Source organism: Peromyscus maniculatus, chromosome 8, assembly GCF_049852395.1.
Source record: "Peromyscus maniculatus bairdii isolate BWxNUB_F1_BW_parent chromosome 8, HU_Pman_BW_mat_3.1, whole genome shotgun sequence".
Lineage (NCBI taxonomy): Eukaryota > Metazoa > Chordata > Mammalia > Rodentia > Cricetidae > Peromyscus > Peromyscus maniculatus.
This window is the reverse complement of record NC_134859.1, coordinates 76,026,594-76,098,203: the sequence shown is the minus strand read 5'-3', so window position 1 is coordinate 76,098,203 and position 71,610 is coordinate 76,026,594. Positions and strand designations below refer to the sequence as shown.

Below are 71,610 nucleotides of genomic sequence, written 5' to 3'. Positions count from 1 at the left end.
CGCTGTGAAATGTACTTAGCAGTCTCCAGGCTTCCTCACACAGTCTAATGTGAGATCTGCTCTTCATCCGGTCTAGTCTCCTTCCAGCCTTCCTTGAGGTTCACCCCCCCCCCTTTTTTTTTCTTGTCCTCCTAAGCCTCCTGAATGAAAAAAGAAATAAAAACAGAAGGACTGCTCCTAGGGATGGTGGAGGAGAGGGCTTACTGTAGATAAAAGGGAGAGCATAGCAAGAGGCCAGAGTGAACATGTCCAGACTGAGATGGCCCATATGGGGAGAGGGAGGAGAGGGGAGGGGAGAAGAGCTGCCCACCGAGAGGGGCAGCCTGGGCCAAGAGACCAAGAGAGTGAAGGGTAGACAAAATGCCAAAAGGGCCAGGTAACCAAAATGTCTGGATTACATAAAGGGCAGCTGGGGGGAGGGCAGCCCAGCCCCTGGGCTGGAGAAGTTTAGGGGAGTGGGGGGGGGGGGGAGAGCCAGAAGATCCCAGTAACAGGTAAAGATTGAGGGCTGCCATGAGAACCTGGTGACCAGCGTCCGCTTTGATATGTTAATGGACACCTCAGTAGCCTTTTGTCCCGGGTTTGAAACCTAACATCTCCTCCACATCTTGTCAATGGTTTACTCTCTCTATTCCCAGCCTACCCCACATGGTGTTGTAGAATATTATTTTAAGGTGTGTTGCTTTTGTTTATGTTGCATTTGTTGAACTCCGAGAAGCTGTGTTGCTGTGCCTGTCTTAAACACCTGATGGTCTAATAAAGCACTAACCAGCCAGCCAATAGCAAGGCAGGAGAAAGGATAGGTGGGGCTGGCAGGCAGGGAGAGTAGATAGAAGGAGAAATCTGGAAGGAAGAAGGAGCAAAAAAAGGAGGAGGACATCAGGGGCCAGCCATCCAACTACTCAACCAGCAACAGAGTAAGAAAGAAAGAGATACAGAAATAGAGAGAGGCAAAAGACAGACAGGTTAAGTTAAGAAAAGCTGGCAAGAAATAAGCCAAGCTAAGGCTGGGCATTTATAATTAAGAATAAGTCTCCCTGTGTGATTTATTTGAGTGCTGGGTGGTGGACCCCCCAAAAGAGTAAAAACAGCCACCAACAACATGGCATATTCCTGAGTCTCGCTGGTCAAACTTTTCCCACTCCATTCCAGGTTATCTACTGTTCTAGCCTCAATGACCTTGAATGACCTCCATTTCCACTCCCTCTCCCATGATCATAATGGAACCCTGGGCCCTCTCCACCAACAGCTCTCCCACTTGCTAGGGCAGCCATCACCCCCACATCCTCTTGCTGACCCTTACCATCCCCACCCTTCATCCCTACAAGATCTCTCTCTTGGTTCCCTCCCTCTCTGGCTGTCACTGGAAACGCCCACCTCCCATTCCGGAGTTCCACTTAACCTTCCCAACCTCAGGGCCTTGGCATCAACCCAGCAAGGTACCAGAATTAAACAGAGAGCAACCCTCCAGCTACACAGACAGGTGCCAAGCCAGAAAGGGCCCCTGCCACAGCTGACCCTAGACAGACATCACCTGTCCCTAACAGGCCTTCTCTCCCCCAAGGTCCTCCCCAACCTCCCCCAGCCCAGCCCCTTCAATCTCCCAGGCTGGGAGGCTGCCCATCACACCCTCACAGGATGACCTTGCCTCCTCCATGGCAGAGAAAATAGAGGCGATCAGGAAAGGACGCCCTCGTCTTCCTGCCTTCCCACCTACATACCATCCTTTCTGCTCTGCCTCCCTCCACACTCCTCCCCCTGCCAGGGCCAATCCCGCCTCCTGGGCCAGATTCCTCCCCACCCCACCCCCTAAATCCTTGTCCTGCCAGAAGTGACAGCCCCCATCTGTCTTTGTCCTTTACCCTGGTCGTGGGTACCTTTCGCTTGGCATGTGTGGATGATCGCATCTCTCCTTTTGGAAAAAGGAGAACTAGATTTCAGTCCCTGCCCTTCGAAGTAACTTATATCCCACTTGCTTTCCTGGCTCAGACATTTGAAATGAGGCACTGGTCTAGGACTTTCTCATCTGCCACTTATAGATTTATTTCAAAAGTGAAAATATTGTGTGTGTGTGTGTGTGTGTGTGTGTGTGTGTGTGTGTGTGTGTGTGTGTACAATCATCATCTCTTGCCTTCCACCTTGCTGAGGCTTCATCTCCCATCAATGTTACTGTGCCAAGCACTCCAGGCTAGCTGTCTGTCCCCTGAGCTTCCGACAACCCCCCTGTCTCCATCCCCCACAGGAATGCTAGATGCTTGAACCCGAATCCAGCTTTTTTTTTTCAAGTGGGTTCCAGGGATCAAGTTCAGATTGTGAGGCTTGTACAGCCAGTACCTTTTTCTATCGAGTTGACTTCCTGATCCTAAAGTTTCTTACTGTTAAAAGGCAGGTGCTGGTTGTGAATTCACAAGAGGCAAGCAATGCAAGAACATTTGAAAAAACAAATTAGGCCAGCAGGATGACTCTGTGGGTAAAGCTGCCAATGTAAGGCTGAGAACTTCAGTTTGACCCAGAAAACGCACCCCAGAAATTTGCCCTCTGACCTCCACATGTATGCCGTGGCACATACACACATATAAATAAAATCCATACCAAGAAAATTTGAAGGCAGGTGTGGTAGCACATGCCTTTAATCCCAGCACTCGGGAGGCAGAGGCAGGTGGATTTCTGTGAGTTCGAGGCCACCCTGGTCAACAGAGTGAGTTCCAGAACATTCAAGGCTGTTACACAGAGAAACTACGTCTCAAAAAATAAATAAATAATAAATAAATGGGGAGGGGGAGGAAGGAAGGAAGGAAGGAAGGAAGGAAGGAAGGAAGGAAGGAAGGAAGGAAGGAAGGAAGGAAGGAAGGAAGGAAGGGAAGAAAATGCAAAATAAATAAAATCAAAATCAAAATATCTCCTGCCTCAGCAAATAGGTTTGGTGTGCTACCATACAGCTTGTTCCCAGGCATCTGCCACTCACAGACCCAGGTACCCTGGTCATGCTCTACAAAGATGGGCTCTCAGAGTTAACGGATGGCTCTGGAACCTGCTTTTCTCAGCACAGGTGGGTTGTGGTGTCTTTTCATGGCAGCCAGTGTGAATAGACACCATCAGTGATGGCTGCCTGCAGACCGGTGTGTGGACTCATCATCACTGATTGAACTACTCTACAGAAAAGGGATGCTCCGCTTGCCACTCAGAGCCCCCCTGCCAAGTTGGCCAAGTATTGAAGGATATCGCTCAATACAGAAAGTGCAGTCAAGTCTGAGAGCCCAGGGCCTGTCAGACACAGTACTGGCCCTACTGCTCTTCCCACTTGAGTGGCCTGCATCTCCACTCTTTCCTGGATGACTACTTTGTTCTCTACTGATCAGCCTCCCCAGGCCTCATCAGCACATTTGTGGCTTCGGTCCCTGAGTCCACCAGGCCTTCCAGCTTGGCTCCCCAAGGAGCAAGCGATTCATTCACTACCATCTGAGACAGGCTGGCCTCCTGTGCAAAGACTCCCCAGGGTCCAGAGCCAGTGGCCAGTTACATCACGTTCTCATGGCTTTCCCTTTTCACTAGTTCCCACACGGACTCTGTTGACCACTCTCCCCACATCCCCCTTCCATTTGCTTCCAGGCCAGAATTCCCTGTACCTGAGAGTATCTCTGCCACCACCCAGCCTGCCCTACCTCCAGTCCTTCCCAAGCATCCCTCTATCCACCTCAGGGACTGGTGTTCTCGGCTATCTGACAAAAGAGTCTAAGTAAGATCTGGTATTTCCCTTATTGTAGGGGGTGTGTGCCATAGTCTCTTCAGCGCCTCCTCAACCCAAGGAAGGCACAAATACCACACACACACACACACACACACACACACACACACACACAGAGGCACACACATGGCCACCAGTGCCACAGCATTCTGAGACAACACCCTGGAACAAGGTCCAGGACAAAATCAGCATCCATGCTGATCTGTGGAGAATCTGGCTACAGCAGCCACAATGTGGCCAGCAGTGACATAAAACTGGGCTGAAGGCATCAGCCTTGGCATCTTACCAATTAACAGGAAATTCCTTTACTCTGAACCTCTGTTCTCTCATCTGGAAAATGGGTATAAAGATACAAGGTCTGTAGAGAGGTGGTGGCCTAGAAGCAAGTGGAATGGGGGTGTAAGGGAGGGGGTTGACAGTGTCCTGTATGGGTATCAGTGAAAAAGGAAAGCCTTGGGAACAGTGTTTAACAATGGGGTGGCTGAGAGGTGCTGTTTCATACATTTGTGCGCATGTGTATAAGCGTGTATGCATATGTATATGTACACTGAGTCTTCTGCTCTTTCACCACTACCAAAGCTTTCCAGGGACAAGGCTCCTTTCTACTGCCGTCCTTGGAGTCAGTGCCACCGGTGACGACTGCAGCAGTACCCCAGCTGATTCACCCGCTGTCTTCCAAGCCACCTCCACATTTGTCAAAGCCTCAGTGACACATCTGGATAGTGGATTGAGGGAACAGTGCCCAATTGTCACCAAACTGGCTACAAAAGCAAGAGGAAGAAGCTGGGGGTGGGGAGACAGCAAGGAACAAGAGGGGAACTCTAGAAGTGGGAGACCACTTGGATTCCATAGGGCAAGGAACGCCCATGCTGGCTGTAGGCATCTGGGGTAGTGTGAAAGAAAATGGCCTCCAAAGGGAGCGGCACTATTAGGAGGTGTGGTCTTGTTGGAGGAAGTGAGTCACTGTGGAGGCGGGCTTTGAGGTCTCATATATGCTCAAGCCATGCTCGGTGAGACAGACCACTTCCTGTTGCCTGCCAGTCAAGATGTAGGAATCTCAGCTGCTTCTCCAGCACCATGTCTACCTGCACACCACTATGTCACACCGTGATAACCATGGACTAAACCTCTGAAAATGTAAGTCACTCCAATTAAATGTTTTCCTTTTATAAGAGTATCCATGGTCATGGTGTCTCTTCACAGCAATAGAAAGCCCAACAAGACAGAAGTTGGTAACAGGGACTGGGGTATTGCTGTGATAAGCCAGACCATGTTTTCGTTTGTAGTATTATGGACTTTGGTACTTTGGGTTAGGAAAGCAGTGGAATGCTTTAAGTGCTGCTTAAGGGGCCATCCTAGTAGGAGCATGGAAGACAGTGGTGCTGAGGATGATTTGAACTGTGGGGAGTGGGGAAGGAAGGGCTGACTCAAGAGGTTTCAGAGGAGTAGAATATTAATATGTGGCCTAGAAATCATTCTTGTGATATTTTAGTGAAGAATGTGGCTTCTTTTTCCCCTTGTCTGAAAAGTTTGCCTGAGACTAAAGTGAACCATTAGAATTAATTCCATTGGCAGAGGAATGATGTTGGAGAGCTTCTCTCCAGGTTCCACCAAGTCCCGCTGTCCCACAATCCACGTATAAAATAATCACTCAGACGCTTATATTACTTATAAACTGTATGGCCATGGCAGGCTTCTTGCTAACTGTTCTTATATCTTAAATTAACCCATTTCTATAAATCTATACCTTGCCATGTCGCTTGTGGCTTACCGGCGTCTTTACATGCTGCTTGTCCTGGCGGTGGCTGCAGTGTCTCCCCCTCCTTCTTCCTGTTTCCCCAATTCTCCTCTCTCCTTGTCCCGCCTATACTTCCTGTCTGGTCACTGGCCATCAGTGTTTTATTTATATAGAGCGATATCCACAGCAGAGGAAATCTCAAGACAGCCTAGTGTGTGGTTACTGGTGTTACCTCTAATGAAGATATATAATGAAAAGGAGCAAGCTGAGCAAGGGAAAATATTTGAGGAGAAAAGGAAGACCAGAAAGTGGAATGGAGCTAAATCCTGTAATCAAGGAGATAAACAGTTTAAGAAATGGAATAAGGGGAGAGGTGACCTCAGGGCAAGACTCCACCCAGCTAAGTTTCCAACTTGTGAAAAGGAATTAAAGAAAAGTTTAGAGCCAGGTGTGGTGGTCACATGTTTAGTCCCAGCACTCCAAAGGCAGAGGCTGGCAGATCTCTGAGTTTGAAGCCAGCCTGGTCTACAGATCCAGTTTCAGGACAGCCAAACTTAGGGAATGGAGGAAACCAATGAGAATAGAAAGTTGGTGAAGATATAATTGAACAAAGTGGCCATGCTCCTGCCCCAGTAAGCAACAGAACTTCGCAGCTTCAGCCACATGGTTCTGGCTTTAGAATCAAGGCTAGAAGAAAGGGGTTATGGAATTTCCCCCAAGACTAAGGTAAGCTGCTGAGGCCAAGCATGTGTCAGGGGTGTCCCTGAATGGAGGCCTAGAGAGGCCATTGCATGAAGCTATGAAGTTGAAGCCTGGATTGCCATGGAGACCCCCCCCCAAGGTGTTGGAGATGCTAGAATCATGGAATACCTGCCGAAGAAAGCTGATAACAGGGAGTGGAACCAGCCCAAGAGAAAGAAGTGTGCTGCAGTCAACAAAGCTGACTTTGAAGGTAGTTGGAGATCTAAAGATCATTATCACATCAGACATGGAGTTACAGAGTTTGGAGTTTGCCCAACTGATTTTCAACCTTGCTTTTGTCCAGTATTTCCTCACTATTCTCTCTTCCCTATGATTTGGAACTGTAATATATATCCTGTGCCATTATATGTTGGAAATATGTGATGTGCTTTTTGGTTTTGATTTTACAGGGCATTACAGTTAAGAGGCTGTATGAATCTCAGAAGAGACTTTGATCTTTAGACTTCTAAATAAGTTTGAGACTGTAATAGATTACGGGGACTTTTGAAGTTGGACTGAATGCATGTTTGCATTATGGTATGGCTACAAGCCTTTGAGGACCAGGGAGTGGAATGTGGTGGTTTAAAAGAAAATGGCCCCTGAAGGGAGTGGCACTATTAGGAGGTGTGACCCTGTTGGAGTAAGTGTGGTTTTGTTGGAGGAAGTGGGTCACTGTGGAGGCAGGCTTTGAGGTCTCACTTATGCTAAAGCCATGCTCAGTGAGACAGACCACTTCCTGTTGCCTGCCAGTCAAGATGTAGGAATCGCAGCTACTTCTCCAGAACCATGTCTACCTGCACACCACTATGTCACACCGTGATAATAACGGACTAAACCTCTGAAAATGTAAGTCACTCCAATTAAATGTTTTCCTTTATAAGAGTTGCCATGGTCACGGTGTCTCTTCACAGCAATAGAAACCCTAAGACAGTGTCCATGTCCAGTGTCTGCCCTCCCTCCCTGCCCCAGTGGTCCTAGAGTTCCACTCAGAAACTCAGCGGATGCTGTGCCCATCCATACCCAAGCAAGTCAGATGGAGTGACATTGTTATGGCCTGAGAGTAAAGGGTCCTCCAAAATGCTACTGGAGTTTCTAGGACCAGAGTCCAGGCCCTGGCAGCCTTAACAAGCTATGCTGGGCCCACGATCCTCAATAGATCAATTAACCACCCATCTTTAATGGATCAATTAAGCACCCACTTCTCAATAGATCAGTTAAACAGAGAAGTGCTGGTGACAGAGAGATTCGTTCAATGTGGCCACAACATGAAGAGGAACAATGAGTTCCAGTGACACTTCCATCCTAACAAGCTCATCTACAGTGTCCTGACATGAAGGTTTAAATAGGGGATAGCAGTACTATAACTAAGTAGTTCTGGCCAAGGTGTGGTCCTGCTAATCATTGATGCATCCTTGTTCTGGCTCCAATCCCTCCTGTGAGGTGATCTGACAAGTTGTCAGAACTGTGTGAAATCTCTTTCAGGGGACACAATTTTCCCTCTTTCTGGGCTTCATTTAGTCTTTTCCGTCTCCCAGCATGAGATCCCTGGAGAAATTTCAATTTCTTGGGGTCCATTGTCTGAGTCTCATAGGGAGGTTACAGGTGTATATTTATAACATCTTCATCCCTACCAAGATCATTACAGAAAGGCTTATAGAGAGCAGACTTGGTCCCCAGGGAGATCCAATCATTGAGAGGTGATTTGATAATGAGGCCTTGACCTAATCAATGGATGATTCCACCAATGGGTGTACCGTGTGAGGGCATTACTAGGAGATGAAGGGCAATGTGGAAGGTAGGGACCGGCAGGAAGAAGTGGACTGTAGCTGGAGAGTTTTTCTCCAGCTCCCACCAAGCCCCACCAGTCCCGGATCCCACTTATAAAATAAACACACAGACTCTTATATTATTTAAACTGTTTAGCCTAATGGCTCAGGCTTCTAGCTATCTAGTTCTTACATCTTAAATTAAGCCATGTCTATTAGTCTATAAGTTGTCACATGGCTCGTGGCCTTCAGGTACCTCACATCTTGCTTGTCATGGCGGCGGCTGGCAGCATCTCTCTGCCTTAGCCTTCCACTTCCCAGGATTTTCTTCTCTGCTTGTCGCCTATACTTCCTGCCTGGCTACTGGCCAATCAGCATTTTATTTATACAGAGTGATATCCACAGCAGTGGACTACTGAGGGCTTGGGGGCTGTATCTTTTCCCAGGGTCTCTCTCTCTCTCTCTCTCTCTCTCTCTCTCTCTCTCTCTCTCTCTCTCTCTCTCTCTGTCTCTCTCTCTCTCTCTCTCTCTCTCTCTCTCTCTCTCTCTCTCTCTCTCTCTCTCCTTCCTGGCCACCATGAAGTGACATCCCTGCTCTGCCACATACTCACCGCCATGGTGATTCTGCCTCTCCTAGGGCCCAAAGCAATGGAACCACTGACCGTCAGGAGCCATGAGGCAAATCAGTCTTCCCCTTTGAACTTGGTCCTGTCAAGTATTTGCCAGTGTGATGAAAAGTCTAACACAGACACACTCTGTTCCCAACGCAAGTCACAGGGGAGAGACAAGGTCAGCTGATCTAAATCTTCCCCAGCATGCTAGGCACCCTGACTCTCACCACCACCTGACTTCTGCCTCCCTGCAGCCCTAAAACAAAGCAGACAGGAGTTTGCTTGGGAAGCAGAAGGCAGACAGCCCTGCAGGTCCAGGTGAAATCCGTGCCCCTTGCCAGCCTCTATGGGCAGTGGAGGAGAAATCACTCTGTCCCCATGAGTGCCAGCCCTACACAGGTATGTTATCCCGAACTGAGCCTCCTCCTCTGTGACAAAGAAACACAAAAAGCAAAACAAAACAAAACAAAACAAAACAAAACAAAACAAAACAAAACAAAACAAAACAAAACAAAAAGACCCTTGACCAGATCTACCCTACAGTGCAGAAACAGAAAGCATAAGCTAATGGTTGGCCTCACAAGAACTCATTGAAGCAGACAATCTCTCCAAGTAGGGCTATAGTGAGGCCCCCAGAAACTACCAACCATGTCCTGCCCAGCGCTGAGAGGCTAGATAAGAGCCAGAGGCTGAGAGGGAGCCCAACAGTAGGACATGGCACAGATGGAGCAAGAAGTGTCCCAACCCAAGCCAGACATGGTGGTGCATACCGCTAATCATAGAAAAGTCGAGGCAAGAGGATTGGGCATTTAAGGTCAATTCTTAGCTCCTTAGTAAGTCTGGCTAGTCTGGCTGGGCTACATGAGACCTTGTCTGTCCCAACCTCTCATCTTACCCTATGATGTCCTCACAGTGTCTTCCCTTGGACAAACCCAACAAGAAGTAGGAAGGGGAGTAATGTGAGGGTGTGTGGTCTGCAGGGACTAGGCTCCACATGGAGAGAAGGGTCAAGCACTGCCCCCTGAGGGAAAGAGCATTGTGCTCTCTCATGTCGCTCCAGCATCCTGGTGGAAAGAAGCAGATGCCTGCCATAGTGAATGCTCGGCACACACAGGTTTTATCCTGGTCATTATCGGTTGCATCACTTGTCTGTCCTAAACCCAGCCTCTGCTCTTCTCTTTAGGGACCCTTGTCTTCTCTCCTATGGAATGATCTGGGTTATTTTTTATCTTGTTAGGGAGGGAACCACTGATGAAGATGACAGCATTCAGCTTCATTCTAGTGAGCACATTTTTCCGCGGATCTCACATTCCAGTATATCCAGTATATATGCTAAGGGGGATCTGGAGCAACCACACCTCCCTCATCAGCTTTGTCCAGCCTACTAAAAGTGGCCCATGAGGCTTCCACTATTTGCCCCTGTGGTGGTATTGTGATCCCCAAAATATTGTGCACCCTAATAAACTTATCTGGGGTCAGAGACAGAACAGCCACTAGATACAAAGGCTAGAAAATGGTGGCACTCACACCTTTAATCCTAGCATTCCAGAGGTAGAAATCCCTCTGGATCTCTGTGAGTTCAAGGCCACATTGGAAACAGCCAGGCAGGGTGACACACACCTTTAATCCCAAGAAGTGAGCCTTTAATCCCAGGGAGTGATGGCAAAACAGAAAGATATATAAAGCGTGAGGACCAGGAACTAGAAGCTTTTAGCTCGTTAAGGTTTCAGGCTTTGGAGCAGCAGTTCAGCTGAGATCCATTCTGGATGAGGACTCAGAAGCTTCCAGTCTGAGGAAACAGGATCAGCTGAGGAATTGGCGAGATGATGTAGCTGTGGCTTGTTCTGCTTCTCTGATCTTTCAGCACTCACCCCAATAATTGGCCTCAGGTTTGTTTTTATTAATAAGAACTTTTAAGATTCCTGCTACATGCCCCTTGGAGTCAAAGCATCTAGGAAATTGACATCGGCTGAGCTCTTACAGCACCCAGCACCATTCTACATCATATCCAGTGTGGCTTGACAGTTAAATGCATTTGCTTTGAGATTAAAGGTGGAGTTCAATGGTAGATCACTTGCATGGCATGCATGAAGCCCTGGGATCCATCCCACCACTAGAAAAGGGGGCGTGGTAACCTCAGCTTGGAAGCAGACCAATCTTGGATAAACTGTTGGGGGTTTTCTGATTCCCAGTTTCCCCCATCCATGGAATGCTGCCTATAAAGCTCTGTGGTGACAATGGGGAGGGCCTGGCCCAGAGATATTCCATCATTGCGCAGGGAATGTGTACCAGATGGAGAAATTGGGATCATAGGAGATAAGGGGTTTCCTAGGGGCTCCCCCAGGGATGACTTTTGAACCCAACGCAAAGTCAGTAACAGCCATCCTTCTGTACCTCTCCCATCAGAAGCCTCCACTGTGTTTTGAAGAAGCATAGACAACACATCCTGTAGTCTTATTTCCTGATGATGTTGCTTAGTTGTTGGGGACAGATGTGCATGGGTATGGGATCAGTGGCTTCCTTGGCAGCAGCTACAGGAATCGCTTGGAAAGAAGGAGGGTGGAGGAAGACATCAGCTGCGATAAATCTAATTGTGCGCATCCACGCAAGGGGACCGGCTGAATGCATCTTGTCCTTTTATTGAAACTATCAGCAGCAGGGACTTGAGAGGGGGCCCCTAGGAACTCCAGTGCTATCCCTAAGCTAGCTGCCAATCTAAGCAGCCCCCTCATATCCTGGCCTCCGAGCTAAAAGATGGCCCAGCGCTCCCCTGCAAGGTCTTGGGACACTACTCAGAAATCTGGCCTCTAGGAAGTTAATGTTGCGGTGCTTCAGAAATGAACTTGGATGTAATCTAGACTGGTGTTTGAGCCCTGAGGCAAACCTTTCTCTATGCAACAGTAGGAAGCCAATCTTCCAGGCCTCAGTTTCCTCATTGTGAAGTCTAACTCCTGGTGTCATTGGGAAGTTACCCTGAGGTCAGGTGTTTGTGGGGGAGGGGACACAGCACTGAGGGAGCCAAAGCTGTGGGCTCCTGCCAGCTTTGGGCACACCAGAGTTCTTCAGACAGAATGACAGCTGGCTCCTGTCTGTGGCCTCGGGGCTCCAGGCCCGTCTGGCCAGAGTTGCCTCTTGTCCCCTTTTCCTCCTGTAAAAGAAAGAAGCATCCTTCCTCTGGAGACAGTTGTCCTGAGCCCAGCCCTGGAATGCTGGAAACATTCACTTCATGCTGAGTATACTGAACCACTTTCTGGGTTTAAGAAAATATAGTATTGTTTACCTAACCATTCCTTGGTGAGAAATGGGTGTCTGTTGCTTTAAACAGAGGCAGGGTGTGCACACAGAAAGACTCCAGACTTGTTTGCAGCCCAGAGGAGGGAGAAAGAGGACATCCTGTTGTCAACCAAGAAGAACGGGCAGACAGACAGACAGACAGACAGATGGGGAACAGGTCAGCAGAGACCTGAACAGAGAAACGTAACTCATTTTCCTTCTCCACAGAGAATTATCTTTTTTTCAAAAGTAATTCCTTCCTTTTTTCTTCTGACATGTGTTTTGCCAGTTTCACCCCCAAATACTATTAATTTGCTTCAGAAAAAAAGCACAATTTCTCCACTTAGACTCTGCGGGACTGACTGGCATTTCTACCAGACTATATCAGTCCTGAAAGTTCAGGCTGCAGTTTTAAAAGCAGCTCCTGAACTCAGAACTTGGAGAGTGAGAATGTGAAAAGCCTGCCTAATTAGCTGAATGGCCCGATGGCCATGCCTCTCCCACCATGTCTGCCCGCACCTGCCTCTTCACAGGTACAGAAGCAGAAAAGGGGGGCTTAGGAGGGCTGAGGGTGGGCCAGGCAGGGAGACAAGACTTCACCACATAGCTTTAGGTCCCTCCTCCCAGCATCCCACACTCATAGACCCAGCAGCAGGTGTGAGGGTAGCAAACGGGGGAAGGGGTAATTGGATGAGTTTCTGGCCATGTGGCTTGCCAGCTTCTGCGTGCCTCGGGTTGTCTCTGGCAACGCTTCGGGTCTTTAAGGTGCTCCAGCATCAAGATACACGCCCAGGATTGTACTATCCCAAGGGTGCATCTAATTCAACAACTGTCATTCTCGGGAAAGTTACTGAGTGTTTAAGAAGCATCTATGAACTGCCAGTTCAATGCGGTTCTCCCAAACCTCGCTGCAGGAGCTGATCTCTCCCTACTCCTCCCATCCATCCATCTCCTCTTTAATCCTGCTGGGCATGTTTAGCCATGCCTTCAAGAGTCTCTCGGCTCCTCTACCTGGGCGCTAACCTATGTGTAAATCTGAGACTCCCAGCAGCTGCTCCAGCATCGCCAGGAAGCTGATAGGCACCTCCAGACGGCTGCCCCACTCCAGAACTGCTAAGTGAGAATCTGCCTTCTACTAAGATCTGGGGGTGCAGAGTAAAGTGTGAGAAGCACCGTGACTACACATTCACCCATTCCTACCTTGGGACCTTTGTACAGGTAGCAACCTTTATCCAGAGCATGCCTCTTTCATCTGAGCCAGCCTTCATCCTACTCATCCTTAACTTAATATGTCATTTCCACTGAGAGGGGTCACTTGATCCTCCAACAAAAACATCCAACTCTTTCTTTTTAGAATATAGTTTGCAGTATGTAATTACACACCAGCTCACATCTGTCTCCATGAAAACGCAGGCCATGTTTTACTGGCTTACCGGTAATGTAGTCAGAGCTTCACAGATGCATGTTGACTAAATGAACATATTGCCACCTGGAGAGAGAGGTGCACAGACAGACTTTGGGGGACACTTAGTCTCATCACACCATCTAAAAATATTTGCTGAGTATTCCTATACATCCCAAGCTGGGTCCTATGTATAAAAGGATTGCTTGTTACAAGATGGAGTTCAAAACTTGAATAGTCTACTGTCTTGTTCAATGGACATGATCAGGGGCTGAATGAAAGTACTCAGGTTATTCTTGCTGGTAGCAGCAAGGAACCCTCAGAATGAGGGAAAGGAAGTTAATATATCCTACCTTGTGCTTCTTTCTGGACTAGGTACCTACACAGCCAGCAAGTATCGAGGAGCGATTTCAAGCACATGAGAGTAGCATACAGATTATTTCTCTAAAAGCCATGGCTTATGCCTTGTTTTCAAGTAAAAGTAGCAAGGCACACCATTTGGGGCTGGAGAGATGGCTCAGCAGTTAAGAGCATGCCCTGCTCCTGCAGAGGACCTGAGTTCGGTTCCCAGCAGACATATCAAGCAGTTCACAACCAACTATAACTCCAGCTCCAGGGGATCCAACAGCGCTTCAGGTCTCCATGAGCACAGCATGCAGATGCACATACCCACACAAAGACACATGAACATACACGTAACTAAAGATAAAACTTAGAGCTAGACAAGGTGATGCACGCCTTTAATCCCAGCACTCAAGAGGAAGCAGAGGAAGGCAGATCTCTGTGAGTTTGAGGCCGGCCTGGTCTACATAGTGAGTTCCAGGACAGCTAGGGCTACACAGAGAAACCCTGTCATGAAAAACTAAAACTAAATATAAATAAATAAACAAACAACTAAATAAATAAATAAATAAACCTTAAATCAATGCACATAATTTAAAAATAAAATAGCACAGAAATTTCTCATCCCTCCCTATCTTCATTTCAATTCTTCAAAATTAACTACATTTTTAGTCATACCCATTTTTTTCCTAGAAAACTATTTTAGATCTCTAAATATACAACAGCTTCTTGACTTATTGATGTTCTACATTGCTTATTTAATTCTTTCCAAAAATTTTACTACATTTACTTGTATGTATGTGTGCATACATGTGTGTGAGCCTGTGTGACATGTTCATGTGTGTAGAGGTCAGAGGGCAACTATTCTTTTCTTTTCTCTTTAGTGGAGGAGGGGCCCATTACACAAACATGCATATGGTGGTTGAAAGACACCATTATGGAGTCATTGGTCTCCTCCCACTTCTACATGAGTTCCAGGAATCAAACACGGGTCATCAGGCTTGCGTCATTGGCCACAAGCCCCTTTACCCACTGAGCCACCTTGCCAACCCTAGTGCTTTCTGATGATGTCAAGAAGCAAATTTACTCACTTGTCAGGTCTAGCCTGATGAGTGTCCTCTTCATACTTCATCAAGGAAATTTCTCGTTGCCGTAGATGGAGACCACTCTGGAAAAACCACAAACAATCAACAGGAAGAGCTAAGAGACCAGGCCTGGTGGGTAACTCTACAAAACCCTTCCATACCTAAGGCCCAGGCTTGAGGAAGGGAGGAATGGAAGAACGTAAGAGCCAGAGGATCAAGGACTTTGCTGGGAGACTGTGTCTCCCAGGAGTGTCAGAAGCTACACCCAACATGACTCCTAAGCATGAGCCGGATAAGGATGATGCAGGTGAATATGCCAAACCGCGTAAGAAAAAGCCCTCAAGGCCTCAACCCTAAGAACTTCAGGCAGCTGAGGGAAGCTGAGAGCAGGCGAGGCGGCCTCCCCCAGGGAAGAGCACTCCAATTAGTTGTCCAGTGCCCAACAGTCAGCCCTGCAAACACACATACAAGGAACATTGCTTGGACTCAGCAGGTTATGTTTGGAAATATAAATATACATACAAATACATATATGCATGTAATAACAACTGATGAAAAAAGAGGCCATGGATTTGAAGGAGGGCGGGGAGGAGTGTATGGGAGGAATTGGAGGGAGGAAAGGAAAAGGAGAAAGAGTATATACCTAAACGTACAATCTCAAAAATAAACAACAAAAAAAAGAGAAGTGAATTTAGCAGTTCTGGACCCTTCCTATCTCCTGTAGCTATTTGACCTGAATAAATCCTATAACTGCTAATTATCTTTATAAATTCAAGCAATGCAGTCAAAATGCATTACTTATTCAGCTATCACTGGCCCTTTTATTTTGTTTTTCCCCCAAGACAGGGTTTCTCTGTGTAGCCCTGGCTGTCCTGAACTCCCTCCGTAGACCAGGCTGGTCTCAAACTCACAGAGATATGCCTGCCTTTCTGCCTCCCGAGTGCTGGGATTAAAGGTGCCACCACTGTCCAGTATCACCGGCCCTTCTTAAACTACTAACTTATAAAAGTTCTAAGGTCTCTCTATCTTTTAGCTCACCTCCCCACAGTTACCTAGCAACTTCAGACATCTCTGTAGTGCCAATGGTAATAACATTCACATTCTGTTTTTTAGCCAAAATAATTGTCTTCAATTCCCCATCTATCTAAAATCTGAAAATACATAGCATTTATATTATCAATCTAATAATACTCAAAAATAATGCATAACAATTCCTCCCTTGTCATAAACATTATTATTATTTTCTTTGAGTTTCCAATCACTTTTGTTTTCCTTGTAGCATTTACCTTTCTTATAACTCCTTTCCTGTCTACTGTAAACTTTCCATTATACAAAGGGTTCCACCAGGACTCCGTTTTTCTCTGGATCTCCCTGCTCCTTAACTAACTAACGTCCACAGCATCTTCTAGCATGGTTGCTTTCAAGTGCCCCCCAAAACTCTCATAATGTGTTCTCTTCAGTTAGAGCCACGGTATTTTAAAACAGTGTCTTAGTTAGGGTTTCTATTTGCTGTGATAAATACCATAACCAAAAGCAACTTGGGAAGCAAAGAGTTTATTTCATCTTGCAACTTCTAGTCCACCACACAGGGAAGTCAGGGCAGGAACTCAAGGCAGGAACCTGGAAGCAGGAGCTGATGCAGAAGCCATGGAGGAGTGCTGCTCACTGGCTTGCTCCCCATGGCTTGCTTAGCTAGGATCACCTGCCCAGGAGTGGCACTATTCACAATGAACCTGGCCTTCTCATATCTATCTTCAATTAAGAAAACCCACCACACAACTTACTAACAGATCAGTCTGGTGGGGGTGCTTTCTCAACTGAGGCTCTCTCTCCCAAAAAGGCTCTAGCTTGTGTCGAGTTGACATAAAACTGGCCAGCACAGACTGTTACTTTTTTTCTCTTGGCTTCCTCCCTCGTTGTTTTGTGTGTATGTGTACGGGAGTACAGGTATGGAAGCATGTGTGTATGCACATGTATATGGTGTCCATAAGTCACCCTCGGGCATCAGTTCTTAGCCATTCACTTTGTTCTGTGTTTTGGGGGGGCAGGTGTTTGTTTGAGCCAGGGTCTCTCTGGGACCTGGAGCTTACTGGTAAGGCTAGGCTAGCTGGCCAGTAAGCCCCAGGGAGCTACCTGCCCCACCTCCCCAGTGCTGAGATTACAAAGACCACCACACCCAGTTTTTCCCGTGGGTGCTGGGGATTAAACTCAGGTCCACACGCCTGCCTGGCAAGCGCTTTACCGACTGACCTGTCTTCCCGGTTCCTTTTCCAGCATTTTACTGGAATATATTCTTAACTTCTTAACTTCCAGATAAATAAATGAAGAGTCTGTGGTACACAGCTTTTATAAACCCTTGAGTTTTTTAATATACCTCTCAGTTTTAATTGGTCATTTTTCTAAATGGAGAAGTTGATTGAGAATCATTTTTCCTCAGAACTCCGGAGTCGCCTGCTTTGTTTCCTGTCTTAGCATCCGGTGACACCAATATGGATTCTGTCTTACAGTCCATCATCGATGATGATGTTTTCTTTCTCTCTCTTCCTATCTTTCTGTCTTCCTTTCGTCCTAGGCTTTCTTTCTTTGGGAATTTTTTTTTTCACTTAGAAAAAGTTCACAGTGATTCATCTTTCCGGTCACAAACTTAGGTCCTTCAGCTCTGGGACTCTTGAAACATTATTTTGTTTATAAATCCTTGCTTTCTGTTTTCTTTATCACCTCGCTGAAGCTCTGCCTCCTGGGTGACTCCTTTGTGTTTCTTGTTTCCTTTCCTCGTCACTTCTGTCTCTTGGCCTATGTTCTAGGATACTTCCTTGTCCTTACGGTCCAAATAGAAAAAAAAAAATTATTTTTTCATATTATTTTTATTTTTTAAATTAAATCCTTTCTTTTTAAAAGAATGATTTGTCTTTATTTTATATGTTTGTGTGTTTGAAGAGTAAGTTCAAAGCCAGCCTGGACAACTTAATGAGACCTTGTCTCAAAGTCTAAGAAGGCTGTGAGTAGAGCTTGGTGGCAAGAACACTTGCCTAGCATGTGAAAGATCTTGGGTTCAACCACCAGAGCCACAGGAAAGAAAGAAAGAAAGAAAGAAAGAAAGAAAGAAAGAAAGAAAGAAAGAAAGAAAGAAAGAAAGAAAGAAAGAAAGAAAGAAAGAAAGAAAGAAGGAAAGAAGGAAGGGAGGGAGGGAGAGAGGGAGGGAGGGAGAGAGAGAGGGAGGGAGGGAGGGAGGGAGGGAGAAAGGAAAGAAAGAAAGAAAGAAAGAAAGAAAGGAAGGAAGGAAGGAAGGAAGGAAGGAAGGAAGGAAGGAAGGAAGGAAGAAAGAAAGAAAGAAAGAAAGAAAGAAAGAAAGAAAGAAAGAAAGAAAGAAAGAAAGAAAGAAAGAAAGAAAGAAAGAAAGAGAAAAAGAATGGTCTTTTCAGTCTCTAGAACAGGAGATAGAATCTTCCTGGGCCCACACGGGATGATCTTGAACTACATCAAGGCAGGCCGAAGCAGGTGAACAGAGGCTGAAATCAGGCTGCCTCCGCTTTCCAGCACATGTGTCCTGGCCCAGGGCTTGTGAAACCCAGCTTGGGCTCTATTTCAGCTTCCGGTTGCCCTCTCACCTGGGCTGCAATGTATGACCTGTGCACACATTCACATAAGCCTGTTTCTCTGGAATAAGACCTGACTACACTAGACCCCACTGTCATAGAGCAAGATGGGAAGAAACCGAACCCTACACCCTCCTTAGATTGAGCACATACTCCAAGTCGCCACACTCTCTGCCCAGCCTGCTTTATTTATTTATATTACCCATGTGACCCCCCTCCAAGGAATTTGAGTTTATGCCCGTTATCTTAAACAATAATTTTTTTATGTTGGTTTATCCAAGTACATTAGTTTCACGGTCTATTTCTGAATGGCATTTTTCCTTCCCACCCAACCCCCTTTCCCAGCACTCTTGGTTAATCTATTTGTGTTCACTCTACCCTCTTCTAAAAATACATACAATGCAGCAAGATTTTTTTTAAGGTAATCTCTGGAATGTGCGAGAAGTATTCTGACCACCAAGTTATATTGAGGTGTTTAATTATCAGAAAATTGCTGTATAATAAACCTATCAAACAGTAAGTGTGTACCCTGCATGTATGCACTGGGAATTCCTGAGCAACCTCAGTCTGCAAACCTATTCACCTCACCCAGGCACTCAACTGACTCTTTATGCCTTGGCTTTAACCAGCCTGGGAGACTTGGAGGTTCAGTCGCTTCTGAGCAGCTCCAGGATCCACCAGTTCCGGGGAGTTCTCCAAGGAGTTAGAACTTCCCCTAGCTCCCCTAGAGCCTACATTCATCCTCCCTGCCTATTACTACCAGCCCACTCCCAAGGAATTTATTTGTTCATTTTCTACGTTTTAGGAAGTCACGGGGGGCCCCAGGTCACTATCATGGGTTGTCTCCGTCAGCTAATACTACGTAACAAGCAAACACATGCATCACAGTAGCCTGGGACAAGGAACATTTCTGAGCGTCTCATGGGTTGGGTGCCTTGATTTCAGGATACATGGCTCTGGGTCACCCTGGGCAGCGTAGCCCTGCACCACTCCCATCCCACAGAGCCCATACCCTGGTTATCTCACAGCATTGATGCGTGTGTAAGGAGGAAGTTCAACAGCATGGGCCGCTTCACTTCTGTTCATAAACCTATCCAACAGTAAGTGTGTGCCCTGCGTATACGTTGCATCCATTGTCACCGAGTGAACTAGAGGAGCTGGGAGTCAAGGGCAGGAGAATGTGCTTGTCTCTGGAGCTGGCTGGGAAGGGAGAAGAGGAGTAGCTACAGACTTTCCTCACTTGTCTGCCCTTTTGTCACAAATATCGGCTCCTTTCCCACATGCAAAACACACTCACTAGATCCCTGAGACACACCACCAAACCCGGCATGAATCCAAAATTCCAGAGTCTTATAATCTACACCCGCGCTAGCTGAGGCTCTTCTTCATTTGATGAGTGAATGAAAATAAGAAATAAAATAAAAAAGGAAAGGCATGTCTGCTCCTAGGTATGGTGGAGAGAAGATTTATTGTAAATAAAAAGGAGAGCATAGTCAGAGTCAGGGGCAGCTGGGAGAACCCAGAGAGAACGTGACCCTGAGCTGGGATATGTGAGGAGAGGGAGAAGAGAAGAGGGAAGAGAAGCAGCCTGGACCAAGAGGCTGGCAAAGTCAAAGTGGCTGAGTTATATAGGGGCCAGAAGAGTTGGGGGGAGGGAAGCCCAACCCACCCAGTACCTGGGCTGGAGAGTTCTGGGTAGGGAGCAGGTTATGCCAGCCAGGAGGACCCTGTAACAGGTAGAGACTGAAGGATGCTGGGAGAACATGATGGCTAGCGTCCATTTTGATATGTTAATGGGCACCTTGGTTAAACATTTGTCCCATGTTTGAGACCTAAAAGATCTGAGAATCAACAAGACATGTTGTTTTTCCTCAAACACCTAACATACAGTGGAGCCATTGCAGAAGCATTCCCATTCAGGATGGGAAAGAATGGAAGGTCTGCAGCCCTCATTCATCCCCACAGTCTCTACAGCAAGCTGGGAATGCTCACAGCGTCTTCCAAGGATGGATTAGAGAACGTTCTTTGAACTAGTCCCTGCTCTTCACTCTCTGTCCACCTGGTCCTTTCTTTCACTGGAGGTCTCAGCTCTTCCTTCTGTGGTGTCTTCCCTGCCTATGAGGCTCTGCCACTTTGGAAGAACATGTCTGAGGGCAGGGAGATCACAACCCGCTGTCTGCTTTCCAGCCAGACATATGTTTATATCTCCAACCACACCATTTCTCTTTTGAATCATCTGGTAGAAGTTCTTTCTGATATTTTGTTAGCATTCTGTGAGGTTCATTCCAGTCGACTCCAGGCACAAAAGTCATGTCCACAATTCTTTTTGAAAACAAACTGTTTTCTTTCCCTGCAGAATCACACCCTTCATTTTGTCCAGGAGGCTTTGTGTCCAGCTGAAAGGGTAACCGTAGTCTGGTTGGCCTCCGGGAGCCGCCACTTAGTGAGGATCTGAGCCAAAAGACTTAACTAAGGAAAATCAATACGAAAGGTTGCTGTGAGTTTCCTGGTGGCTGATGCAGTGAGCAATAAAAAGATTCGTGCTAGTTTGTTAGACAAAATAATTCCTTTTTCCTAGAGATCTTTAAATACAGTAAGCAGGGTAAAATTCAGATGGGGAATGCGGGGAGCTTCTTGCAGTGAAGACAACTTCTCACAGACCTGGAAACTTAATAATGACCTTGGGGTTGAACAGGAGGTCTGTCAGCTCATGTGAACCTCAAACAAGAAGATATGCTATTCTAAAGGCAGTTTCCTGTTACCTGGGAGAGACAGGAAATTGGGGTGAAGAAAAAGAAAAGGTGTAAAGCCACATCCAAGGATAAGAAACTCAAGGGTTAGCCAGCTGTGTTTTATTTTGTTTTCCAAGTTGCAAAATGCTGAGGAGAGCATAAATAAGCCTTGGGGCTCACTTCAGACGTGAAAAGGAAGGAGCTCCGTTCAGCCCACCACTTGCTGAATTCGCTCTCTACGCTCTGGAGATGCTGATCCTTTTGATCACTGAGGGCCAGTGTAGTTCTTCTTGTCTGAATGCGGTGGGAAGCTCCCACAGAGGCTTCGGAAGAAGGGTGGTTCGCTTCTGAGCAGGAGGCTGACTTGGTCCCTTTGTTCTGAAAGGGTACTGCGTGTGTGTGTGAGGTTAATAATAGATAGTGGGGGCCAGAGAGATGGTTCATCAGAAAAGACTCTTGCTGCCAAGCTTGATGACCTGAGTTTGATCCCCAGAAGCCATATGATGGAAAGAGAAAACTGATTCCTGTAAGATGTCCTCTGGCAATCACACATATGCTGTCCCATGTGCACATATATATACACACACAACATATGATCAATAAATAAAAGACGTGTGTCTGTGTCTGTGTGTGTCTGAATGTCTGTGCGTCTGTGTGTGTCCCTCTTCAGGAATTCTAAGAAAGTGGGTGGTCCTCTCCAGTCAGAGATAGGTGACCAAAGCCCTCCTGACTTCCGCCCAGCTCTGCCGGGTTGACATGGAAGTGAGAGTTCAGAGGAAGGAAGACGGAAGGCTGGAGTTGGAAAAGCCCCTTAGAGCTGATGAAACTGATACAAGAGGCACTTGAGTCTCCTCACTAGCATCCTTTCTGGTTCATGGCTGTGGTGGCCCAGTGCTGAAGCCAAAATTTGGCCAAACTCTTTCCAGATTCCCAGCTGGGTCTCTCTGTCCCCAAGTTGTAAGGGTATACAGCGGTGCTGTGACTGGCCGCGCTACCACGTGGAAAGGTCACAGTCACAACAGGACCCAGTGATACCTTTTAGAGCTTTATTAAGAGAAGGAGCCGGGCGGTGGTGGCGCACGCCTTTAATCCCAGCACTTGGGAGGCAGAGGTAGGCGGATCTCTGTGAGTTCGAGGCCAGCCTGGACTACCAAGTGAGTGTCAGGAAAGGCGCAAAGCTACACAGAGAAACCCTGTCTCGAAAAACCAAAAAAAAAAAAAAAAGAGAAGGAGGGAGACAGAGACAGAGACAGAGAGACGGCGCAGAGGAAGAGTGCAGAGAAAGAACGCATGGGAATGCACGTCCGCTTTTAGGCTGGGACGCAGTCGCCTGCTGATGACGTACAGAATGCTTACACAAGTGACTAGCATTTTCCCCACTTACTAGATGTGCATTGTGATCTCAGTTAGTGGGAGACAGAAAACCCACTGCTAAACCCAAAATGTCAGCATGCCTGGGCCAGTCCTGGGTGATGCTCTTGCTCTCCAGTTCATTCATGAATCTCCCCATTGCTTGTCTCCTGAAGCAAAGGGGCTCTCAGGAGGTAATGATCCGCTCATAGTGGTGGGCACAGAGGTCAGAAGAAGGAAAAATGCCTTCTGTCTGCCATGACACCATTCCTTAGAAGAAGGCAGGGTCTCTAATTTGAGAACCCTTTCTAGCAGAGGCATGTCGAAGGGTGGCGTGAAGAATGATGCACAGCCAGCCCACCAGTAAAGCAATTTCAGAACAAAATTAGGCTGGTGCTCGGCAGCAGCTTGAGGAGGGTTACGGTTTCGGATAGAGCACAACAAGGCTCCCCTCAAAACGTGCCCTAACCTAAGAGCCCTTCCCTAGGACTCTGTGGCCCCTCAGGCGGCCTCCCTGCTGGGGACAGAGCATCCTTAGCAAGCAAGGAAATCATCAAAGGCTCTGCAGCAGGGATGCTCAGTCATTAGACAAGGAAGACAGATCCCCTCTAAAACCAGCCTTTAAAGGCAGCTCATTTACCTTCAAGGGCCTCAGGAAAGCCCCAGATAGGTGCCATCCAGGAAGCAGGGATACTTTGAGATCAGCAGGGTATAATGCAGCATGAGAGAGGCAGGTCAGACCCAGAAACAACTTCCTGACTCGGAGGGCTTATTGGACCATGAAAGAGGACTCCTAGGGAGACTGCGAAATCACCATCTTTCTGGGCCTTTAGATGCTTGTTTATGTGAGGCAGTGGCTTCCCAGCCAGCCCAGGGGCAGGTTGGGGGATATGAGGACTTCTCAAGTCCCCTCCTGTCACCCCAGGAAGCTATTTCAGCCTAAGAGCCCAGGTTTCCCCTTTCTGAACGGAAAATTGAGTCCAGAAAATGGCATTATCTTTACTGTTTTAACACAGCACAGAACTATCCACTTACCCACTCCTTCATTCATTCATTTTTTCATTCATTCAACATACACAGTAAACATTCATTGCATGAATTGTTCAATTCTGCCTACTTGAGAGTAATGGGAGTGCTTTGATGTTTTGTGATTTTATTTTATTCAAAGAGGGATGGGGTGAGTAGAGGGTGGCAGATCTGCTTCAGAAATATTCTCAGCCTGGAAACCATTTTAACGTCTTAACTCTGTGGGGCTTCTCCAACTCTGTGGGGCAGCTGTGGGATATAAAATCGAATCCATAGTTCTAAAGTATCAAGTGATGACTCTGGGTGGTGGAGACAAGGTCTGGAAGCTATGGAGGGGAGCAGGCAGATGAGGGTGGAGTGAATAGTGGTTTTCTTTATGTTGACTCCCATATCCACACTACACACACACACACACACACACACACACACACACACACACACACGATATCAGGAATGGAGAGATGGCTCAGCAGTTAAGAGTATGTACAGCTCCATAAAGGATTGGAATTCAGTTTCTAGCACCCACATGGAATGGCTCACAACTGCCTGTAACTCCAGCTACAGGGTATCAGACACCCTCTCCTGGCCTCCTTGGTCACTGCATTCACATGTACAAACCCACGCTCAAACACACACATATGCACATAATTGAAAATTTTGAATAATTTTTAAAAATAAGTACCAAATTTGAACTCTCAGCATCCCCAGGAAATGTAGATTTTATAGCAGCAGAATGCCTGTAAGATTTGGTTTAGACATTCTCCTAAAATTTGAATGCAAGTTCCTTGGGTGACCTGGTCCTGTACAGACAGGCTATGACTCCCAGCAGCTGGACATGAACATTCCCTGAGGGGAGGGTGAGTGTGGGGATAGGAGCAAGCCTTTCATCTCAGCTCTTTGGAGTGTGTGGTCTTTCTCTAGAATCATTCTTGGGCTCACAAGTACAGAGAGTGCCACTCCAGGCCTCTTCCACTGTCTGCTGAGTTAGGAGCTGGTGTATTTGAGGGACATTTATTGGGCATTTACGTTGCTCCTGGAAGTGAGCTGCAAGGTTGGACTGGGCTCTGACAATGGCCTCTGACTTCTCCTGAGCCTCCCTGTCTTAATGCCACAGAGAACACAAATTTATTAACTCACTCCTTCTGTTCATCCATCCGTTCACTCAATTGTTCATTGAGTTACTTGTTTCGCACATTCAGTAAATGCTCTTTTTTACTTTTATTACATTTTTTATTTAGGGGAAGGGCACATGGGTACTGTACCATGTGTGAAGGTCAGCACGGGTCCTCAGGATCAAACTCAGGTCATCTGACTTGGCAGCAAGACCCTTTATCCGCTGGGCCATCTCACCAGCCCAGAAAATAGTCTTGAAGCCTTGTCAAGAGCTGAAATTGCAGCAATAAACAAAACAGCCTCCATTCCAGTTGTGCTTAGGCCTAATTTCTAGTGAGGAGGAGGCCCATAAACAAGAACAATGAGGTGTAATGGAGACGATAGATAGATGATTGATGGATGGATTGGTCGATAGATAAATATAGAATTTCCGTGTTAATTCTATGTATTATTATACACATGTGTACAATTTCAAAACCAGGGCCAAGTAATAGAGATAGACTAGGTGGGGTACAGCATTGTCTCAGATGAGTGGGAAAGCTCCTTGGTACTGCATCAGCAGGAGCCAGCCCAGTCCCTACCACCATGGGATGGTCCTCCAGACAAGGACCTGGCAAGTGCTAAAACTCTGAGACAGGAAGCATCTTGGTGCAGGAAGGGCAACAGAGCCAGGACACAGGAACACAGATCTGTAAAGGGCCGTGCAGCTCAAGCTATGACTGAGCCCAGCACTAATGCCGGGTGGAAATGTACAGATCCTGGATGTGGTGGTTTGAAAGAAAATGGCCCCCAAAGGCAGTGGCACTATTAGGAAGTGTGGCCTTGCTGGAGTAGGTGTGGTCTTGTTGGAGGAAGTATGTCTCTGTGGGCGTGGGCTTTGAAGTCTTTTTTTCTCAAGCTTCCCTCAGTGTGACAGTCAGTCGACTTCCTGTTGCCTACAAGATGTAGCACTCTCAGCTCCAGCATCACGTCTGCCCACACGCCGCCATGCGCCCTGACGTGATGATAATGGACTGACCCTCTGGAACTTTAAGTGAACCACCTCAATTAAGTGTTTTCTTTATAAGAGTTGCCGTGGTCATGGTGTCTCTTCACAGCAATAAAAAGCCCTAATTAAGACATTAGGGTTCAATTCCCAGCTTGAATCAGAGGCCAACAAAGAATTCCCAGCTTGTTCATGGTGAAAAGAGCAGGAACAGCCCTGGAGCCTGCTAAGCTTCTTGCTCAGTATTTGAGCCACTGTGGCACAGCCTTACGGCAGGTGCTTGCACTCTGGAGCCTCCAGAGGCTGCTGTGATTTTGAGAGGAGGCATCCAGGTTGGTGAAAGCAAGAGCAATAGGAAGAGAGGAAAGAACACCACGAAAAGCCCGGACTTTGAACTGACCAGAACTGAACTCAAGTTCAGATGACCTATTCTCAGATCTATGACCTTGGGAGGGCATATAATCTCTCTGAACTTTCTGTCTTGCCCCATGCAATATACGACAACACAGACCCACCCCAGAGATGAACTGTGGGCACATTCACAGGGCTTAGCACAGGTCTGGCACATGTGAGGAGCCCTTCAAATAAGTTTATCATGACAGGATTATTGACTAGTCCTGAGTCTAAAAAGGCTTTTTCCACCACGCTGGAGAGAACGGCCACACACAAACACTCCCAACACCTTATGCTTGCTCATACACTCACCAGATATTATCAGGCACCCGTCCTGTGACAAGCCCCTTCTAGTCACTAGGAATATGATATAAAGTAGACACAAATGTGGTCATGCTAAGACAGGAAGGAGGCGACAAGCAGCCACGTAAAGATTGGCGAAGAGCTTCAAGAAGTGATAGGCCAGGGCCCTGGAATGGTGGCACACAACTTTAATCCCAGTATTTCGGAGGCGAAAGCAGGTGGAGCTCTGTGGGTTCAAGGCTAGCTTGGTCTATATAATAAGTTCCAGGAAAGCCAGAGCTACATAGTAAGACCCTGTCTCAAGAAAAGGGGTGGGGGGTGCTAGGCCAGAGATGAGGGTGAGCAACTTTTGGGCTCTCCAGTGAGACAGCTCCATAGACAATCTAATAAATCCCGGGGAAAGTGCACTCAAGGTTTTTGCTGATCTGAAGACACTGGGGAATGAATAGAAATCCTACCAGGTGCCCATGTTTGTGATTTTGGAGGTCTTGGCTCGCAGTCTGGCAAATGACCGAGAGGAGTTGTGGAGGGACATTACATTCACCAGATGGCGGGGACTTGCCACATTAGGGAGTGAGGATGAGATCACACTCCAGAGGGCTGTGCCATGGGGAGGGTCCCATATTAGTAGCGTGGACACTGGAAAGAGTCGGGGAAATGGGGAAAAAAACAGCAAAATGGTGGGAGGCTGTGGCGCGCAGGAGGCCACCTGCACCTCTGTGCTCGCCCTGCAGCGAGCTCTCCAACTTCAGCTCCCACCCTGCGATGCATCACCTAAAAGCATCACAGATTTCGGAAGGAAACCTGGTCCGGGCTCCTTCCCCCTTGACCCCTCAAGCAGGCTATTTGTAAGAGAACGAGACACCCTCCCCACCCCCAACCCAAACCCCCAACCCCCCCCCCCCCAAACACACACACAGGCAACACCTTGTTTCGAATCAGGAAATTGTATTTTGCCTGAACTTTGTGTTCGGATTCAATATTAATGTCAGGAGCCACAAAATGGGAGTGGTTTCTAAAGTGGGGGAGGGGAGGCATGTTCCCCAGTCTCGCCCCTAAAGCATTCCTTCAGCCACTGACTTTGGAGGCCACTGCTCTGTATCATGTGACTTTCCTTCATGTGCTGGGAATGACACACTGAGCCACACAAACACCAGGGGTGCTGACTCAGCAAATCAGTGCTCCGGACCCCTTCTCCTCAGCCCCAGGGACTCCCAGCAGTGGGGACCCAGGAGACAGGCAGTTCCTTTCTCCAGAAAACTGGAGACCAGAGTCTTGTTTCCAAGCAACACATCTGCCCTGGCTTAAACTTTGACTCTGTACCAGTATCCCTTCTGAGCTATTTGCTCTGTGAACGTAGCACCTAAAAAGATTTATTTAAAAAAAAAAAAAATTAAAAAGAGGTGACTGTCATTTTTAGAAAGGCGAGACACCCAACACATCCTCCTCTGAGTAGATTTCTTTGACAGAGTCTGATGTTGCCTGGATGGTAAATATACCCTCAGACTCCAAGTAAACAGTCCATGGCATGGAGCTGGGGTATAAAAGAGGACATTTTACACACCATGGCCACACACACACCTTATTATTTCCCAGAAATTAGAGGGTCTCCCAGTAACCCCGTGAATTCATCACTCGAGTATTATTCCACAGCTTCAACAGCAGACTCATTTTGATAGAGATTTCTTGTCCCCATGGATAAAATGCAAGACCTGGGGTGGGGGAGGAGGGGATTTCACCGAAAAACAGAAAGCAAATTCTTGGCCTCTGGGCTTCTGAAAGAAAAACTCCGTCAGCAATGAGTATCTGTTGGCTGGGGATGGGATCAACATGACGACTAGAGGAGGGTTAATTCCTCTATTGGGGTGGCCTTTTTACTAAAGCAGTAAGAGTTTATAGGACCCGCTGAAAGAGAGGCTCGCACACACTGTCACAGGCCAGTGACAGGAGGTCCTGGATAGCATCCTTCTACCTACAGAATGGATCAGAGAGGTTTGAAACTCAAGGAAGATTTCACAGCCACACTTAACAACTCCTCCCCCGCCCCCCACACCCCACACCCCCCAGGACAGCCCCAAGGTTGAACCCAAGCCCTCGGGAGTGCTAGAGAAGTGCTCTCCCGCTGAGCTGCACACACTCCCCGCCCCTGTTCCAGGCTTTCACTCCGCAGCCCTGGAGAAATACAAATCACCATGTTCTCAGTAGTTGCCAGTGGTTCCCTTTAAACCAGGTCTCTCTAGCCCTGATGGTGGCTGGCAGAGTCCCAAGAGCCCAGCCCTGGGCACTTGATGCCTTAGAGAAAATACATCACTCAGTCTTCACCATCTGGAATGCCAACGGTGGCAAGTGAGGCCCACACGAAGAGCCCAGAGCCTCACCCCGAGTCTGCTGCGGGGAAGGGCCGAGTGGGGAGCAGCAGCGGCAGGCAAGCAGGGGCTGGTGTGAGTCACTTGAGCGCTGGTCCGGTAAACCGGCAGCCTTGTGGGTTGGTTGGTTTGAGGGCTTGTCGCTTTGTTTTGTTTGGGCCTGGGTCTGCCCGTTTTACAGCAGCGTTTCCAACTCCCGTCGTTTATTTACCCATCCACCAAGTGTTACTGAACCTTTGCTGTTTATATCTCTGCTGTGGATGTCTTACATAAGACAAGTCTCTTGTAGCCCAAGATGGCCTTGAACTTCCGACCTTCTTTACGGGCACGATCCACCTTTTATGCCATGCTGGAGGTTGAACCCAGGGCCTCATGGGGGGGGGAGGTGCAGCACTATACCAACTGGGCAACATCCCAACCCCATCTAGACATTTTCTATAATATATTTCTCTCTCTCTCTCTCTCTCTCTCTCTCTCTCTCTCTCTCTCTCTTTCTCTCTCTCTCTCTCTCTTTCTCTCTCTCTCTTTCTCTCTCTCTCTCTCTCTCTCTCTCTCTCTCTCTCTCTCTCTCTCTCTCTCTCTCTCTCTCTCTCTCTCTCTCTCTGTGTGTGTATACCATGTGCATACAGTGCCCAGAAAAGGGCATAGGATCCTCCCCTGGACCTGGAGTTACTGACAGCTGTAGGCTACTGTGTGAGTACTAGGAATCAAACCCAGATCCTCTGGAAGAGCAGCCAGTGCTCTTAACCACTGAGCCACCTCTCCATCCCCCCTCCCCTGCATCTGGACTTCTAATTAAGACCTTTTCAATGGCCAGCTGTTGTCTTTCCATGGTGGACCTCACACTTCATTTTCGTGTCTTGAGCCAGCCTCTCCTCCCACCCTGGGTGCTTACAGAAGCTGGTGGGTCTGTCTGGAAGTTGCTGGTCCACAGAGTTCTTGGATACAAACGTATGTGTGGTTGCTATGACAACCCAGCAGGGAAAAGAAAAGCAGCCTCACAAATGCAATATCCCCGTTTTTCACACCTGTCGGAGGTGAGGCCCATGCATTTTGAATGGAGGCTGGAGCTGGAATTCAACCCCAGATCCTGAGATGCCTCTCTCTGGACCCTCTCCAGTACTGCACACGGACCCAGGTGGACAGCACCCCCTGGAGAAGGTGCCTCACAGGTAGTGTGGCTAGATGCACTCGGCACAGAGAGAGAAGGGCCAGAAGGCTCCTGAGCCAGACAGCTTGGGTTACAAGTCTGACCTGTGGCAGTAGACGGATGGCCTTGGGCAAGGGACTTAACTCCTTGACCCCTCAGTTCCGCAAGGATCAGAATCAAATAATGATAGCACCCACTATTATAAAGACCAGAGATTAATACACACAAAGCCCCAGGACCGTGTCCTGACTTAATAAATGTCGCTCAGCTGTCAGTTGTCCAGGCACTCTAGCATCATTCTGGATACCCTGAAAGCAATGGAGGCTGCGGAAGCAGAACAGAAGAGTACACAGATCCCTAGCTGGGGGTCCAGGGGGAAGATGATCTCTACCACTTTCTCCGCACACCCTTGAATAGATCCTCCTCAGCCTTCCCCGATCGTTGGCTTCTCCGTCAGTCGGGTAAAGGAGTTCAGTCCTATTAGTCACCACTACTTGGCAGAGACCGCTGCCTCCCTCGTACGTCCCAGTGGCCCCTAGAGACTCAGAAGCATACCCAGCTGGACTGCTTGGTCTAAGAACAGCTGGTGAAGACGACCGGTCAGTTTCACTGAGGTCCAGACTGACCAATTCATCCCAGATGCCGGGGCTTTCCCAGTTCTCACTGGAAGCTCTACATTCCAGGAATACAAATGGAGGGAAATCAAGATGGCAGGCCACCCTGGTGGTCAGCTCCCTTTTGAAGATTCTATAATCGTTTTCCAGACTTGGGCATTCATTACCACCTCTGTAGATTTTTGCCATAGTTAGTACAGAACTCTTGACTCAAATACCTCAGTTTCCAAAGACTTTTCACATCTTCATGTCAGCAGTCAGCATAAGCCAAGTCAGCTGAGGAAATAAATATCCCCATAAAACAGAGCTAGAGAGGTTGGGGAGACGACTCAGTCAATAAACTGCTCGCTTACTGTGCAAGCATAAAGGCCTGAGTTCCAGCCCCCCCACCCCCACCCCCGAGTCTATGGTAAGAAGTTGAACACAGAGGAGTTTATTGTAATCCCAGCATCAGGAAAGTGGGGACAAGATGATTCCTGGAGGCTGCTGGCCAGCTAGTCTATCCCAGCTGACCAGCTTGAAGTTCTGCTGGAGATCCAGTCTCAAAAGCATAAGGTGGAGGTTAGAGAGAGAAGCCCCCCCCCCATGTGAAGCTGGGCCAAGCCCACCAGGGAGACTTCTAGGAGCAAGACCGCATGCCTGACTGAAGAGATTTATGGGCAAGAAGTTACTGTAGCGAAATGGTGGCAGAGTGAGGAACGCTGCCAGGCTTGGAGCCTTTTACGGACCTCGTGACTGACAAGGGTGTGGGAACGGTTACCAGTGGACAGCCCGGTGACACCGGAATGGTACCAAACAAGGAAGCAACTCGTCGTGTTAGAAGCCTGGGGACAAGCTTAAACAACGGCTGTTCGGCAAAGCAGCCCATCACATAAAATTGGATCAAACGCACTTTCATATGACACTTTTTGCTAAATAAACTTTTATAATACTCAAGAGGACAGAGGGAGGGAGAGAGAGAGAGAGAGAGAGAGAGAGAGAGAGAGAGAGAGAGAGAGAGAGAGAGAGAGAGAGCTCCCCCACTATGGCGGCTTCACATGTAATCCCAGCACTCAAGAAGCAGAAGCAAGCAGGTCTCTTGAGTTACAGGCCAGCCTGGTCTACATGGAGAGTTCCAGGTAAGCTAGAGCTGCAACGTGAGACCCTGTCCCCGCCCCCCCCCCAAAAAAAATGGTGGAGAACAGTCGAGACACTTGATACTAATCTCTGGCCTCCATTCACACACGTATGCATACACACCCACACATGTGTTTACACATCCATGCACAAAAAGAAGGAGGGAATCTGTGCTGGACCAAGTAAGGCAAGCCTGGAACAAGCTGCTTCCTCTCTGCCTAGCTAGCTCCTGTCCATCCCTCACCATCCTCCGGGATGCTAAGATAGAGAGCCCTTCGGCCCCATGTGAACCCCACTGCACCCTGAGGCCCTGGTGTTCCCCGTCCCAGCCTTCAGTATAACGAGGCCTCTCTTCATTAGGTGGGCTCAATCAGGCTGCAACCTCCACGGAGACAAACGCCCACCAACATCCACACACCCACTGGCTGCCTAAGGGTCTACAGGCAGCTCGTGACTATCGGGAGACCAAGCAATAACCATGAAAGCTGCTCTCAAGCAGTCACCAACCCTGAGACCAGTGTCACCCCCCTCACCCCAAGCATCTCCTTCCCATTCCCAAGCTCAAGGCCTCCTCCCCATCCGCTTTCTCAAGGAAGGCAATGGCATGCACGCTGGCCGCCGAGACGGTGGTATCTGGTGACACTCCCGGGAACGCTGACAAAAATGTGGCTGTAGTGGGTTCACCCTGCTCTCAGGAAGGACTAGGTATCAGTCAAACTGCCTCTCACACACACAGGAAGAGCACGAGCTGGTGCCGCCGGCGGCGCAGGACGGCCTGAGCCTTTGGTCTTGGCTTTCCCCTCCCGGAGTATTTATATCCATCCGGAGAGGCTGGCCTGCCTCGTCAATGTGAATGTGTGTGTCCACCCAAAGTAGCTACGGCCCCGAATGTGTCCAGTACCAGGCCTTCGATGGGCCTTCTCAGCCGTTGTGAAGGTTTTAATAAGACATATGCGGTGAAGGGCTTAGGGGGTGTGTCCCATGCCATCTCTGTCCCCTCAGAGGAGTGAGAGGCTTGGCGTGTATTGTTTGGGTTTGGTTTCGTTTGCAGTCTTGAGGTTTGAGTTTAGAGCCTCATACACGCTAGGCAAGCACTGTACCAGTGATCCCCAGCCCTTTTCTTAATTTTTTTTATTTTTGAGTCAAGGTCTTGTTAAGTTGCCCAGCCTGGCCTTGAACTTGGGATCCTCTCGTGCCTCAGTCTCCTGAGTAGCTAGAATTACAGGCCTGTACCAACAGGCCTGGTCTACTTTTACAGAAACAACTCCTTTGCAAATGAAAAAGAGGGAGGTGTAAGGCCCTCGATCGATTGTCTAACAAATGTAAAAGGTCAAGCCATTCAAGAATAGAAGCAAAGACTGCAGATTCCACGTCCAATGTCTCTGAAGACTCAGCCCCTGTGGCCATTTTTTCAGGTCAGACCTAGAGCCTGTTTCCTGGAGACCTGGTTCCCTCCTCTGATTTATCCTTTCTCTCCAGGGAGCTACAGAAAAGCTGCAGCCGCCACCCTGGCCCTCGGAGTTGAATCTTCACAGGGGAGCAAGGAAGGGCATCTGTGACTTCCAGGCGCAGAAGTCAGCTCGTGGTCTATGCAGGGCAAGGGACGCAGGTGCAAGCCGAGCTGGCTGTCCCAAAAGGGAGAGACCTGCCGAATGACGAGAGGCCGGGTCCGAAGCCCTGTCCTCCGCTTGCCAGATCCTAGAACTGGGGGTGCTTCAGTTACTCCCCCCCGGCTCCACTTCCCCATCTATAAAGTGAGCATGATGGTGATGATGGAATCCTTGGCCGGATCTCCTGGTGTCGGTGTGAAATAAGAGAAAGTAGGGAGAGTCCTTCAGACAAGGAGGAATTCATTCAGCATCCATGGGCCGCTATTTCCAGTACAGGAGTTAAGGCTATTGTCCTTTATTTACTATATAATTATTATTTATTTATACATAAATTTATATGTTTGCTATATAATATATTATATTATGTTATATTATATTATATTATATTATATTATATTATATTATATTATATTATATTATATTATAATTATATATGGTACTTACTAACAGTGTATCAGGCACACAGTACCTGAGGTACAAGAAGAATATGGAAGCTGGATCAGGCTTCAGGGTGCTCAATGTATTGACTCAAGTTCAGAGAAAGGCAGGCAGGTGGAAGTTGGATCCTTATGGTAGGAACTAGAAAAGGCCTGGTGGAGGAGGACACAGAGGATGCTGGATAAGGTGAGGCAAGGAGACCACTTATTCCTGTCCCACCTGCCCAGTGGTTGGACTTGGGGATGAAAATCAGCACAGATCAGATTTGGTCTAGGTTTCGAGCAGGTAGCTCCGTCCCTGAAGTCTTATTTCCAGAGTTCACTCTCGACAAAGGAATAACTAACCGCTGAAGTGACATCAGATCAAAGTGGATTGTTTTCTTTTTATGGCCAGTCATTCGGCCAGTTAGCCAGACCTGGGGTAAAACGGAGTCTGTCACGGCACAGAGGCACCAGAAAGCGAAAGGAGAGAGAGCGATTATGCAGCACTTCTGATCCGCCCCGCCACCCCTTCCAAGAGTCTCCGGGTGGAATCCTGCAGTCCGTCTCCTGGGAGCGGCTCGCTCTCCAGAAAATATGACACTATTTCCTGCCCTTGTTTGTTAGCACACCCCGCCACCATCCGCCTCGGTTTCATGTAACTGCCAACCGGCATTAACACCCTCCTCCTCGCCGAGGCAGAAAATAGAAAAGGAAGAATTCAGCAGACCACCCCACCCCGGTGCCATCCTCGGTGGCACCAAGATAACCAGGGCAGAAACCACAATTGGATCTTTGCTCCCTTAGCCAAGGAATGGAAAGACAGGACAGTTTGACTACTTTCTGCATTTTCCTGCAAAGAGAAGGCGTGTTATTTAGGCTTCCTAGGCCCTCTACTTCACTACAAAGAAAGATCACACACACACACACACACACACACACACACACACACACACACACACACACACACACACACACACACTCCAGTACAAGGCAAGAGGTGTTGAATACAGCCGGGCGGGCGGGAACTGTCAGCTGGTGTCTGCAGCGATGAGGTGAGCCGCCCGACCGGCGCCTGCAGCGGAGACACACTGACCCCTAGTGGCCGGCCGAGCCCTTGAAGCCCTGTGCCCACCCTAGCTCACTAAACTATCCCTTGTCACAGTGCAATCACGGGTGGGTGTGCCTGAGTGGGTGTGGCCCCTGCGGCGCCTCCACCGCCTGCCCCAGCACACTCACGCACGCGGGTACACACATACCTCTTTTCCCTTCCAAACCACAGAAACAATTTTTCCTCCTTCAGTCCGTTCCAGAGAACAATTTCCTAGGAACCTTAAGAAGGGTTGGGTTCCTGGGCTCAGCTAAGGCAGGTTTCTAAATTTGGGGGGAGTTGGTGGGAAAAAGAGATAGTGGCCCCCATATAACATGGGGCTAGGGAGATGGTTCAGTGAGTAACCGCACTTGCTGCTCAGGCATAAGGATTAGCGTTCCAATCTCTTAGCATCCACCTAAAGAGCAGCAGGCTGGGACGGTGCTGGAGAAATGACCCCATGTTTAAAGCATTGGCTGTGCAATCATGAGGGCTTGAGTTTTGATACCTAGAACCGACATAAATGCCAAGTGGGTGCCTGCCTGTGATCTCCAGAGCAGGCTGGCTAGGCAGGCTAGCCTGTGAGTGAGCTCTGAGTTCAAGTGAGAAACCCTGCCTCAAGGAATATGGTGGAGAGCAACCAAGGAAGTTCCCCCAACACCGACCTCAGGCCTCCACACATGCACCCAACACCCATGTACACACACACATATGCATTTAAAAAGATTTAAAAAAAAAAAAGATCCGGGCTGGGCGGTAGTGGCGCACGCCTTTAATCCCAGCACTCGGGAGGCAGAGCCAGGCGGATCTCTGTGAGTTCGAGGCCAGCCTGGGCTACCAAGTGAGCTCCAGGAAAGGCGCAAAGCTATGCAGAGAAACCCTGTCTCGAAAAACAACAACAACAAAAAGATCCAGGTACACCTCTAAACCCAGCATTGGGGAGTGGCATGGGGACAGATGGATACACACACACACACACACACACACACACACACACACACACACACTTTTTTAATTCAATTTATTATATGTGCATTAGTGTTTTGCCTGCATGCATGTATGTCTATCATGTGCATGCCTGAAGAGGGCATCAGATCCTCAAGGGTTGGAGTTAAAGACAGTTGTGAACTGCCATGTGGGTGCTAAGAATTGAACCTGGGTCCTCTGGAAGAGTAGCCAGTGATCTTAACCACTGAGCCACCTCTCCAGCCCCACACACACTTTTTTAATTATCCATGTACGATCAATATGCAGTTAGAACGTCTACTTCACAGACGAACAAACTGAGACCTAGAAAGGCTTAATAGTTAGGGAGGACTAATCCAACAGGAAACCCATGCAGCCTGTCTCTCAGCCACAGCACTGGGCTCTATGCTTTGTAGGCACCAGCAAAGAGGGGACCAGGATGATGTCGGAGTGTAGCAGGCTCTAGACCCCAAGCTCTTCTCTGTGTGACATCCTTATTCCCAAGGCTTAAGGGACATAGCAATGCAAGACGAAGCCAAAGGAGGAAGTGGTGTGCAGGGGGCAGCGCTGTGAGCTCCTTGCTTTCACAGAACATCACTCATTTTTGCAGCCCCGAGCGTGGGCACGCAGGGTGTTCAATCAAGTCCCGGCTGGGCAGTTTGAGGGACGGTTCTAGGACAATGGGAGAGCAGGGGAGGGGGGGCAAGAACTCTGTGAACCATGATGCTGAGGTGGAAACGTACCTCACGCTCTCCAGGACCACCCTAAGAAGAGGGGTTTTCAGGGACGGCCTCATTGCTCCTTCATTCTGGAGCCAGTACGAGGGGGTGAGGCAGACCCCGACTGAGCCCTGTGATTCACATCTTCTGAAAATGGAAGACCCTCCCCTTAGTTCATTTCCCGTGTGTTTCATAGAAGTCTTACTACATAGGAAATATAACCACAATGTTTTTCAATGTTTTCATCACTTACTGTGTGTCCCTGTGGGCCACAGCCCACATCTGGAGGTCAGAAGACAGTTTACCGGAGTCTGTTCTCCCCGTCTACCATGTGGGCTCCAGGGATTGAATTGGGTCATACTCCTTACCAAAAAGTACCCTGACCCACTGAGTCAACTCACAAGCCCACCAGCCTGTTTTTGACATGAGAAAATGGAGGTCTCTGCTAAACGGGCTCAATCACTATCTCAAGCTTCCTAGGTCCTCGAGCAGAGACCCCGCACACCCTGTCCTCCTGAGTCAAAGCAGCTGTCTCCCCACCCTGTGGCTGTCACCAGGCCCCTCGCGGGCTGAAACCCCACCTGTGCCCTATCTCCCCTCTAGCAGCTCGGTAAGGCTCGTCCCTGTCTGCAGACCTTTACCCCAGCCGTTCCCTCAGCCGGGAGTGCCCTTCCTGTACATGGCTCTTCGTGAGGTTGGCTCCTTCCTGTCATTCCGGTATCAGCTCAAGTGTCGCCTCCTCCGAAAAGCCTTCCCTGAGCTCCCAACCGAAAATAGCCTTCCAGTTACTCTCGGTTGCATCACCGTGGTATCTGCTTCCCAGCAGTTATTAATCTCTGCAGTGTGGTGTCCAGTCACCCTTGGGAGTTTCAGCTCGTGTGTAATAAGGGCATCTGTTACACAGCAAAAGCCAGCCATGGGCCATGCAAGGGTCCTAAGGCTTCACCCGCTGGAAGACCATGACGGTAGGTTCTCTCATCATCCCCAATGAAGAGAAAAGGAGATCAAGGCAGAGAACGTTCTGCAGCTTGTCCAAAATCCTACCCTTAATAAGCCTTGCTCTTAGCCTGAACATCAGGCTGCCAACAGCAAAAGGTAACTGAAATTTTAAACAAGCACCCACTTGGAGATTCCTCCCCTCAAAAGATACGGAATTGGCCAATAAGTAAATGAAAAGATGCTCGAATTATTATGAGGCATTGGAGAAGTGCAAATCAAAACCCCAATGGACTCCCTTCCACACCCATTAGGAGCGTTTAGCTGTTTTAAGTAGAAAGTAATTCATTATTGGCACAGACGTCGAGAAGTCTTGATGCGCGTGTGTTTTTTGGTGGGAGGGAGAAACAAAGCAGCTGCTGCAGAGAATAGAAGCTCTCCAAGAAGCTCAGTACAGGGCTGGGGAGATGGCTCAGTCAGTAAGGTGTTTGCCCTGCAAGCCTGGGGACCTGAGTTCAATGCCTAAAACCTGTAAAAATGTTTTGTTCTGTCTTAAGTTGGTTGCAATGCGGCGCCACACTCCTTGTAATCACAGAGGCAGGCAGGTGGAAACAGGTGGGTCCTTGGGGCTCCCTGGCCAGCCAGTCTAGCCTAAATGAGAGACCCTGACTCAAAATAAGGTGGGTGGCGTTCCTAAAGAACTACACCCCAAAGGTGGTCCTATGACCTCCACCCATTGTGAACACACACTCACACAAAGGTGCATACTCACAATAACAAGAAAATACAATGGAAATCACATACGGCCCAGCAATTCCCACTCTAGGTAGAGACCAAAAGGAATTGAAAAACAGTTACCAAAAAAAAAAAAAAAAAAAAAAAAAGCATGTACCTGAATGTTTACACCACTCAGGGGGCTGAAAAGTGGAAGGGACTCAACTGTCCACCAACTAATAAAAAGGTGATGGAATATATATATATATATCCACTCAGTGAAATATTAGTTGGCCCTAAAAAAGGACTGTTGATGCATTCTACAGTGGTGATAGCATTGAAATCATATGCTACGTGTAAGAAAACAGAGACAAAAACATTATAGGAGTCAATGTATGTGAAATATCCAGAATAGGCCAGTTCACACATAACAAGCAGATAGGCACGGCTGAAGACCAGAACGAAGGAAAAACAGAGTGTCAGCTTAAGGGACATAGGGTCTCGTTCAGGGTGATGAAATGGGGGGGCACTAGACAGTGGTGCTGGCCGTACAGCTTGTGGCTGTATGAAACACCACTGAACTCTGGGTCTAAAGCGGTTCCAAGAGACCGAGACAGACGCCTCAGCAGAGAAAAGCTCTGGACAACCTGAGTTCAATCCGTGGAACCCACGTGGTGGAAGGAGAGAACCAGCACCTGCAAGCCGACCTCTGACCTCCAGGCTCACAGTGTGGCACGTATGTTAAATAAATAAATAGATCATAAATAAATAGATCGGCCTTAGGGTGCAGGGAAGACGACTCAATGGTCAATCCCTTGTTACAGAAACGTGAGGACTGAGTTCAGATCCCCAGCAGCCATGCAAAAATAAGCCAGACCTGGCAGCTTGCACCTGCAATCCTAACTCTAGAAGGAAGAGATTTACAGGCTCAAAGGCCAGCCAGACTAGCCCACCAATGAGCTGCAGGTTCAGCGAGAGACCCTACCTCAAAAAAGAGAGTGGAAAACAACTGAATTCTGATCCCCATGTGCACACACGTGTGTACACACATGTGCACTCGCACGCGCCCGTGAGCGCGCACACACACACACAAGCATAAAATCTGCTTTGCATATTTTGTTTCTCACACCCCTGGACCTAAGGCCACAGTGTCAGGCATATGATAAGATCATAAATAATTCCCTGAAGTTGTGAGAGACAGGACAAGCATGCATGTCTCCCAGTGCATTCAGGCTCTTTCACAGCATCATAAAGCTCCAGGAAAGTTCTGGATCCATGCGTCCCAAACTCCGAAGGCTCCCAAGAATCCCACCGGTTCAGAGGGCTGGTGAGGCCTGGGAGTTGGCATGTGTAACTCAATGCCTGTCTTCCAAGGGCCACACTTCAAGAACATGGCTGCATGACTGCATGCCTTCCATTCATCCACAAAAGAAGAGGTTCTCAGAGAAAGGGCAGGGTCCACATCCTGAGAAACACACCCTCAGCAGGGAGGGGAGATAGGGGGGAAGGTTGGGGGGGCGGACACTGAACCATACTGAGTCAATTTCATAGTGAGAGATCTCAAGCAGGGTCTCAAATTCTGTGTGTGGAAAGGGGAGTTATGGGCTCAGGGAGGGGCAAGATAACAAGATGCAGGCTCCAAGGACCCATTCCCACCCCACCCCACCCCGTGACCTGCTTCCTCCAGATAGGCACTGCCTCCTAAAATACCCAGAAACTGAAACTGTGCCAACTAGTTGGGAATCAAGCCTAACGTGGTAGTGGTGGTGTTCTGGGAGAGGGTCTCGTGTAACTCAATTAAGCCTCAAGCTTGCTGGGTAGCTAAGGATGTGACCTTGAATGTCTGGTCTTCCCATCTCTACCTCCTGAATCCTAAGATTATAGGCATGGGCCACCACACCGTATTATGGAATGCTAGTAGTCAAACCCAAGGCTTTGTACTTACTATCTAGGCAAGCACTAGTCAACTCTACTAGTCTCTCTTAGTCACTTCTCCAACCCAATACAGAAAAGTCTTTTGGGAACATCTCATATCCAATAATAGCAAGCTTCTGTGTTACCAGGGTAAAGGTTTGCAATTCAAGGCTGAACTGGAATAGGACAGGACAGGGAGGAAATTCACAAATTGAACCAACAGATATTTACTATGTGCCTCTACCTACTGTGCCAGAGATTTGGGGTCCTTTCCAGAAATGCCTGCCAACTCCTAACCTATAGTGCCGCCCTCTGCATACGTATGTGTCTCTCCCACTGTGTCTTAAGTCCATCTTAACGGGGACCAGATTTATCTGTGAGCATCTAAAAGCTGGATAAATGAAATATGAAATGCAATTTCTCACAGAAATCCCAATGCCCATCCATTTTCATTTTTTCTTATATCTCAGTGTAAGCATGCATGCATTGTGTGCATGCGCATGTTTATGTGCCCACTCTGAGCATACCACAGTGCATGTGTGGAGGCCAGGGGACAACTTATGGGAGTCAGTTCTCCCCTTCCACCATGGGGGTCCCAGGGGTGGAGCTCAAGTTTTCAGGTCTGACGTCAAGTTCCTTTACCCTCTGAGACATCTTACTGGCCCATGGGCATCCTTTCTGGCCACAAACCCAAGCAATCTGAGCCAAGAGTCTCTGCCTGTTTCAGGAAGTACATACCATGTTGATCAGCAAGTCAGGGACCAAAACCATTCTCATTCAAGGCGCTCAGAGGCTACATGCTCCCTTCCATGGTATACACCCTCAGTGCTGCCGTTCCTCTCTACCCCACCTACTCCTACAGACCCTTCCTAGGAGGCATGCCTCTGACATAAGAAATATGTCAAAGGTCAATGTTACTCATGTAGATGGGGCAAGGGTCTTGACATATAGTCCAGGCTGGCCTCAAACTCTCTATGTAGATGGGGCTATCCTTGAACTTGCTCTGCTCCTGCCCCAACCTCCTGCATACCAGGATTACAAGCATATGTCACCTCATTTGACCTACTTCTGGTTGTAAGAGTCCCATCGAGCATACAGAATTAGTGCCCTTCCTGGTAAAAGATGCCAGATTTTACCTGGAACCACTCAGGACATCTCCCTTACCCTCCCAGTATGTGCTTTTGTTGGCCTCTTATTTCATCTCTGAAAGTTGGTATGATGGCCATCAACCTGCATACCAAACAGAGATGTCCTAAAATATAGCAATACTTACATGGAACCAACTTCATAATGGGAATACAGATACCATCGTAAGCCTTAGGAATACTCAAAGAGGAAGAAGCAAACAGAACTTTCAAGACAAAAAGGAGATCACATTTAGACGTATTGAAACAATGGCCCTCGGTCACAATGATCAGTAGCAAGAGGAGCGTCGGCCCCAAGCTAAGCAGAGTGAGGCTGATATCCTTACAGTACTTCCTGTGTAAGCCTTCAGGGGCCTTTGTCTGAGGTCTACAGTGACAGCTGTTATCCGGCAATCGTGTATAAGAACCTGCCTCACAAGCTACAGCTTTATTTACTGTGTTGTAGAGTTGACATAAGGGACTCCATATTTCTCCTGCCAGCTTGCTTTCCCATTGCTATGCAGAGGTTCAGTAACTTTCTCCCTAAACAAGCCCAGCCCAACCTCCCTACAGGCAGGTCCACCCCTGACACCACTCACGGTGACTCCCCTGCCCTGCTTGACCTTTGACTGTCTAAACTCTAATTCTGGGACTGAGGTACAGGTAAGGGCTAAGGGGTACAGGGAAGCACCCTGTTTTCCACAAGAAATCTCTCCTTAAAAAAAAAGAAAGAAAACCAGCACTCGGGAGGCAGAGGCAGGCGGATCTTTGTGAGTTCGAGGCCAGCCTGGGCTACCAAGTGAGCTCCAGGAAAGGCACAAAGCTACACAGAGAAACCCTGTCTCGAAAAAACCAAAAAAAAAAAAAAAAAGAAAGAAAGAAAAGAAAAGAAAAAGAAAGAAATTTCTCCTTTGCTAGAAGACTAGGTATGTATTCAGTGTTGAGGTGTTGAGTTATGGTCTTGTTGAGCTGATCTTGAGAAAGTATCTTCTTTGGAAAAAAAAAATCAGCCCTTGTGAAAAAAACTGTTGTGTTCATGTTTCATTCATTTCTCAGTCTGTATTACATTTTTATTTATTTCATGTACATATCCATTCTATCTATTCATCTGAGTGGGTGTGTGCACGCCACAGCATGCTTGTGGAAGTTAGGGGGTAACTTAGAGGAATCAGTTCTCTTTTTCCCTCCTTTAGGTCCTGGAGACCAAACTCAAGTCGCCATTCTGGGCAGCAGGCACACTTACCCACCCATCCATCTCTCCAGGCCCCATTCATGTATCTAACAAACGGTATGGGGTAGGAGAGATGGCTCAGTAATTAAGAGCACTCCCTGCTCTTGCAAAGGACCCAGGTTCAGTTCTCAAGCCCCCCCCTAACACACACACAGCGGCTCACAACTCTCTATTAACTCCAGGTCCAGGAGATCAATGTCTTCTTTCTGCTCTCCCCTAGCACGTGGTGTACATACATACATGCAGCCAAACATTCCTACATATAAACTAAAATTAAATAAGTCTTTAAAAAATAAAGAGCAGCACATTATCTGGAACTGGTTTACAAAGGTGAATAAGGGAAGGAGACCCCCAGTACTCTCCCCGTAGGAAAAAGAGACACACAGAAAGATTAAACGTCAGCCTTTATAAGTGCAGCAGAGAAATAAAAAAGCAGATGACTCAAAACTCAGCATCTCCAAGTGATGCACTTCCCCCTTCTGAGAAAGATATCCCCAAGGTCCCCAGTGCAGACACCCCACCCCATGCCTGTTCTGCAGCCCCCAACTCCATCCCTTGAGGGGGGACTTGGGCTCTGCCTAGACTCACAAACTGGTAGGAAGGCCTTCAGGAGCCCTGTGATTCAAGCTGTTAGTTTTCATGATGTGGGCAGGTTAGTAAAACAGAGCAGAATATATATTTGCCGTTTCCCTTGAAGGCAACTTCTGGCCTGCCCACAAGGGACCGCAAGTTCCTGAGATCAGGAAGATCTCACTTCTGCAGCTTCAGAGCAAATAGAAGATGAGCTTCTCTCTGTTCCAGCGGCCTCTGGATCCCTGCCTGTCAACCTGCTAGAAAAGAAAAAAAAAATTTAGAATCGTGGTAGTGGTGGTGCTGGTGCTGGTGGAAGTGTGGGGGGGGTGATGATGATGATAGTGGTGATAAGAGGAAAAGGAAGGACCTGCCGGCTGTTACTTCCTGAAAATTCCCTCTACGTGCATCATTTTGAAAGATTTATTTTATTTATTTACATATCTGTGTATCTGTGTGTGCATATATGTGTATGGATACAGGTATGCCAGGAAGCCAGAAGAGGGTGTCAGATTTCCCTGGAGCTGGAGTTATATAGGTGGTGGAGAGCTGCCAGACGTGAGGGCTGGGGATTGAATTCAAGCACTCTTCTTTAGTTTTTTGAGACAGGGTTTCACTGGGTAGCCCTGGCTGTCCTGGAATGTACTCTGTAGACCAGGCTGGCCTCGAACTCACAGAGATCCGCCTGCCCCTGCCTCTTGAGTGCTGGGGTTAAAGGCATGTGCCACCACCCCACACAGCAAGCGCTCTTGATTGCTGAGCCATCTCTGACTTTTTGGGGCCTCGGGACAATAAAAGAAGAGGCCAGTCAGGCCAGCTTTTTCCATTCAGCCAGTGACTAGCAGACTCGGGGTCTGCAAGATGTCTGGACTCCAAATTCCAGGCTGAGCCACCGCTTCCCTGTCTCCATGTGTGTGGGAGCTGTCTGGAATGAGACCTTGGTGGAATCCCGTGATTCTGCTTAGAAAGTCATTCACTGAGTACCAGGCCCAGAGACGACATCACCCCAATATACAGATGCAGAAACATGAACTGAGAAGGGAGAAGTAGCTTGCCACAGAGCTGAGACACAGAGCCCACTCTGGCCATAGTCTGAGCCCCTAACCACTCCACAATTCTGTTTCCTTTCAATTTTAGTGTGTGTGTGTGTGTGTGTGTGTGTGTGTGTGTGTGTGTGTGTGTGTGTGTCACAGTGTGGGTGTAGAAATCAGAGCACAAGAATACAACTTGTGGGAATTGGTTCTCTCCTTCCATCATGTGGGTCCCAAGACTCAGACTCCAATCATCAAGCTCAGTGGCAAGTGTCTTTGGTGGCTGAGCCATCTCACCTGCCCCCACAGCTCTGTTTTCTAGAAGAGACCAAAGGAGAGCTTTCTGTGATGGAAGACAAGGCCCTTGGTGCAGGAGGAGAGGGCAGCCTGGAAGTCAGGAGCATGTCCGAATGTAACCATCCTGACAGAAATAAAGATATTCTCAGGAGACACTCGTGGGGCTGAAGAGGCAACTCAGATGTCAGAGCAGTGATGAGCATGCAGGAAGGCCTGTATGGCCCCCAGCACTGCATAAAACCAACTGTGGCCGCACGCTCCCATAATCCAATACTTGGGAGCTGTGGGAGGAAGGATCAGAAGTTCATGCTGGGAGAAGGAAAAGACTGAAGTCTAACGCCTGCAAGAGAAGGAACTGTCTGTTGGAAAGAGATTTCACAAGGTTCTGTCAATGTACCCCCCTTGTGGCAGAGACTGGAGCCTAGACAATGATGATTGACACGACACACTTTGACCAGGGCCACCTAGTGATGCATGCCTCTGGTCCTCTGCTTAACCCTAAATAAACCTCACGTCAGGACCCTGAAAGTGGGCCCAGGGTTCACTGGGCCTCTGTTCCTCTTCCCCGTGTGGCCCCGTGGAATAAATTTGCTCTCTGATTGTCTCCAGTAATCGTGTCTTTGATTGGCCTGTTGAAAACAAGCAGCTGAAACCAGCCTGTGGGAGCGGCCAAACTCTGAACATAACTCTAGTAACATCAAGCACACCGAAAGAGCTGACCCAGAACCCGGCTCGGGGGTCAGAAAAAGCAGAAGAGAAAATCAACCCAAGCCTTACTCTTCCACTCTGGGAGCATCCTCTTGCCCTCTGTGAAGCTGCCTCCCAGGGACGGCTTGGACAGGACCAAGCAAGACGGTGTAATCCTTGCAGGATTGGGAGTTAGCAGAAGATGGCCAGGCCAGCCCTTCTGTGTCTGAGTGAGGAGCTCCATTAATGCCCAGTCAGCTCCTCCATAAAACGGGGTCGAAGTGCATGCCATCAGTGACACCAGGGTAATAAGGCCGTCAGTGACAGAACTTCTGGGAGAGCACGCTACAAACTACCGCGTGACATTCTGAAGGGAGCGTCCCTGTGCCATTCCGGCAGCACAAAATACACAAGAGCAAAGATGGGAAGATTGCTCGTGACCACACATAATAAACCATCCAGTTATGCTCTGTCCTGCTTGCTCTGTAAAAACCTCAGAGAGGGCCAGGCATGGTGGCGCGTGCCTTTAGTTTAAGCACTCGGGAGACAAAGGCTAGAGGACCGACCTCTTTGAGTTCAGGGTTAGCCTAATTAAGACAAGTTTCAAGCTCTCCAAGCTATTAAAAAAAAAAAAAAAAAAAACCTGCAGAGTGATAACTCAGTAACTCGGTGTTAAGAACTGCTCTTCTAGAGAACTCAGGTTCAATTCCTAGCACCTTCATGGTGGGTCACAACTGGCGGTAACTCCAGTCCCAGAGGATCTGATGCCCTCTTCTGGCCTCTGTAGGAAATGCAAGCGTGTGGTACACAGGTCTTTCCTGGATGGCAAGGTACCATCCCCTCCCCACGTGGGATCTCTCCGTAACCAGTAGGCTCCCCTGCTTTCCTTCTTGCCTGGCTGGCTCCCTTGCCACCCCTTAAACAACAAGCATGTGGCACTCTGGCCCCTGAGCACACTGCCCCAGAACGTCTCCCCACCATGAACATAGTTACCCTCTCCAAGAGAAGGAGGTCTGGGACCTACCGAGCGGGCCCGGGGGCCCTTTACACGGGGTGGACCAGGTTCCTGTCGCAGTGAGGCTTGCAGTGGGGATTGAGCCAGTGTTCCAGAAACTGCTCCTCAGCACGGTGCTCCAGGGCCAGCAGGTGATGCACATATTCCTGTAAAGACAAACCCACAGCAATGGAAGGTGCCCAGAACTCCCAGGCTGGCCTTGCGCTCACAGAGAGCAGCCTGCCTCTGCCTTCTGAGTGCTGGGATCAAAGCTGTGTGCCACACACCCGGCGTCTTCCTTCTTCTTAGTCCCAGTCTTTCACACAGCCCAGTGGGAAGCCAGCCAGCGAGGGAGCCAGATGGTACATCCTGCGGGGCCAGCCTCACTCCAAAAGAACCCTGGGCTCTCTATCTATCCATGAGATGGGAATCACTGCGAAGTGTGTGTGAAACGGAACCACATAAATATTTTTATATAACTCTAAAACAGGGGGGCTGTTGACCAGAAAAGTGGCATTTCACCTTGAGAGAGAATGGACAGATTCAGTCATACAGTATTTGTGGCAAGATTAAATCCTTTTGATATGTATCTATATCAAATATGCATATATATCAAAATTCTTATATGTGTTATATATAATAAATATATATAATCAATATATATATAAATATATATATATATTTTTTTTTTTTGGTTTTTCGAGACAGGGTTTCTCTGTGTAGCTTTGCACCTTTCCTGGAGCTCACTTGGTAGCCCAGGCTGGCCTCGAACTCACAGAGATCCGCCTGGCTCTGCCTCCCAAGTGCTAGGATTAAAGGCGTGCGCCACCACCGCCCGGCATATTTTTTAAGACAAGGTTTCTCTGTATAATAGCTCTGGCTGTCCTGATACTCAATTTGTAGACCCAGGTGGCCTTGAACTCACAGAGTTCCACCTGCCTCTACCTCCCAAGTGCTGGGATTAAAGGCGTGCGCCACCACTGCCCAGCTGAAAAATATCTTAAAGCACATAAACCTTCCTACAGCATTGAAAAGCTTTTCACAGAGGGCCTGGTTTGAACTTTAAGCTTTTATGTTTTGAGAATGTCCTCTAGGAACTCTATAGCCAGTACTAAATACAGTCATTAAAAATAAAAAAGGAAGTGGAGCTGGGAAATAGTTCAGTTAAATAAAGAATTTGTCATACAAGATACCTGAGTTCGGATCCCCAGCACCCACATTAAACAAAAATGGGAGTAGTGACGTATGTCTATAATTCCGGCACTCACGAGGCAGAGACAGAAGGATCCCAGGGCTCTCTGGGTAGCCAGTCTCTCAGAAGAAGTGGAGAGCAACTGAGGACCTCTGGCCTCCACCTGCAAGTACACACAGCCATACCTGCATACCTACACAGGAAAACATGCATCCACATACACCATACATGTGCACACACACCCACAGAAAATCCAGACGTGGTGGTTATATAACTGTAATCCCGGCACGTGGCAGGCTGAGGCAGGAAGGCAGCCCATACATTCAAGGCCAGCCCAGGCAACATAACGAATTTCAGGCCAGCCTGGGCTTAGCATGAGACCTTGTCTCCAAAGAAAAGAAGTGTTTGTTATATGGAGAGAGGGAAGGTTACCATTCCCCTTGACAAGGGCCTAACACACACATACAGGTAAAGCATGGCCACCTACTTAGTGGCATCTACTGCTCTTTGGAACTGGAAAAAATTACACTGAGTGAGGTAACTCGGGCTCAGAAAGACAAACACCACATGTTCTATTTCATATGCAGATCCAAATTCTGGCCTCTAGGGGCACGGCCCTCACATGGTGCACATTCATCCATGCAAGTAAAACACTCCTACACGTAAAATAAAAATAAGCCTATAAAATAAATTTTTTAAGTAAGAGGGCTACATAGAGAGACAGTGTCTCAAAAACAAACAAATCCTGGGCTCAAGAGATTCTCTCTTAGCCACCTAAATAGCTAGGACTATGATACATGCGACCCAGGCCAGGTAAGTTTTATTCATTGGTTTATTTTTTTTATGGTAACAGCCACAGTCCACTGAGTATGTGACTTAGTGCCTGGTGCAGAGGAGGGTCTCAGGACAGCTCACTGAAGGGACATATAAATGAATATATGAAAAGGTTGCCTTCTAGCCTACTAAACCCTCCTCGAAAGGTCCCTCGCCATCTCTGTCAACCGTCTTGCTAGAAGCACCAAATGTACATAAAAGCAAAAGTCAGTATCTATTTCACAGCAGCTGAAGTCATCACTGAAGAGAAGCCATCAAAAGAGACACACACTGAGAACAAGGGAGAAGCCAGCACCGGTTTCCATGACACTTCAGTATTTATTTTAAATGTTAGGGAAATGAATATGCCACAAAGGCCTGCAGGCAGTCATTAGTCAAAGACGAAAAGCCAAAGCACAAATCTGCTAAAAACCACAAATTCAACAATTGCATCGGCTGAGTCCGGAATGACCCAGCATTAATGAGCATCTCAAATGTTCCTGGACGGGGAGAGGAGAGGGAGATGGAAAACAGGTTTTCATTTCTTTAGATTTCCTTCTCCAGGGAGGGAAGAAATTAAACAAAAACAAAAACCAGTATTTGTGTTCCGTGTCAAGTGCTCATTGTAATGATTTAAGTGAATCATTTCCTAGTAATTGGAATGGAAACTACACATAGACCCTCACTGGAGGGGTGTGATCATGAAGTGAAATGTCCAGCAGAGCCTGACCTGAACCCAAGAATGACAGCAAAAGCCTATCAAGGCAGGAACTTCTTCCAACATGTCACCATCCTTTCCGATGACATTCGGGCAGGATTACAGATCCATTGACATTTGGGAGAATTATTTTGCTCATTAGTCAAAGCCAGGTGATCACACAGGCGGAGAGGCTGGCTCAGAAGTGACGTGCCCTGGATCCCCAAAAGCTCCGTGCCCCAGGAAAGCCATATGCGCTGAGCTCGAATGAGACCTCAGTAATTCTGAACCGTCTTTGAGACCACGGGAACAAAAGGATAATGCAGTTCCTAGGACATTTGTCGCAGGGCTAACCATGAAAGAGAATTTACAAAGGCCACTTAGCATAAAGCTAGCATGATTTATCGGCACCCACTAAGAACATGCCTGAAAAGAACACAAGCCAAAATGGCCTCACTTCCTAGAAAGGCAAAATCCCAGAGTGCAGGAGTGCTTATGAACATGATCACAAAAGACATCACCGAAGCCTAAAAGCCACCTTTCTTAAAGAGTTTGTATCATTCTCCCTGGCAATTGGCAAACGTATTCTTCCCTAAAATTTGGAAAGATGAAGAGAGGCTTAACGAGTTTACATGAGGCAATAGAAGATATTTCCTTGAAATAAACTCCAGCCTCCATGGCAGAGTTCTATCCCGCTGGGTCCACACACCCCACCCATCCATCCCAGGAAGCACAGAGACATAACTAGTATTTAGTACACGCCCATCATTGGTTTGGTGCTGGAGACCCAGAAGTGAAACAAGCTGTCCATCTCCTAGAGCCATTTCGAACAGTCTAATGGGAGAGGCATAAAAATATCAAAATTGGGGGCTGGAGAGATGGCTCAAAAAGTAAGGACACACACGGTCCTTGCAAAAGGCCCAAGTTCAGTCCCCAGAGCTCATATTGGGCAGCTCACAACTGCCTGTAACTATTACTCTAAGGAATCCAACTCCCTCTTCTGGACTCCACGGGCCCCTGCACACACATGTCTACATACATACCCACACAGAGACAAACACACCAATGCATAATTAAGAGTAAAAAAGAATCTTTTTAAATAAATAAAAATTTAAGTATTAAACATAAAGTTCACCAGAGCACCACCTTCAATCCTCAGTGAGATGGTAGGGCTGAGAGTCAACCCATTTTCTCTCTGGGCCTTTTTCTAGAAACCCACATTCAGACGGTGTGTTTACCCAACGTACAACATTGTTTTGTAAATTTGCAGGACAGTCTCTCTATCTACAGGAGATACCTTCTCAGCCCCCCAGTGGATGTCTGCAAAAGCAACTGGTGAACTGAACTTCCATATATTATGGTTTTTTCCTACACACACAGGCCTATGATGGTGATGTTTAATTTACAAACTAGGCCAAGTAAGAAACCAATGATAATAATTAATTATAAAATAGAATAATCCAATTGTTATCCTACAGAGCTGGAAGGGCAATTCCATCAGTAAAGTGCTTGCCCCCACAGGGTAGGGCCTGCCTCAGGGCAGGCTGGGTGGGTCTGTCTAGGGAGAAAGTTACTGAGCTTATCCATAATAATGGAAAAGAAAGCTGACAGACCAGATAGCTCCATTAGTAAAACACTTGTCTTGCAAGCATGAGATCTTGAGTTCAATCCCCAGAACCCACGTTAAAACACCCAGGCCTAATGGTGTGCACGTATAATCCCAGTGCCAGGGACACAAGACAGGCAGATCTCTGTGCTCACTGGCCAGCCTGTCTATCCTGCTTGAGGAGTTCCAGGCCCATGAGAGACCCTGTCTCAAAATACAAGGTAGATAGCTCCTGAAAAAAATGATACTCAAGGTTAACCTCTGGCCTCCACACGCATAAGTGCACATGTAAAAGCACAACTGTATACACACACACACACACACACACACACACACACACACACCTCAATATAGCTTATTGGACTGCACTTTCCCTTCTTCCTGTGAGGACATGAGATGATATAATGCCTATGGGGTGGGATGGAGTGAGAGGAAGGGCAGAGGCTTATTGAAGGGGAAGCACAACAATTCTGCAATGGACCCAGTGATGGAGACGGTTGTTGCTCTGAAGAGACTCAATGAGCAAGGCAACCCTTATCAACGAAAGCACTTAACTGGGAGCCTGCTTAGAGTTTCAGAGGGTCAGTCCATGATCATCATGGTGGGAAGCAGACAGACAGAGCGCTGGAGCAGCAGCTGAGAGCTTTATGTCCTGATTCACCTCCTCCAACAAGGACACACTTAATCCAAGAGGCCACACCTCCTAATCCTTCCAAGCAGTCCACTCGCTGAGAACTAAGCATGCAAACATATGTGCCTATGTGAGGCATTCCCATCCAAACCACCACAGAGACTAAGTGACAGACAGGTGACTTGTAGAGAGCGTGGCCACACTAGACATCCCCACCCCAGACAAGATGAAGCAAAATAACACAAGCTCTCATCACCCTCCCCAGAATGCTGCACAATTTTAATTGTATGCGTTGTTCCTTGCTAGAATTTCCCATTTAATATCTGTAGACTCAGGGTGACCGCGAACCTCAGAAACTTAAGAAAGCAAATGTGCAAATAAGGAAGGGTGAGGAGCGTAGTGAAAGGGTAGAGAGGAAAGAGAGAAACATTGTGACATTCAGAAAGAAGGGGAGGGTGCCGGGGAGAGCCAAAGGAGAAGGGCCTTGCAGGCAGATGGAGACACTTGCGAGGATGTGCCGAGGCTCCATTTGAAAAGCAATGAGACGTTCTGGGTGATTGAACATTAGTTGCCTTGGAAGGGTTGCAGGGAACCCAGGGATGGCTTGGGGCTAGCATGTCCCCAGGCCAGAGCACACTGACTTTTTTTCTATAAGCAGAAAGGAGAGAAAAGGCTGTCTAGTTAGGGTGACTACTGCTGTGATGGAACACAGTGACCAAAAGCAACTTGGGGAGGAAAGGGTTTATTTCACTCACACTTCCATAGAACAGTTCATCATCGAAAGCAGTGAGGACAAGAACTCAGGCAGGGCAGGAACCTGGAGGCAGGAGCTGATGCAGAGGCCGTGGAGGGGTGCTGCTTACAGGTTTGCGTCTCATGGCTTTGCCCAGTCTGCTTACTTAGAGAACCCAGGACCACCAGCCCAGGGATGGCACCACCCACAACAGGCTGGGCCCTCCCCCACCAATCATTAAGATGACTGTTGTTTGTGTCAAATTGACATAAAACTAGCCAGCACAAAGGTTCTAAGGATTATTTACTGGGCTGTTTTGTATATTTTTTTTTTCAATAATCACCCATAGATAATACGCTCTCTCATTTTATCCTCACAATGAGCCTAATAGGCAGTTACCACTTCCTTGTTTTCTAGCTGTGAAAACTGAGACTCGGGAGTTTAAATGACTTGGCTAAGTTTAAATGACCGGCCTAATGACAGCCGGTCAGTAGGGAATGGAGACACAGACAAGCTAATATGAATTACATGATCTTGTGGAAATCATACATTGGGTCATTCATTTTTTAATGGTTGTTTAAATAGTATGCCCTCTAAATTCATCTCTACTTATAACACATGAGGGTGAGCCTTTGTTTTGGAAATTGGATCTTTATCGACGTTAAAGATGACACCATAGGTCCTATCTGGTGGCTGGTGTCCTTTGGAGAGGGAAATGTGAGAGACTAGGGTAATCGCTCAGTGGCTAGGCACTTTCTTAGCACATATGGAATCACCACGTGATGTACTGTTTCCGGTTCCTGCTACCATCATCTCTCCACGGTCACAGGATGCAACCCGGAACTGGGAGCTAAGATTAAACCCTTTCTCCACAAGCTTCATTTTTCAGGGTATTTCAGCACATCAGCCAGAAACAGAACTAGAACATTCCAGCAATGAAAAGGGGGTAATGTAGACACTATATTGCACAAGGAAAAAAGCCACCTGACAGCCCGGCAAGTTGGAGTAACAGTCATGGGTTAAGAAACAGTAAGGACCACCAGCCACCACTAGGAGGCACTGGAGGGACAGGTAACAGTTCTCCAGCGCTTCCAGGAGGAGCTAACTCCACCAAGGCTTGACCTTGACTCAAACCCCAGCCTCCTGAGTTGTAAGATAATAAAGTATTACTGTTCTAAATACTACAGCCCATTACGGAGCCCTAAGAAATGAAAACACTTAAACCACATAGAGGACAGAGGGCACAGTAAAATTTTGCCCCAAATCTTATCACTCAGGAACATCATCACTTTGGCACCATACACACATGTACATGTACCCATATAAATATGGGTAGGCCGAGTTCGCCTTCAAAACTTCCCCTCCATTTTTAAAGTTGTACATGCAAAATCTTATTTATTTAAAGTTTTGTCAAGAGTATAGGAAACTGGATTACCAGGGTGCCTCAGAGGGGAAAGGTGCTTGCCATATAAGCTTGGTGACCAGAGTGCAATCCCTGGAACCCACAGAAAGGTGGAAGAAGAGAATCAAATCCACAGAGTTGTCCTCTTACCTACTCATAGATGCTACGGTATGTGCACCCACAGACACTCATCATGCTCATATATAAAAAATAATAGATAATTTTTAAAGGAGAATAGGATGCTGGGCATGGTGGTGCACACCTTTAATCCTAGTACTCAGAGGGCAAAGGCAGGTGTGTTTCTGAGTTTGAGACCAGCCTGATCTACTTAGCAAGTTCCAAGCCAGCCAGAGTTACATAGTGAAACCCTATGAGAGAGAGAGAGACAGAGAGACAAAGAGACAGAGAGAAACAGAGAGAGACAGAGATAGAGGTAGAGAAGCAGAGAGAGACAGAGACAAGACAGAAACAGAAAGAAATAAGACCAGATATTCTGTTGTTGTTGTTGTTGTTGTTGTTGTTGTTGTTGTTGTTGGGTTTTTTTGTTTGTTTTTCCAGATAGAGTTTCTCTGTGTCACAGCCCTGGCTATCCTGGAACTCTCTCTAACCTCGAACTCACAGAGATCCATCTGCCTCTGCCTCTTGAGTGCTGGGATTAAAGGTGTGCACCACCACTGCCCTGTTATATAATCTTTTTAAAAAAGACCTAGGAAAGATTTGTTTGGGTTCATAATTTTAGAGAGTTGATTTAGTCCATTGTGGTGGGGAAGACATGGCAGAGATCTCAGTCCAAGGTAGCCAGTGTGTGACTGTCCACATCATGGTGAACCAAGGAACAGAGAGAGCAGGGTAAGAACCGGGGGCCAGGTACAACTTTCAAAGGTGTACTCCTACCGACCCACTTCCACCAGGCAGGCCCCAGTGCAGCTGAGGAACAAATATCAAAACATGAGCCTGTGGGGACATCTCAGCTTCAAACGGCTTTCCATTCTGCCCTCTCTTCCTCTAGGCCCAGCTTCATGCAGTTGTCTCCAAACAAGGTTGGGTTATTTGGTTGGTCTTGGCCTCTGCGAGCTTGCTGAGGCTTCATTAGACCTCCAAGTCCTCTGACAACTCAGCAAAATCCACCTGTCTCCACCAGGCATGTCCCTAAACGGATGCCAAACTTTGGGGAGCTCCCATCCCGTTTCCACGAAGTCCAGACCCTACTCTCCAAAACCGCTGACGATCTGGGGCCAAGTTAATTATAAATGACAGTCACGGCCCGTTTCTCTGCCACAGCAGCTTCTAGAGTCTAGGGGTGACTTCCCCCTCCTGACAGCCATGATCACCCCACTGTGTGCCATCTGCCAGTCATTATTCCTTCCAGAAAACCACTAACACAGATGGCAGTGTGGCTGGAGGTTGCAGAGGCTAAAACAGCATACCGCAAAACCAACTGCACACCCAGTGTCAACTGTTCAGATACGTGTATCAGCCGTTTCCTAGAGCAGGGAATTCCAACGATATGCCTTCCTTGGTCTTCATCCAGGCTCCTTTCTCTGGTTCCTCCTTCTATCTCCCACACACATTAGGCCTCACCCTCTTGCTTCCTGGCTGCCTCCTACAATTAAAGTCCCTCACCCTTCTTACCCAGAGTCATCTGTCTCCCTCTTAGCATCTCTTCTTCTTTTTCCCTCCAGGTCCCAACTTCCTCCATCAATGGTCCTGGTTCCCCCTGCTCCCCCAGGACAGATGCCAGCCTGCTCATCATGAACACGTTGTCAGGTGCAGGAAACACACGGGAGCTGTTTCAAACAGTCAAGCTCCCCATCCCCGCCATGTATGAGCAGAGCTTGCTTCCAACAAGCCAGTAATTCTGCAGATGCCAGGCTCTGAGATGGTTAAGCCAAGATGACAAACACCATAAAGCAGATCTTCATGAGGAGAGACTGCAAGTCTCCGTGCGTGTTTTCATTTCGAATTAACACTTCCCCAAAGCACCACCTGTTACCCTCTTCCATGGCTTCTCTATCCTCTGGACCAGTTTTCTTTCCTCCAGTCACTTAGTGAGAAATAAAACCATCCCACTAGTCAACATCTCAGTTAGTTACGTTGGCAGTAAACACATGGGTCTCCAGGCTTAGTTCCCAGGGGCACATGCCTTCCCGCCCCCCAAAGGCTGTCAACTGTCCAAAGTCCACCTATCCATCTCCCAGGTACCATGAGATGAAGATGGATAACATGCCCAACAATGTCATCACCTATTTCCAATGTACAGCAGGGTCTGAAGGCCAGCGTCTGAGAGACTTTGTACCCTGAACCTCTAAATGGTTCCTGGGGAGCAGGCCTAATTATATCAGTGCCCTGCTTAAAATCCCTAGATGCTTCCACGGTGTACACAGCACAAAACTCAACCATGTTGCAATGATGTCCAGGGGATGTCCTACCTGACCCTGAGACAGCCTTCCAAAGGCATCATTCCAAGTAGCCCAGGGGCTCAAGTCAAGGCCCAAAGAAGAATATGGAGGAATAGTCTGACACATAATATTTTGCAAAGTCTTTTTCAAAACACACACATGTAGGCCAGACATGGTGGCACACACCTTTAATCCCAGCACTCAGGAGGCAGAGATAGGTGGATCTTTGTGAGTTCAAGACCAGCCTGATCTACATAGTAAGTTCCAGGACAGCCAAGGCTATATTGAAATACCCTGACTCAAAAAAGAAAAGGGGCGGGGGGGGGAGGGGAGGAAGAGAAAGAGAGAAGGAAGCATGGCTCTTCAGAAGCCAAGGGCCCTTGGATGATGTCCACCCTCTGTGAAGCTCCTGACCCTGCCTGACCAAAGGTGGGACCTCACTGACATCCCAAGACAGGCTGGCAAGCACAGGGCCACTGTGCTTTGCATTCAGATCGAGCTGTGCGTGTTCTCAGGGATGACGACGGCCCCAAACCAGGAATAGGCACAATGTCAGCAAAGGAAGTTCCTAAGCTGGGAGAGGACCACACAACGCAGAGTTCAGAGCCAAGTGTAGCACAGTGGCAGGAGGCAGGAAGTGGAGCTTCAACGGTCCAAACACCTGCAGACGGAGGAGGCCTACAGAGTCTTCAGTAAGGGCCAAGGCCGTTGCCCCACAGAGCTTAAGACGGCCAGGTGCAAGCGCTGTCAGAGAAAACCTCAAAGGCCCGGATGAGCTGAATGACAGAATGTTTGCTCTGCATACTCAAGGCCCTAGATTCAGCCTCCGTGCCCGGAAGAAAGCCTAGAGCAATGATGTAGAGTAATGTAAGGAAACCTCCCCCATACACAGTTAGAAAGTAAGTAGAGATTCAGGCTAGCTGGAGGGCTGAATGGGTAAAGGTGCTTGCTGCCAACCCCAACAATCTGAGTTCAGTCCCTGGGCCCCACATGATACGAGGAGAGAACCAACTTCCATAAGTGGTCCTCTGGCCTCCGCATACATGTACACACCACTAAATAAGTAACTGGAAAACAAAGAAAGAATGAGAGAAGAAACAAAGTCAACTGGAAGGTTCAACTCTAGTCCGACCTGAGTCAGCGGCACTTACCATCAATTGTTTTTTTCTGTGCTGGGGACCAAATCTAGGGCCTTGTGCATTCCAGGTGAGCACTGTACCACTGAGCTACATTTCCAGACCAATGCAAGTCTTTTAAATATCAAATTATGCACATTGAGAGAGAGAGAGAGAGAGAGAGAGAGAGAGAGAGAGAGAGAGAGAGAGAGAGAGAGGGTAAACATGGTTCCAGGTCCCTGTGGACCTCACTTAAGAATCTGACAGAGGCCGGGAGGTGGTGGCACACACCTTTAATCCCAGCACTCGGGAGGCAGAGGCAGGTGGATCTCTGTGAGTTCGAGGCCAGCCTGGTCTACAAAGCGAGTTCCAGGATGGGCTCCAAAGCTACACAGACAAACCCTGTCTCAGAAAAAAAAAAGAAGAAGAAGAAGAAGAAGAATCTGACAGAGAGGCTGAACTGACGTCCAGTTGAGGGGGTTCAGGAAAGAGACCAACCTGGACCAGAGAGACACCACCAGACAATAATCTCCAGATAGCCGGAGCTTGCTGGTACAATGTGATGAACCTTCCTTCACCTGGGTGAGGCAGAAATACCATGAATGTCAGAACAGCCAAGCTAGGCCACAAAACAGGAGCTGGACAGCCTGCCAGGTTCTCAAAGAATGTACTAAACACCCAAAATAAAGACAGAAAAGGGAACTGTAGAATTACGTTCCTTGTTGTGATAAAATATACAACTTGAGCCAGGCGGTGGTGGTGCATGCCTTTAATATCAATACTTGGGAGGCAGAGGCAGGAGAATCTCTGTGAGTTCAAGACCAGCCTGGTCTACAAGGCAAGTTCCAGGACAGCCAGAGTTGTTACACGGAGAAACCCTGTCTCAAAAAAAAAAAAAAAAAAAAAGCAAAGGAAGGAAGGAAGGAGGAAGAAATGGCCCAGTCCCGACTCATACCTCTTCAGCACAATTCCTGCACCTAAGGGTCAAGGATCATTACATAAGAGGGACCTGGAGGACTGTAAGAGCCAGAGGAACAGAAAGTGTGCTGTGAAATTGTGTCTCCTCAAAATGTCAGAGAGACTGCATCCATGAAGTCTAGTCAACATGGCTGCCTAAACAAGACTTGAATAGGGACAACCAATGGACATGCTAACATGAAGGAAGGAACGCTTGTGAGGCTTCAACCCTAGACAAAGAACTATGGGCCACTGGGCAATTCTGAGAGGGAGAGACACGGTCTTTCCTAGGGAAAAGTCCCCAGTGAGTCATCTAATAAATACCAAGTTGTCAACCCTGAAAACATAGACATGCAGATAACATTACACAGACTGAGCAGGTTGTATTCATGTATTCAGGAGGGTGTGTGTGTGTGTGTGTGTGTGTGTGTGTGTGTGTGTGTGTGTGTAACAATAATTAAAAGGAGGCAATGAATTTGAGAGAAAGGCATTACATATGAGAGGGATCGGTGAGAGGAAAAGGAAGTGGGGAATGATGTAAATATAACTTAAAAAAATGATTATTAAAAAAAAAATGAAAGCTGCCAAGCTGTGGTGGTGCACACCTTTAATCCCAGCACTCAAGAGGCAGAGGCAGGTGGATCTCTGAGTCAAGGCCAGCCTGGTCTACAGAGTGAGTTCCAAGACAGGTTCCAAAGCTATACAGAGAAACCCTGTCTGGGGGGCGGGGGGATGAAAGCTAATGCCCAGCTTTCTTTCCATTTTGAATGCAGTCTAGGACCCAGTCCACAGAACAGCGCTGCCTGCATTTAGGGTAGGTCTTCCCTACCTCGAATAGCTCAGTCTTGGAACCCTCAGACATACCCAGAGGCTTGTCTGGGAACTGATTCTAAGTCCTGTTAAGCTGACAATCAATATTAGCTGTCCCAGGTGCCTCGGTTCAGAAAGACTAGGCAAGTGGAAACCATGACCCACAGAGTGGAGCTGAGGGCCAAGGCCATCATCAGAGGTAGCTGGTACCAAGATTCTACCCAAAGTGGCCGTTGCTGGCTGAGGATGCTGTTAATCTGCCGGGGTCCGAGAGGCAGACACTGGGTTGGCATCAGCTAAAAGGAGCAGCTGCTGAGCAAGCAAAGCAGAGGAGGGAGATGCTGAGCAGTCCCCTCAGGATGCAGGGACACACACACCACACCCCAGAGACCCTACGATTTCTGTTTTAAGTACCCTGTCCACAGGAGATGAGTAGAGCCAGCATCTCCAGGAGTGAAGACCACTCATGTCTTACTCCTGTGTCTGTAATCAAACCCCCATCTCACAGCCCACCCAGAGACCAGCACTCAGTTCATTTCAGAATGAATAGTGCATTCAGAAGATAGCATGTGCTATGCAATTGCCAGGGCCAAGCACTCACCCGAATGGGCTCATCCGGGAATCCAGGTTTGCTGGGTCTGTCCTGTCGCCGGGACCTCAGGAGCTGTTTGGCTTGCTTTTCTGTCAGAATCGGGGAGCTTTCTGTAAAGAATCAGGAAAAGACTTGAGAGGTTCCCAGGCCCGGGAGTCCACACTTCATCTCAGCACTCCAGAGAGGATTTGCAAATTCAATCTTGGTTAAAACACAAAGAGGAATCTGTCCCAAAGGATGTGGCATTTCTGAGGACGTGGGGATTTTAAATTGTTTCTACTATGGTTAACTCAGAGCAAATACTTCAGAATTTAAATCTACTTACTTCTTGCAATGGCCCATTCATTTATAGTGGACATTTATGTAATGTATAGAGGTTATTGTTTGTTTGTTTTTATTTGTTTTAAGACAAGGTCTCTTCACTGGCTGGCCTTGAACTCCACGTCTAGTTGGGATGACCTTGAATTTCTGATCCTCACGAGTGCTGGAATTAGAGTTGTTTGCCTCCATGCCCTGTTAACACGGTCCTGGGACTAACTACTGTAACACTGAGCTACAACTCCAGCCCTGAATATGGTTTTCAAAAAAATGTATTCTTTCCCATTCTATTATCTGTGGCAATTAAGACTATGTTAAATCCGGTCTTCACATATTCCACTCAGAAGATATGGTCACAAAATTGTTCGTGGCAGGGAAGGTAATCACATGCAAACATTAAAAGAGAAGAAAGAGTATCAGAATATCAATATACACGATATATGATCATGTCAGTGCAAAAACAGGCCGTGTCCGTAGAGAGAGAACCTACCTGAGGAGAAGACCAGCAGAGTGAGGACAAGGACCAACACAAACAGCTTCTCCATGGTGCCAGGCCCTGAGCCCCTGACTGAACTCTCCGGACCCGTCCTACCTACTTGAAAGAGGCCCTGTCAGTCCTAGTGACCTGTAGACTCTCACTAACGCGGCTTGCCACGTGATGCTAAGCATATCTGACTCTGAGTTTGTAATAATGACTGTTAAAATATCCCCCCCGCAAATTCCTGTGACTTTTCATCCTGAGACAGGAAATGATCCCTCAGTAATGTGACCTCCTGAATGTGGTTTTGAGAATATCCATTTCGTGTAAACAGGTCTATCGAGCACATTCCGTAACGTTTCTGAGTATTTCTCTAAAGCTTTGGCTTATAGTCTGTTTCACTGGGTAGCACACGTCTCTCTCTCTCTCTCTCTTTTTTTTTTTTGACATCTGGTTATTTTGTGTGTTTGGATGTGTGTGTACATGGCTCCGTGCAAGTCTGGAAGTCAGGGGCCAACTTGTGGGAGTCAGTTCTCTCCTTCCACTGTGTAGGTCCTGGGGATTGAACTCCAGGTTATCAAAGGTGGTCAGGCTTGGCCTCAAGGCCTTTACCCACATAACCATCTCACTAGCCGGAATTGCCTCCTATATTGGCATATTTGATTTATGGATTTTGGAAAAATATGTTTCTCTCTCTTTCTCTTTCTCTCTCTCTCTCTCTCTCTCTCTCTCTCTCTCTCTCTCTTCTCTCTCTCTCTCTCTCTCTCTCTCTCTCACACACACACACACACACACACACACACACACACACACACCCTGATAAATTCAGAGGCAGGTAAGCAAGGACCATGATGAAGGGAATAAAAAGATTCTCCCCCTGGCTTTGGAGCCAGAAAGACCAACCTTTAAATCTTAACTTCATATCTCTCTCTCTCTCTCTCTCTCTCTCTCTCTCTCTCTCTCTCTCTCTCTCTCTCTCTGCTCTGCTCCTTTAGGTGGGTCGGTAAGTCATTTAACTCCTTTCTTCTCTTCTTGGAGAAGGACCCCACAAAACCCACCTTTGGGTGTGATGAAGCAGTGAGGAGAAGCGTGAACTCACGGTAGCTGTGACCCCTCACTATCAGCCATCTCTTTCTCAAAACCGAGGAAGGTGAGATCCAGAGATGGAAAACCCCAAGTTCACACACACACACACACACACACACACACACACACACACACACACACACACACTGAGGAGAATTGAAACCCGTCTCCACACTTCCACAGTGTGTTCTCACTATGCTCCATGCCATGGCTTAGATGCCGACTACTTATCCAAAAAGGCCCCCGTGTTAAAGGCTTGACCCCCAAAATGCCGGTACTTGTGGGGGAACAACCTTTAAGATGTGGAGCCTAGTGCAGATATAGTGATGTATATGACTTTAGTCCCAGCACTCTGGAAGTACAGGCAGGCAGATCTCTGTGAGTTTGAAGCTGCCCTGATCTGCATAGAGAGTCTTAAGACAGCCAGGGCTGTGCAGACATACTCTGTCTCAAAAAAAAAGTCAGGCAGTAGTGGCCCATGCCTTTAATCCCAGCATGCTGAGAGCAGAGGCAGGCAGATCTCTGTGAGTTCAAGACCAGCCTGGTCTACAGAGTGAGTTCCAGGACAGCCAGGGCAACACAGAGAACACAGAGAAAACTTGTCTCAAAGAACAACAGCAAAAAAAAAAAAAGAAAACTGTGGCGCCCACCTAGGAAGTCCTACGGTCACTGGGAGCACGCCCTGATGGGACTGTGGGACCTGGCTCCGTCCCTCTTTCTCTTTTGCTCCTGAATCACGTGATCTACTCGGTTCCATTCTGTGCTCCTGCCATGCTATGCTGCCTCACCACAGGCCCAAAAAGGGGCAGTCAGCCAAGTGCTAGAACCCCCTAAACCTTCCTAATGTTCTAAACCTTCCTAATGCTGAGACCTCTTAATACAGTCCTCCATGTTGTGTGACCCCCAACCACAAAATTATTTCATTGCTGCTTCATCACTGTAATTTTGCTACTGTTATGAATCACAATGTAAATATCCGATATGTAGGATATCTGATGTGTGACCCCTGGGAAAGAGTCATTATGCCCCAACTGCCCTAAACTGTGAGTCAAAAAGAGGAAAAAACAAAAAACCTATTTGCAGGGCTGGAGCAATGTCTCAGTAGTTAAGAGCACTAGCTGTTCTTCAGAAGGACCCAGATTCAGTTCCTGGTACCCACACTCAGAACTCCAGTCAAGCACACACATGGTACACATGCATGCACTCAAGCAAAACATTCATATATAAAATAAAATAAACCTAAAACAATTGTAAGGAAAAACAGTCATGAATTGGAAAGAGGAACAAGGCAAGAGGGCACACAGGAGGGTTTGTTGGGGGAAATATAATTACATTATACTCTCAAAAAATTTGTAAATAATTGTTTAAAGAAACTTTTTATCTTTAAAATTTGATTCTCTCAGGTATTCCATCACGGGGACATAAACCTGACTAACACACCCATAACACACTTCTTCCTGCACAGGGCTTGGGGAAGTCTCAGGAAGATCATAAGCAGCCTTAACCAGACTTAAGGTTATTTTCGTAAAGATAAGTGAATCTGCAGGGTGGGGTGGCTCCCTGCCAGGATGCCAGCTCAAGGTCCTCTCCACCACACAGGAAGTTCCGTGCAAGCCTGAATCTCACAGACCCTGTCTCAACTGAAGAGAAGGAGAATCCAACACGCTGCTGAAGTTCTCTGAAATTCATCAATAAATATTATATGAAGAAATCATTAGATACATAACAAATTATAGCTAAAACCAATGTGGCTTTTCTTTGCATAAAACTCTCCATTCAGAATAATGACCAGCTGTCCTGTGGTCACTTTGCCAGCTCCAAAGAAAACAGAACCTGACCCACAGTTGTCTGAGTTTATGCTAATGCTAGGTAACTGATATTAAACCGAAATGTCCTCAAAAAGAAAAGAAAGAAGAAAAATAAACAAAATTATAAAACTAAAATATCCTGGCCACTGGGTTGGTATTTTGAGCAGACAGCAAACAGGAAAAGAAATCATGTGCTGTCAGTAAAAGTTACCTCACACGTCTCCTCTCTCTCTCTCTCTCTCTCTCTCTCTCTCTCTCTCTCTCTCTCTCTCTCTCTCTCTTCTCTTTGAAACAAGGTCTCATTATATAGTCCTGGCTGTTCTGGAACTCACTCTGCAGACCAGGCTGGCCTGGAATTCACAGAGATCCACCTGTCTCTGCCTCTTGAGTGCTGGGATTAAAGGCGTGAGATACCACATCCAGTTGTCCATTTCTGAAAAACACAGGGTTTGGTTTTAGGAGCTCTGCTGCGGCTAGCAACCTTCTGTTTTTATAGTTCTCAAGAACCTGGGAGATGGCTCAGTGGTTAAGAGCCCTGCATCAGGCTTTTTCTTTGGGGCCACCAACCAGCTCCCAAATCAGGACATGGAAACATTAGTTATAAATGCTTGGCCTTAGCTTATGCTCGTTTCTGGCTTTTTTTTTTTTTCTTTGACTCAATTCAACCTGTTTCTCTTCATCTTCGTCTTGCCTCAGGGCTTTTTACCTTTCTTTCTATATGTCCTCCTTTCTTGCTTCCTCCAGTGTCTGACTGGCCGGAGGCTGCCTGGCTTCTGGACCCAGGCATGTCCCCCTTTTTTTCCTCATTCTTTTCTTCTCTCTCATCCTCTTCTCTTCTACTTATTCTCTCTGCCCAACAACCCCGCCTATCCCTCTCCTGCCCAGCTATTGGCCACTCAGCTTTTTATTAGACCGATCAGGTGCCTTAGGCAGGCAAGGTGCAACAATGCAACACATCTTTACATAATCAAACCCACATCCTTTCATGTTAGGCAAATGCAGCATGAACAAATGTAACACATCTTTACATTGCTAACAAAGGCAGCAGGAACAAATGTAGCACATCTTTGTCCAGTTAAAATAGTATTCCACAGCAAGCCCTGGCTCCTCTCCTAGAGAACCCGGGTTTGACTCACTGCACCTACATGGTGGCTCACAACCACACCTGTAACTCCAGCTCTAGAGGAGAGGCTAGTTTTTATGGGCACTGCATGGACATGATACACAGATATACACACAAGCAATACACCCACACACATAAAATAAAAATAAATAAAAAACAAGTTTCAAAAAAAGAACTAAGGAATTTTAGAGTATTATTTCAGGAATATGTATATTTGTCACATTAAGTATTTTGAGGTTGTTTTTGGTTTTTCTTTTGGGGAGGTGGGGAAGGACGGTTAGGCTGGTAAAAATGGATACTAAGCCTGATAACCTAAATTCAATCCCCAGGACACACAGGATGAAATAAACTGAAATACTGACCTTCACACAAGTATCAGGGAATTCTTGTGCCAAACATATATGTATCTACAGAAGCACACAAGTAAATAAATAAAATATACAGGGATCTTGTTTTTTGTTTTTTGCACATACTCATTTTTTCATTTTTTTTCTTTGACTTAATTTAACCTGTTTCTCTTCATCTATGTTTTGCCTCAGGGCTTTTTACCTTTCTTTCTGCTCTTTGTGGTTGGATAGAACACTGTTGTTTTGTTATATCAAGTAAACTTCTTCCATCAATTAGAAAAAAAAAATCTATACCTAGCTAGAAATTTCTCAGCATACATTCACTCTGAAAGCATTTCTCTAATCTAGTGATTTCTGTCCAATAAAAAACATAATGTGGGCCAGGCAGTGGTGGCGTGTGCCTTTAATTCCAGCATTTGGGAGGCAAAGGCAAGGGGGGAATCTCTGAGTTCAAGGCCAGCCTGCTCTAAAGAGGGAGTTCCAAGACAGCCAGGACTACACAGAGAAACCCTGTATTGAGGAGAAAAAATGCAGAAAACATAATATGAACCAGCATAGGCACACAGCTGTAATCCCAGCACTCAGGAGACTAGGGAAAGAGAATCATGATTTCCAAGTGGACCTTAGATACTCTGTAAGGCCCTCATTCAAACAAACAAAACAAAACAAATAGATACAATAGAAAGAAACTTTTTTGGCTGAGGATGTAGCTCAGGTGTCAGATCCTTGCCTAGCGCAGGCACGAAGCCCTGGGTTTGAGCCCCAGCAGCTCATTCATAACTGAGTATGGTGACATAAGTCTGAAATCACAGCACCTAGAAGGGGGAGGCAGGAGGGTCAGAAGCTCAAGGCCATCCTCGGCTAATAGTCACACGCCTTTACCTCCAGGACTCTTGTGGCAGAGGCAAGCAGATCTCTTTAAGTTTGAGTTCCGGGGATATTATAGAGAGACCCTGTCTCAAAAAAACACACAAAAACAAAACAAAAAAAGAAACGTAAAATATAAACCTGGGCTATTTCGTACTGTCTAGTGTTGCTGAATCAGGCCTCCAGACTCTGACATGTAAGTTTACACTTTCACGTTTCAAGTGCTCCACAGCTGCATATGGCTGGCTAATGGCTACTGAATTAGACATCAGGGGTCTACAGTCGTCCATCTTTCTTGCTGTTCTCCCATTTACAGCCACAGCTGGTCTCCCATCATCCCTGCTGCCCACGTCAATCCTTCCCCCATGCAGCAGCACTGATAAAACCTCGCCTAGGTAAGGGGACACACCACTTGGGAAGGCAGAGGCAGATGGATCTCTGTGAGCTCCAGGCCAACCTGGTCTACAGAGTGAAACCTTGTCTAAAAACATTTTTTTAAGTTTGAAAAAATGGAATTAAAAACTCCACTACCTTCCCAAACAAAATGGGGAGGGGGTCCTTAACCGTGTGCTGCGTGGCCCTGAGCTATATGCATTTAGCTCTTTCCAATCCGGTTCCCACGAGCCCTCCAATCCTCCCCAATCACTCATTTCTACTAAACAAGTTCTTGCCTACCTCAGGACCTCTGCATGTGACACCTCCTTCTCGTCTTTCAGGTGTCAGCTTGAAACTTCTCCCATCTGGTAAGTTCCTCCCTGCCCTTCTTAGCCTTCTCAGTAAAACTCCCCTTCCTCCCACACCCATTTCTGTCCCATAATTTATTAATATCATATTTAGTTATTTGCCTTTTAAAGGCCGTCTCCTCCACTGGGCTGTAAACTCAGTTAGTGTGTATTCTCTCATGGACTGGAGAGGTGACACAGGAGAGTCAGAGCCTGTATCACACCCTGGGATGCTCAGGTGGAAAGGACCCCACAGGTGTGGAGCTAGAGGAGCTGAAGCTTGGAAGAAAGAGCCTGTTCAGTTTTGCCTCTCAGAAGAGGATGCAATTCTCAATACGTCCACAAGGTAGCAGAATAGAGAGCAGGACCCCACAACTAAGACCACAGGGAAGATGAAGCCACTAAACTTTCCTATTCTGGAGGCGGCCAGGCTCCCAGGGAATCACCGGTCCTAGGAAGAGGTGGTGCTCCGGTGCCCAAGACTATTTCTCTACTACTTAGATCGTCTTTATTTTTTTATGTTCTTCATTCCTAGGGCTCAAACCCAAGGCCTTGAGCGTGATAGGGGAGTGCTCTACCTCTGAGCCCTACCTCAGGTCTTCATCAGACTCCCAGCGCCAGGAGAGCTCAGTTACCTGTTTGACAAGAACACAAGAGCTTGGAGAGGCACACCTGGAACCCCAACACTCCAAGGCTGAGCCAGGAGGACTGTGAATTACAGACCAGCTGAAAGCGAGACCCTGCCTCTAACTACATAGACAGACAGACAGAGAGACAGACAGACAGATAGATGATAGCTGCAGCCCTCCACCCATAATCTCATGGTATTCACATAACTAATGTTTTCATTTGTGGTTCCCATTTTCTTTTGAGTGATTCTAAAAGAACACAGATAGTTAAGGATCTTCGATAAAGACAACACTATAGAGTTCTCTGCCTCCTCTCACTACATGATGTTTTAATAGCAAAAGAGATTTAAAATTCCAGGAACTAAAAAAAAAATTCAGAGACACAGGAAATCTATTTACATGTTTGTTTCTGTTTGTTTGTTTGTTTTAGTACAGAAAGACAGTGAATCTATCCCAACCAAGAGAACTAACATGTGTCCACATACATAGGCCCAGAGTCAGCCTCGTAAATTCTTTGTTTATTTTTGTTTTCTTTGTGTAGCCCTGGCTGTCCTGGAACTCCCTCTGAAGACCAAGCTGGCCTCAAAACCACAGAGATGGCCTGCCTTTGCTCCCTGGGTGCTGGGATTAAAGGCATGCGCCGCTGCTGCTGCTGCTGCTGCTGCTGCTGCTGCCGCCGCCGCCGCCGCCGCCGCCGCCGCCGCCGCCACCACCACCACCACCACCACCACCCAGCTAAAAATATGCTGCGTACCAAGACAAGAGTGTCCGTGCATGCTGTGTTTGTAATCCTAGCACTTGGGAGGAGGAAGCAGGAAGACCAAGAGGTCGAGGCCATCCTGGGCTACATAGGAAGTTCAAAGCCATCATGGACAACATGAGACCCTGTCTTTGAAATCAGAAGGGGGGAAAAATGAGTCTGTGAAACAGTTTCAGAGGACCAAAGATGCCGAGGCTAGTCACGAACACCAGGATACAGACTGATACTCTACACTGTTTATTAGGAGAGACGGTCACGAACACCAGGATACAGACTGATACTCTACACTGTTTATTAGGAGAGACGGCGGCGGCCCCTTTTTAACGTCAGATTGCTTGCCCCACTCACACATCCACCTTGGCTTCCCTTCCCGTCCCTCTGGGTCTGGCACAAGCTCACCCTTCCCTTCCTGTTTGGAGCTGCAAAACAATGGTGAGATGTTTCGGCCTTGGACAGCGGCCTTCCGGCCTGCTGAGTGCTTCCACAAATGGACTTCAGTTTCTCTTCTGGGTCCAGGGATGTTGGCCTCCATCTCTGTCTGCCCAGCAGGTGAGCACCGCCAAGGCCAGCAACGGTTCTGGTGGCCAGAGCCAGCCGCCTGTCCAACCTAAACAGGAAGGAGAGGCACACGGGCAGAGGGGCAGGAATGCAGGACGCTGACAGGAAAGGACAGCGGCGTGGGGGTGCATGGTGTGGACGACAGTCTCTGCTGTAGCATGCAGGAACGGAGCAGGGCCTGGGACTGCAAGACACAGCACTCACTCTGAGGGAAACACTGCTCTTATCTCAGGCTGACCAAACTTCCCAGACCAGGGGCCCCCAGCAGCGCGTCTCCAGTCTCTGAGGAGTTCTGATGCAGAAGACAGAAAAAAGAAAAAGAAAAGAGGAAGGTAAAAAGAAGAACCTGGGTCAGGCACGCTGACACACCTGTAATCTCAACGGTCAAGAAGCTGGAGCGGTAGGATTGAGAGTTAGAGGCCAGCCTGAGCTTCACAGCAATAAACTGGGTCTAAATTGACTAATGAATCCAACAAACCCCCAGGGACAATCAACAACTGTAAAAACAGAGACCATGGACAAGTAATACTAGAATCTTCTGAGAGGTAAGAGGACATTTTTGCTCAAAAGCAGCAGGAACAGGATGCTGGGGAAAAAAGAAAAATTTGGCAAACAAGTCAACAAAGAGACAAAACTCTAAGCATGGTGTGACAGTACACGCCATAGTCCCAGCGGCTTCAGCAGCTGAGGCAGGGGGGTTGCTTGAGACCAACCTGAGCAACACAGTGAGGGACCCTATCTCAAAAAACGGGAGAGAGAAGGAAAAAAGAAATAAAGGAACATTCTAAAATTGAAGACGAGGACTGGTAAAATGGCTCAGCAGGAAAGAGGCTTCGACTTGATTTCAGTCTCTGTGCCTGCGCTGGAAGAGGAGAGCCAAGTCCTGAGACATCCTAGGGCCTGCAGGCAGTCACTGCAGCATGTACACACACACACACACACACACACACACACACACACACACACACACATAAACTAAAGTTTTTTTTTTTTAACACAAGAGCAGAAATTGCAAACTTAATAAAAAAGATTTAAGGGAAAAACTGAAGAAATATTTTTAAAATAAATTAAGAGTGACAGGGAGGCTTAAGAAAACAAGAAAAATATGTTTTAAAGAGGAGGCATTTACCAAAATGAGTTGAAAACCGTGTCCACATGAAAAGCTGCCCAGATGTTCATAGAGGCTTTATTCATCATGGCCAAAACCTGGCGACCATCAAGATGTCCTTCCAGAGGCAAAGGGACAAATGATCCGGAGAGAAAACAAAACAAAACAAAGGGAAAAAGGGAAATTTTAATAATAATTGAAAGAAAGCAGCTGAAGCCAGGATACCTCGTATGCTGGGTACCACGATCCACCTGGACACCCAGAGCTGTGGAGGCCCCTGCTCCCCACCACCTCACCCTATTACCTGGGTCACGTGAACATACTCATCACCCCACAGCATCCTATCCACCTTCTTTTGTGAGGCAGCCAACTAGCCGGATAGCCATAAGAATTTTCTTGTTTCCAACTCCCCAGAGCTGGGATTGCAAGTACAGTCCACTACACTCAGTTTTTCTTTTCTTTTTTCTTTTTTACATTAAAAACATCTTTACCCATTATTTTATGTAATGTGCATGGCTGTTTTGCCTGCATACATGTCTGTGCACCATGTGCATGCAGTGCCCAAAGAGGCCAAAAGAGGGCATCAGATTCCTCCGGAACCAGAGTTCCAGACTTGTGAGTGGCCCTGTGGGTGCCAGGAATTGAACCCTGGTCCTCTGGAAGGGTCTTCAGTTTTTAACAGCTGAGCTATCTCTCCAGCCCCAACACACTCAGTTTTTTATGTGCATTCTGGGATCAAATGCAGGTCCTCACTCTTGCACAGAGGCCCTTTACCGGATGAGTTACCTCTCCAGCCCCTGGAGCATGTAGTTTTAAACTCTGATATATGAAAGATTTCAGAATTTAAACAACAAGTTTTTAAAATAAATTAATCAAAGAATAACCTGGGGATCTTATAAGGAAGGGAGGTACCTATCTCCACCACAATTTGATTAAGGGGAACTGGGCAGGAACTAGGCAACCCGAATTTTTAGATGATATTTGGTGGCCTTCAAAAATCAAAATCTAACTGGGTTAAGAGCATCATGGCTTTGGTACAAGACAAACTTGGGGTCAGTTGACTGGGGCTGTGTAAAACGAACTTCCCTCACATATAAACTAAGAATGGGGAATGCGGCAGTGTCTACATGGGTCACCACAGCTAGCTATGGTAATAATAACTGGGGTGATAATCACCAGGGCGCAGCTCAGTGGTAGTACATGGGCTTAGCTTGCAGGAGGCTCTGGCTTCAATTTCACAGGAACAGAATAAGGTTCCTCAGAGGTGGGAGTTTCTGTGAAACTTCCACTATTCAGGCAAAATTATCCGATAATACTAACTTATCACAAGGACCACTTTTGTTTGCCTGAGACAGGGTTCAAATTGACCTTCCTATCACTATGAAGCCTAGGCCGGCCTCAAACTTGAAGGAAACCTCCTGCCTCAGGCTCCCCAGCGAGGGAACAGGTGTGCACCACCACACTCAGGATACTGGTCTCGAAAACTTTTTCATAAGCATTGATCCCTTCGCAATCTTTACATGCATGTGAGAACCTGAGGAAATCCTGTGAGACAGTGTTGGTTTTTAGCGGCGCTCTCACCCTGCGAGGAAAAGTCACGACACATGACAGAATCCACCAACAAGAGGTTTATTAAGATGAGGAGAGAAGGACAGATGTGATCAGGCCTGCTGAAAGGACGCGCGCACATGTGTGTGTGTGTGTGTGTGTGTGTGTGTGTGTGTGTGTGTGTGTGTGGAGGGGACATGGGAGCCGGCTTTTAAAGCCAAGCTGCCTGCGCACACAGCCCCTACGTGGCTATTCCACGCATGCGCATAGATCACGTGGTTGTGGGGGACCCTAGGATGACTGTGGCTTATAATAAGTTTTGGTTTTACTCAATCACTGGGCAAGCTTCAGTGAAACATTTCACTATTAGGATAAGAATTTGTACTGTATCAAGCTGATAATAAAAAAAGTTAATTTAATTTTAAAAAAAGATCACGTGGTTGTGCCTCGCACTTTACGCAGCCACGCAGCCACGCGGCCACAGGGTCATGGGTCATGTAGGATGTATGACCCGGAAATGACTAGGGGGAAATGACTTAAGTGTCCTGCCAGGCATGCGCAACCGTGGGGCGTGGTTGGAATTCCTATAAGTGAGTTGTTTACTAGAAACAACTTCACTAATTATGGAAGTGGGGTTACATAAAGTGTGGATCAGATGGAATATTATAGTACAGAATAGTACAGAATGGAATATTATACAGCCACTAAATGTGACCTTTAATTATTAGATATATATATATATATATATATATATATATATATATATATACACAGAAATGTATAAATACAATCTGCTGAGTTCATGTAGTGTCTTTCATATGTAGGTGTGTTTAGGGCTGACCACTTGACACTGGATAATCGAGTAGGAGGCTTCTCCCTGGGTATGACTGGTCCTCCCTCTCAGTAGTCATTAACTGATTGCAGCTTTTCATGCAGGGGTGCAGCCTTGTGAGACATGCTGGCACGTCATCAGGCGCCATTGTTCAGGCCTTGTTTAGGCTGTAAACATGACTTTTAAAAATATGTAAAAGCTATTTTGTTGCCAAGCATTGTGATGTACACTTGTAACCTGAGCACCGGGGAGAATGAGGCAGGGCAGTCACCATGTGTTAGAGGCTTACTTGAGCTATACAGAGTGACTCTGTCACACACACACACACACACACACACACACACACACACAGTCTTGAAATCTAAATTTGAAACACAACCATAGAGACTGTTACCACACTGGTGGGCGGTGGTGGCGCACGCCTTTAATCCCAGCACTCGGGAGGCAGAGGCAGGTGGATCTCTGTGAGTTTGAGGCCAGCCTGGGCTACAGAGTGAGATCCAGGAAAGGTGCAAAGCTACACAGAGAAACCTTGTCTCGAAAAACCACACACCCCAAAAAAAGACTGTTACCATGTGCCCCAAGTGTGTACAGAAAAAGGTAAAGCCACTGTTTCCAAAGAGAACAACAGAAGAGGACTGGAGCTGGGTGAGTGGAGGGCTTGTCTTGCCCACTTTGCAGCCCTGGGTTCCATCCCCAACACCAGGCAGGAGGGTCAGAAGCTCAAGGTCAT

At 47.4% G+C, this 71,610-nt stretch overlaps 1 protein-coding gene and 1 pseudogene across 4 annotated transcripts; one reads left to right on the top strand and one right to left on the bottom strand.

Moving 5' to 3' along the window:
• Positions 1-42,554: 42,554 nt before the first annotated feature.
• On the bottom strand, positions 42,555-70,174 carry C8H17orf67 (chromosome 8 C17orf67 homolog). Of its 4 annotated transcripts, XM_076543119.1 has the most exons (6): positions 68,519-70,174; positions 67,594-67,681; positions 67,231-67,438; positions 58,703-58,803; positions 45,777-45,913; positions 42,555-42,997 (listed from the first exon to the last, which is right to left on the bottom strand). In XM_076543119.1, the coding sequence occupies exons 3-5, from the start codon at positions 67,361-67,363 to the stop codon at positions 45,797-45,799; spliced, it is 351 nt and encodes a 116-aa protein (XP_076399234.1). In that variant the 5' UTR covers positions 67,364-67,438; positions 67,594-67,681; positions 68,519-70,174; the 3' UTR covers positions 42,555-42,997; positions 45,777-45,796. The 4 variants fall into 4 exon arrangements, with proteins under 4 accessions (XP_076399234.1, XP_042138531.1, XP_076399235.1 ...); XM_042282597.2 differs by having other exon boundaries at positions 67,231-67,681; XM_076543120.1 differs by lacking the exon at positions 67,594-67,681.
• Positions 47,344-47,447, top strand: LOC121831933 (U6atac minor spliceosomal RNA; annotated as a pseudogene).
• Positions 70,175-71,610: the final 1,436 nt, after the last annotated feature.

Bases quoted from the DNA above. Each gene is read 5' to 3' on its own strand.
- C8H17orf67 (XM_042282597.2), bottom strand. From the start codon at position 67,363: ATGGAGGCCAACATCCCTGGACCCAGAAGAGAAACTGAAGTCCATTTG. The intron at 58,804-67,230 runs GTGAGCTTGTGC...GATTCTTTACAG, and splicing joins CTCCAAACAGGAAGGGAAGG to AAAGCTCCCCGATTCTGACA. The intron at 45,914-58,702 runs GTGAGTGCTTGG...TTGTCTTTACAG, and splicing joins TCCCGGATGAGCCCATTCGG to GAATATGTGCATCACCTGCT.